We start from the raw sequence: 70,015 nt of genomic DNA on the forward strand, positions 1-70,015 counted from the left end.
CAATTCTGACTTTCCAATTACACAAATTTCAAAGAGTAATCCCTAATCTAGGCACTGCATATACAAGAAAAATTCCTAAAGATATCCGTTAATTAACAGGACTGTTAGATTCTTACAAAGACTCAAAATGAAAAAAGAATTAAAAAATGATAGAAAATCATTATTTACAGTTTTCTAATTAAGGATACAATGTTATGTATATCTTTTTTTAGGCTTATTTTATCTATTTCTATTCAATATCGTTAGATCACAATCTTAATAATCTCAATCGACCTTTATTTTTTTCTCTCTTCTTTCACTATTGATTAAAATTATAATTTAACGACATTAGAGATAAATATATAAAATAGACATGGAAAAATGTAGACATGATATCCTATCCATTTGAATTATGAACCACTATTTAAAACCTGTAGATTAGTTTAACCAAAAACAAATTAACCATGAAGAAATTTGTACATATAGTGAAACACTTATCATGATGAATCACAACTTTCACTAACCTGTTGAATAGTCTATTTTGGTGGATATCTCATCACTATGTTGGGCCAGGGTATAGTCTGGATAATCAGGAAATACACCATTGGGTCCAATGGCATATAACAGATTTGTGGTAGGTTGGGCGGTTTTCAATTGGAAGGTTATATATGCCAGTGAAGTAGTAGCTGGGAGTATTGAGAAATTCATAACATTGAGGTTTCCTTTGTCAGGAATCACTTGATTTGGTGATTTTCCACCCAGATAGTACACTTTCAAGCCCCCTGCACCTGAAGATGGCATCCACCCCACAATTGCTGTAGATCCCACCATGCTGCCATCATTTGAGAACCCTATGGCCACATATGCTTTTATGTTTGAGGGGAATGAGAATACAAAGCTCCACACATCTGATGAAGCCTTAGCATACTGTTCATTGTTCACATAATAATCACAAACAATTAGCTATTTATATTCTTCTTTCACACACTCCAATGCAGTTTATATTCTCAAATAGTCAAATGTAGAGTGTAATTCACAAAATAAAAGTCTTGAATAGTCAAATTCAGCCCTTTTTTAAAAAAAATTGTGAAGATATTGAAAAGGCATTTGAGCTAGTAAGGTAGCTCTTTGCGGGATAAGTAACCTATTTACAAAAATGCAAGAGTAAGATTGCAACTCTCATCTCTACCCTCACAAATCGAGAAAATTTAGTCACCGAGATTTATCCTTTTATTTAAATATACAGTATTTAAAAGTGCACCTAAAGCCATTGAATAAGACACAAGATACACACACATACATACTCTAAGGATGAAATTGTGAGCGCTCCAAACAGGACTGCAAAGAAGTGAACTTGTATCAAAAGGGATAGGGTTATTAGTTTGCTCCAATTTAGAGGCACATGAATCTTGAGAAGTCACATGGGTTGATGAACTAGAGAGAATAATGAGAAAGATTAGGCAAAGGTATGTGATCACCTTCATTTTTGAGTGAAAGGCAATAAGAATCAAAGATAGTGTGCAAACATGCAGCTACTTAGGATGTACGACCATTAATTATGTTCAGTTATATAGTGAAATATAAGAAATGTTTTATTATCCCGTAATCATTTTTGAGAGAAATGACTAATCTTATAACTGATTTATATTATAAGTAAATTAGTGTGCCATTAATCATTTATATTATGTTTCAGTTATAAATGATTTATATTATAAGTAAATTAGGATATACCATTAATCATTTATATTACGTTCAGTTATATAAATGATTAAAATATAAGTAAATTAGGATGTACCAAGCATGCAGCAAGTTAGGATGTATAAGTAAATTAGCGTGCAAGCATGCACACTAATTTCTTATAATATAAATGATTAAAATATAAGTAAATTAGTGTGTGCAAGCATGAAGCAAGTTAGGATGTACCACTAATAATATTAATAATATAATTGATTAAAATATAAATAAATTAGTGTGCAAGCATGCAGAAAGTTAGGATGTACCATTAATCATTTCTATTATTGTTTCGCGGAAACAGATTTTCTCATTTGAATTGCGATCATTATATTAATATATTCTCTTATCATTGTTGACTTTGAGATTCCTCGCATCACATATGGTTTGACCACAGATCACACATGGTTTGTTGACTTTGTTCCCTTGTTTCTCCTTTATTTCATGATATAAAAATAGGTTTTTTTTTTTTAAATTACTTTAGACAACTTTATTTAATTATCACCGAAACGACATAGTTTTGAGACAAAAATAAACTTATAATTTTAATTTATTTCAGGATTATAATTGTCTTTATGATTCTAATTTTTTAATTTGTTAACCCTAAAACAATATCGTTTCGGTAAATATTAGATAAAATTATCTAAAATGATATTAGATACTTTTTTCCATAAAAATATTAAAAAAATATTTTTGATCAACTTTATCATGCCTATATGGGATATCCTTTGTTAATTATGCTTTACTTTCGAGTTTCGTCCGTGGACGATTAAAAAAAAAAAATCAGAGTAGAGTACATTCTCCTATTGAAATCTTAAATTGGGAACTTCACTATTATTAAGAAATAAAATTCTATTATTCTGATACAATGATGACATGGTAATTAGATCGTAGCCTAAATTAGTCAAAGTCTTAAACTCTTTTTTTTAATGATGACATGGTAATTAGATCGTAGCCTAAATTAGTCAAAGTCTTAAACTCTTTTTTTTAGTCTTAAACTCTTAATCACTAATTGTTCAACTTCTTTTTATTATTATTTTTTTCTCTTGGGTCAATATGCCTTCAGCGTACCCAAAAGTTTAAAGTTTCTTATTACAAATTATTTAAGTGTTTTAGTTCGAAAACGATATTAATTAAATTTGTATACACACTACTGCGTTGCACATATATGATATATTTCATGCTCTTACTAAGATAAACACAAATAAATAATGCTTAATTCACGCAGCATTAAAAGTGGCCAAAAATGTGCTAGCAATAACGAGCATGATTTTTGGATAGGTAAAATAGAACAATGATACAACTTTTTAAATTAAACTACATGAAATGATTTTGTCATTACCATCATCTAAAACGTCTTAGTGTAGCTAAATTAATACAAAGTATCATATATGAGCATTTTTATTTTATTTTATTTTTTTCTTTGTGTAATAAAGAAGATTTATAAAGGAATAATAAATCTCACTGAAATTTGATTCCAGAATCAAATTGCTTCAAATGAACTCGATCCGGTTCTTCAAAGATCCCTTGTAAACATTAGGTTCTTCCTCTGTTTATTCTTCTCTTCTTTGTTGTTGTTTTTTGATAAAAAATTTCACCCACTATATATATGCCCAACCTAAAATTTATCTAGGTGAATGAATTCTGAATAGTAAGCCATCAACATTCAACTACAGACATAATGACTTATAATGATGTGTACTTGACCATTAGCCACTAATCATACTTATGTTTACCTTGCATCAAAGAAAAAAGAAAGCAACAAAAGAAAAACACACATTGATTATATATCTACTAGTCAACTTCGCTGCTCAAAGCTATACTCTATCTCCCATACTTGGTTTTAAAAAACACAAAACCACAGCCTAGTTATAATTTACATATTTGTAATGAAAATAATTGATTTTTTTAGTTTCATGGACAATTATTTATCCAATTGATTGATCTTCAAAAAATATAAATAGTTTATTTTTATTTTTTTAAAAAAAAAAGAAAACATTCATGTCTGAATATTTCAAAAGAGTTGAATTCATGAAACCACAGCTTAAATAGTCCATACTAACCTTTTGAATAGTCTATTCTTGTGGAAACCTTGTCTAGGTGTTTTGTTAGTGCATAACTTGGCGCTGCAGGGAATAATCCAGTGGATCCAGTGGCAAATATCAGCCAGGACAAAGGTTCATTAGCTTCTAACTGAAACACCATTATCAGGCACCACCTGATAATGGTTGAATTGGCTATAAACTGTAGGTGGCCTTTATCAGGCACCACCTGATTTTGGTGTAACCCCACCTAGATAATACTGCTTTATCCCTCCACCTAATTTTATTAATTAAATGATCAGTGATTAACTTAAGTGCTCATAAAGATGTTTTGATTATTCCAAGTACTTGTTTAAGAGCAAGGGATATTCCTAGCAAGGAAAGGGGCAAGACTCAATATGACATAAGTACTTGTTTAAAAGCAAGGGAAATTTTATCATTTTAGAGTAAACCTGAGATTCAAATGTTAAAAAAAGTATCTATACTTATCTATAACTTTGTCAATTTATGTGATGTAGAGGGTGGCTTGGACTGTGGCTGTTTTGGTAATAATGGTTTATGGATATATGCTATTAGATTTCTTCCTGTCAGAAGTGAAGGGGCTGTTGTTTGGTTTTCTAGTCTTCCTTGGTGCTTGTTGGTGTTTCAAGGCTGCTGTTGATGTCCTATTTTTTAGGAGTTAATTAGTTGTTTTTTAAATTGATTAGTCTTTTGTTTAGGAGTTTGTTTACTGCATTTTACTGTTATTGCTTTGTTAGTTTGTTGTTGATTTTGTGGATCAACAAAATTAGCTGGTTAGTAGCAACCACATGAGCTCAGTTTTGTATTTAAAACAAGTTCATTAGTCAGAATAAAATATAAGTTGTTGCACAATATTGTTTCTGATGTTTGTTTTTCTCATAAAAGATCAACATTGGTATCAAGAGCCTTATTGATCTTAAGGGGCTGTGAGTGACTTGAGAAATTAATGGAGGGAGGATTGAGTGGTTTTACAGCAATGGCTCCACCAATATTCGATGGAGAAAATTATCAAGCATGGGCAGTGAGAATGCAAGCCTATCTAGAGGGTTGCGATTTTTGGGAAGATGTAGAACAAGATTATGAAGTTGCTCCCCTTCCTGATAATCCAACCATCAATCAGATCAAGTTTCATAAGGAGAGGATAACAAGAAAAGCAAAGGCAAAGTCTTGTTTATATGCTGCTGTCTCACCTGCCATTTTCAGCAGAATTATGGCTTGTGAATCAGCTCAAGCTATTTGGGACTTCCTCAAAGATGAGTATAAAGGAGATGAGAGGATTAGAAGCATGAAGGGGCTGAATCTAATCACACAATTTGAGAGATTGCAGATGAAGGAGTCTGAAACAATTAAGGAGTATTCTGATAAGTTGGTAAATATTGCAAATCAAGCAAGAGCTCTAGGCACTGACCTCTTTGATAATAGGCTAGTGCAAAAGGTTCTTGTCTCCTTGCCCGAAAGGTTTGAAGCAACCATTGCATCTTTGGAGAATACCAAGGGTTTGTCTCAAATCAAGTTGGCAGAATTGCTAAGTGCTCTGCAAGCACAAGAGCAGAGAAGGTTAATGAGGCTTGAAGGAAGTATAGAAGCAGCTTTGCAGGCTAAAGAACAACATAATGTAAGATGGAAGAAAGGAGATGACAGTAGTGGTTCAGAAGCTGCTGCAGGAGAGAACAATGCAATCAACTCTAAGAACAATTGGGGCGGGCATTCCTCATGTAAGCATTGTGGAAAGCAGAATCACCCACACTTCAGATGTTGGAAGAGGCCAGATGTAAAGTGCAGAAAGTGTCATAGGCTTGGACACATTGAAAGGTTCTGCAAAGAAAAGGGAGATCAGCAGCAAGGTGAGGCACATGTTGCAGACCAGCATGAGGCAGATCAATTATTTGTTGCCTCTTGTTTCTCCTCTAGTGCTCCATGTGATAGTTGGCTTGTTGATAGTGGTTGCACAAACCACATGACAAGTGATGAAAAGCTATTTAGAGACCTTGACAAGTCATTGCAGTCAAGAGTGAGAATTGGAAATGGAGAGTATCTAGAAGTGAAAGGTAAAGGGACTGTAGCAATAGAGAGCTATGCTGGAACTAAGCTGGTTTCTGGTGTGATGTACGTGCCTGATATTGATCAGAATTTGCTGAGTGTGGGGCAGTTGGTAGAAAAGGGATTTAAAGTGATATTTGAAGAAGGGAAGTGTTTGATCTTTGACTCAAATGGTCAGGAGCTGTTCAGAATAAAGATGCAACAGAAGAGTTTTTCTCTAAATCCCCTTGAGAAGGAGCAAGCGGCATTCAAGTGTCAGGCTAGTGATTCAGAAATATGGCACAAAAGGTTGGGGCATTTTCATTACAAAGGCTTACTATTCATGCAGAAGAATGAAATGGCAACTGGGTTACCAATCCTGGAGGAGCAGATCACAAGATGCAAAGCTTGTTTTTTGGGCAAACAGACAAGACTTCCTTTCAAAGAATCCACCTTGAGAGCTACAAAGAAGCTACAACTAATTCATACAGATCTTTGTGGTCCTCACGTGACTCCTTCACTAAATGGCAGCAGGTATTTTCTTATCTTCATTGATGATTATACTAGAATGTGCTGGATTTATTTTATAAAGCAAAAGTCAGAAGTTGCTAAGATATTTTCGAAGTTTAAGAGATGGGTTGAGACTCAAAGTGGCTGCAAAATTCAAGTCATCAGATCTGATAATGGAACAGAATACACTTCACAAAGGTTTAACACTTTCTGTGAGGAAGCTGGAATTGAGCATCAACTTACTGTTCCTTATTCTCCACAGCAAAATGAAGTTAGTGAAAGAAAGAATAGAACCATTATGGAAATGACTAGGTGTCTGCTGCATGAGAAGAATCTACCAAAAGAATTTTGGGCAGAAGCAGCAAACACAGCTGTTTTTTTGTTAAATAGACTGTCTACAAAGGTACTGGAAAAGAAGACACCTTTCGAAGCTTGGTTTGGTTTCAAGCCATTTCTAAAAAATTTGAAAGTGTCTGGTTGTCTGTGTTTTTCTCACATTCCACAGGTCAAGAGAGACAAGCTGGGAGAAAAAGCTGAACCTGAAATTTTCCTTGGCTATAGTCTGGTGTCAAAAGCCTACAAGATCTATCAACCACAGACAAAGAAGGTGATCAATAGCAGGGATGTTCAGTTCCTAGAAGATGAGCAGTGGGACTGGACAGATGAGCCATAAGCAAAGCATAAGGAGGTCTCACTGGATTATGATGAGCTAGTAGATGATGATCCAATTAGAGGTACCAGATCTCTGACTCATATATATCAAAGGTGTAGTGTGGCTGTTTTGGAACCTTCAAGTTATGAGGAAGCTAAAAGTGATCAGAGGTGGATGAATGCTATGAAGGAAGAGTTGGCTATGATAGAAAAAAATCAGACATGGGAGCTGATAGAAAGACCTGAGGACAGGAAAGTGGTTGGAGTAAAATGGGTTTTCAGGACCAAACTCAATCCTGATGGCTCAGTTAATAAGCATAAAGCCAGGTTAGTGGTGAAGGGATATGCACAGGTTTGGGGAGTTGATTTCTCAGAAACCTTTGCTCCGGTTGCAAGACTAGATACAATTAGAATGATTCTTGCCTTGGCAGCTCAACAAGGATGGAAAGTGTATCCGTTAGATGTGGAATCTGCTTTTTTGAATGGAGAGTTGCAAGAGGAGATTTATGTTGAGCAGCCAGAAGGCTTTGTCACACCAGATCAGGAGGAGAAGGTTTATTTGCTGAGAAAAGCTCTCTATGGTTTGAAGCAAGCTCCTAGAGCATGGTACAACAAGATGGATGAGCACTTGCTGGGTTTGGGTTTCATAAAAAGTCTTAGTGAATCCACTTTATATGTCAAGAAGTTAGCATCTGACTTAGTGGTGGTGTCTCTTTACGTGGATGATATGCTGGTAACAGGGAGTAATAATTCTCAGATTACTGTATTCAAAAGGGAAATGATGAAAACGTTTGAAATGACTGATCTTGGTGAGATGTCATATTTTTTGGGGATGGAGGTTAGACAAACTGAAAATGAAATTTTTATCTATCAAAAGAAGTACTTGAAGGAGATTCTGAAAAGATTCAACATGGAGGAGTGCAAGAGTGTAAGTACTCCAATGGGTCAAAAGGAAAAGTTTCAAAAGAAAGATGAATCGGAATCTGCAGATGAAAGAGTTTATAGGAGTTTAATTGGCTGCCTTATGTATCTCACTGCAACTAGGCCAGACATCATGTTTACCGTAAGTGTCTTGTCTAGGTTTCTTAATTGTCCAAGTGAACTGCATATGGTAGCTGCAAAAAGGGTGTTAAGGTACTTGAAAGGTACTCTTTCATATGGAATCAAATTCTGCAGAATTCAGAAGTTTAAGTTGCAAGGGTATTCTGACAGTGACTGGGCTGGATCAGTGGATGATATGAAAAGTACTTCGGGTTATTGTTTTACATTTGGGTCAGCTTGTTTTTCTTGGTGTTCAAAGAATCAGGAAATAGTGGCTCAATCAACTGCAGAAGCTGAGTTCATTGCAGCTACTGCAGCTGTAAACCAAGCATTATGGTTGAAGAAGCTGATGGATGACCTGCATTTGGAGCAAAAAGAAGGCATAGAAGTATTTGTGGATAATCAAGTTGCTCTAGCTATTTCACAGAATCCAGTATTTCATGGAAGAACAAAGCATTTTAAGATCAAGTATTATTTTTTGAGAGAAGTGCAAAAGGCTGGAGAAGTGAAGCTAATGTACTGCAGTTCAGAAAATCAAATTGCAAATATATTCACCAAGTCATTTCATGTTAGTCGATTTGAATTTCTCAGGGAGAAGCTAGGAGTGTGCAGCACTTGATCCAGGAGGAGAATGTTGGTGTTTCAAGGCTGCTGTTGATGTCCTATTTTTTAGGAGTTAATTAGTTGTTTTTTAAATTGATTAGTCTTTTGTTTAGGAGTTTGTTTACTGCATTTTACTGTTATTGCTTTGTTAGTTTGTTGCTGATTTTGTGGATCAACAAAATCAGCTGGTTAGTAGCAACCACATGAGCTCAGTTTTGTATTTAAAACAAGTTCATTAGTCAGAATAAAATATAAGTTGTTGCACAATATTGTTTCTGATGTTTGTTTTTCTCATAAAAGATCAACAGTGCTGCAGCATGGATTTCATTTATTGCATATCTTGTTAGACATAGTGGTGCTATTACTTCTATCCTGGTGAGGTCCCCTAATTCTAAAGGCTTCTCTCTTGCTGGAAACTAAGCTAGAAAATCCATATCAGTTATGGGGGATGAAAAGAAAAGGCTGAATGCTGTTGCTGCAAGTTCCAAGTTGCCAATTTTGAAGGAGGGTCATTGTCTCATTGATACTATATTCCAAAAGGAAGCATTATTTCAACAGAACTGTCTCTGAACTTGGAAAAGGAATGCAAGCCCATATAGTTGAAAGAAATCATACTTCATCATTGTCTTCTTTTTTCAACTGAGAACTTACAAACCACAAGATGATGGTATCATTATCGTGAAAGATGGTCAAAGCATCACTATATGTCTATATCATGTAAGAAACTTTTACTAATTAAGCTCTATGCAAGATTATTTTATACGGAAATTAGAATAAACTACTTGGTTATAAAATGAGACAGCTTAGGATGTAATATATACTCAAATAGAATTATTTTGTGGTATGGTTGATTTTCTGAGTTGAAGAAGTGTTTACAAGAAAATGTATCAAGAATAGTCGACAAAAATTCTCATGGCTTCTTGGTAAAACATATACGAGGTAACCAGTGACAAGACTAACGAAATTTTTTTTATATCCGCACATTTAGTGGCGGGGGTTCGTGTCTCCAAAAAATTTTTTTGTAAATAAAGTTTAAATCAACGCTGGAACCCGTTCATAATCTAGTTGATTCCATAACAAGTTGCAGGCAATCATTTAATCAATTATTTCCCCCCTAAATCTTATCAATCTTCCAAAACAAATATGAGAATATACTCAAGTACATTCTCATACATCGTCATTCTATTTTATAGTGGTGAATAAAAAAGTCAACATTACCTGTACAGAAGACAAGTAAAATCACATTGAAAGCCTCGTCTTTAGATATTAACTTATTTGAGAATGTCAGACCTGCAATCAATCCTCTCTTTTTATAAAATGAAAAAGGAAAAAAAGGATGAAAAGAGCATGGGAATGTGTACATGACAGGGGAGGGAGAATAAGTTTTCTCTCCAATCAATTTGCGTTGCTACGTTGTTTTAATCATCTCCGTACGTTGCTAATTAATATAAGAATCAATATCTTTTTTGGTCCCTAACAAAAAATTCGGTCCCCACTTTAGTCCATTATAAAAAAAAAATTAGTCACCTGGTCCCTATGAAATTCAAAGTGGATCAATTTTGATTTTTTTGAGGGACTAATGTAGATCTTTTTTGAATTTTTGAGGGACCACGATTTTAACTAAATTGATCCACTTTAAATTTTTTAGGGACTTCGAGACTAATTTTTTTTGTAAGGAACTAAAATGGAGACCATATTTTTTGTTAGGGATTTAAAAAGATATTTACTTCTAATATATATATTAAACCAAGATACAAATAAGGACCAGCAACAACAACAAAAAAACTAAAATAAAAAATTTTATGTATGCACTTGTGGGCATTTGCCCGCAGGTCTCCAGTGGATGTAACATATAATATATAATACTGCTGAATATAGCGAATTACATTAGAAATTACAAAATGATTATGTATTCAATCTAAATGTGTTAATAAGCCCCTAACTCCATGGATTGAGGAATTGATGGTGTTTTTCTGGATTGTTCAGTCTCTTTTCTTGCAATAATCCACATTCGTATCTCCAAAATGACAGCTATAATAACCAAGATGGCAATGGTAACTCCATAAGCAAGAAACCACTTGGATCCTTCCCCTCCTAAATGGATTCCATAAAAGGTGTTAACTACTCCGAAGATAATCAAAATTCTACCCACGTTATGATGGTACCAATTCCAATACTTGCGTATCTTTGATGACGGTCCTGGTCGAAATACAATAGCCAATACCTATGAAATCAAATCATAAGCAATCGTCATATGAGTGAAAAATGAAACTGATTATTATTCAGACAAAAGTTGACTACTTACTAGCCTATTATAACATAGATAACCTAAATATATAACCAAATCACAAAATATATATATATATATATATATATATATATATATATATATGTTTGTTTTTCACATGTTGCATGAGAAAACAAACTCTTCCTATACACCATAAAAATATGTGTCACTCATTTTTTTGTTTTTTGTTTTTTTTTTAAATAAGTGGATCCTACACTTGATGTATCTATGATATGAGATTAAAAATCTCCTACAACATAAGATTTATTTTTCTCATGTGTGTATATATATATATATAGGGATAGGATCAACTTACACCGGTGTAAGAATAATAAATCTTACACCAAATCTTAACCGTTGATTTCCGTGCATCTAACGGTTGAGATTTATTTGGAATTAAAAATTAATTAATGAGTGAGATTTAATAAATCTTAATCGTTACATGTAGAAAATCAATGGTTAAGATTTGGTATAAGACTTATTATTCTTTCACCGGTGTAAGATGATCTTGCCCCATATATATATATATATGGGTCAGGATCATTTTACACCAGTGTAAGTTACACTCTCAATTTTTTCCGTTGATCTCACTTTTATCTAAAGGCTCTAATTTTTTTGTAATGTGAGTCATTGGATACAAGTGGATCGATGGTCATGATTGAGTGTAAGACTTCTAACTCTTATACCGGTGTAAGAATATCCTACCCCTATATATATATATATATATATATATATATATATATATATATATATATATATATATATATATATATGTAGGCTTTAATGTTTCTGTAGTGAATGTAGATAAATTATCTACATTCGCTCCCAAGACGACTTCGTTTTGGGTTGAAAAATTAAAAAAATATAATGAAAAAGACTATTATAATTCTGAAATAAATTATGATTATAAAAATACTTTGATTTCCGCCTCAAAACGACGTCGTTTTCGGCTCAATGTAGATAAACTGTAGAAAAAGCGAACTCATATATATATATATATATATATATATATATATACGGGGAAGAATTCGTTTACAAACTTTTTTTACAAATTACACTAAGTATGATGGTCATACACTCTTGATTGAAATTTGACCGGTCGTCATACACTCTTGATTGAAGTATGACCGGTCATACTTAAGTGTAGTTTGTAAACTACACTATGTACTCCCGGGAGTACACTAAGTTACAATATGTACTTCTGGGAGTACATAATGTAATTTGCAAAAATTTGTAAAAGGATCATTCCCTATATATAGTAAAAAAATGAAAATTCATTCACTGGACGTCCAATGCACTAAGTTCTCCCGCGAGAGTGCACTAAATATTATAATGGTGTTCTCCCGGGAGAACATAGTTATAATATTTACTATAACTGTGTTCTAGCGGGAGAACTTAGTGCATAGGACCAAATTTTGTATCCAGTCACTGTACACTCACTAAACCTCTATATATATATATATATATATATATATATATATATATATATATATATATATCAACGAACACCAGTGTAAAAATAAAAAAACTTATGCACAATCTTAGTCATTGATTTGCTTGTATCTAATGAGTCATTTATCTAATAAATTAGAGTTGTTAGACATAAACAGGACCAACAACTACAATTAGAGTATTACTTATATCGGTGTAAAATGATCTTGTCTCTTTATCTCTCTATATATAAGGATGAACTCTCTCAAATGTAAATTAATTAAATTAAGAGACAAATTAACCTGGAGGAATCCAAGGACGAGAATGAGGATTGCTATATTTTTGTGATTAGTCACATCAGCATTGAGCTTCTTGGATAAGGAAAATCCACATAAAATTCCAATTACGCCTGCTAAAATGCCAAATGTTTGAATGGAAGCATGCAAATAAAACCAAATGGGATCCCAATGTTTGAAGTAGCGGGCAATTATTGATCCTATCATCATGAGAATGCTCCATCCCGCAATGGTCAGAATGCCATGGCTTCTTCTAAGTTTTAGGTTAGAAATTTCACTAGTTGCACCTGTTGCAACAACCCAAACTTACAAGATTCAGATTGAATCATGGGACATAGGAAGAAGAGACAGGACAAATAAATAGATAAAACATAGATAAAGTTTTTTTCAGGAAAAAACATTTTTTCATGTTGTCAGATAAAATGTTCTCTCTCTTACACAAATAAATTGGTGGGTTCCTGTAAATCTTCTTTTTATAAACGGCGGACTCCATATATTTTGTCTTTATAGTATGGGATAAGTAATTTTTGTAATAAGAGATTAATAAGTCCTTTCTTTTTATTATCGTCAGGTTATCATATCAAACAATGGCACATGAATATTACTTTATAATTTAGCAGAATATTCTTTAGTGTTGAAAAATATATCCACATAACATATTTTCTATTTAACAACTTGATGGCAAGGATACAATGAACTTGAAGCAAGTTTTGTCCTAAATAAACGTAAAGAGATAATAATAGTAAATATACATTGTTACAAAAAAAAATAGTAAATATGTTATGGCCGGCCTTTGTTTTTGTAATAAACAATTCCGACTTTCCAATTACACAAATTCCAAAGAGTAATACCTAATCTAGGCAGTGCATATGCAAGAAAAATTCCTAAAGATATCCGTTAACAAGACTGTTAGATTCTTACAAAGACTCAAATGAAAAAAAAAATTAAAAATCACAGAGATCCATTTATAGCTTTTAAATTATGAAGCACTATTTAAAACCTGTAGATTAGTTTAACCAAAAACAAATTAAACATGAAGAAATTTGTACATATAGTGAAACACTTATCATGATGAATCACAACTTTCACTAACCTGTTGAATAGTCTATTTTGGTGGATGTCTTATCACTATGTTGGGCCAGGGTATAGTCTGGATAATCAGGAAATACACCATTGGGTCCAATGGCATATAATAGATTTGTGGTAGGTTGGGTGGTTTTCAATTGGAAAGTTATATATGCCAGTGAAGTAGTAGCTGGGAGTATTGAGAAATTCATAACATTGAGGTCTCCTTTGTCAGGAATCACTTGGTTTGGTGATGTTCCACCCAGATAGTACACTTTCAAGCCTCCTGCACCTGAAGATGGCATCCACCCCACAATTGCTGTAGATCCCACCATGCTGCCATCATTTGAGAACCCTATGGCCACATATGCTTTTATGTTTGAGGGGAATGAGAATACAAAGCTCCACACATCTGATGAAGCCTTAGCATACTGTTCATTGTTCACATAATAATCACAAACAATTAGCTATTTATATTCTTCTTTCACACACTTCAATGCAGTTTATATTCTCAAATAGTCAAATGTAAAGTGTAATTCACAAAATAAAAGTTTTGAAGAGTCAAATTCAATCATTTTTTAAAAAAAAAATTGTTACGATATTGAAAAAAATCTTAAGCAATGATAACGTTATTCCTTATAACCGAAAGGTCACAGAATAAACAATCTATCAAGAAAAGCATAAGTAAGATTGCGACCCTCGTTTCTACCCTCACAAATCGGGAATACTTGTGGATCAAAATTTTCTCTTTTATTGAAATATACACTATTTGAAAATGCACCTTATAAAGCCATTGGACAAGACACAAGATACACACACATACATACTCTAAGGATGAAATTGTGAGCGCTCCAAACAGGACTGCAAAGAAGTGAACTTGTATCAAAAGGGATAGGGAAATTAGTTTGCACCAATTTAGAGGCACATGAATCTTGAGAAGTCACATGGGTTGATGAACTAGACAGGATAATGAGAAACATTAGGCAAAAGTATGTGATCACCTTCATTTTTATGGGAAAGGCAATAAGAATCAAAGATAGTGGGTAAACATGAAGCTAGTTAGGATGTACCATTAATTATGTTCAGATATATAATGAAATATAAGAAATGTTTTATTATCCTTGGATGTGACGAGTTCCTTGGCATTGCCGTCTAGAACAGGACATACAAATACGGTTATGTTTGCGTTCAAATATAGGATATGACCAGCCGAACGACGTTGATATTTCGTTGCTACAAAATTAATCAAAAATATATTAACGTTCGAGGCAAAGAAGGTGTACTTGACCCAATGGGTGCAGCTCAATTGGTAACTTGGCGCTGAGTTAGTGGAGTTGGATATGTGTTCGATTCCCGCTGAATGCATTTTTGGGGAGGGGGCTGAACCTTTAGCCATCACTGTTCTCCCGCACTCCGGATTAGTCTCATAGCCAGCTCAAAGAGTCGAAGCTCGTGGGGATACCGGAGGGAGCCAACTCGTCTGAAAGAGATAATTAAGGTTGGATAACTCCAAAAAAAAAAAGGTGTACTTGTCGGGAACTAATGTCTTGTAGCAACCTATTTGAGGGTTATGTCAATTTTTCTCCATACTCCAATATCAAGGACTTTTGAACTTGTGACACTGATTTTAGGGGGCGTTTGGTAGAAGAGAAATTTTTATTTATCCTGGAAATAATTATTACCGGAATGTAATAAGAAATATATTTTTACTGGAACGGTACTAAAAGGTGTTTGGTATGACGAAATTTTTTCGGAAATTTATGATTAAAATTATTTAGTGTGTGTTTGGTTGATCGTTAAATATTAGTGGGAATGTAAGATTATTTTACCAAAATAACCCCTAGTCGTGTAATGGTTGAGGTTGATACTCGTTATCTGCAACAACCATTCTCGAAAAAGTACAGTAACATGTGCAACCTCCTTCTCAGTGTAACCCACTCACGGTCACTCCCCAAAGGAATTCAGCTGCATGCCCACAGCATCAAATCGGGTCTTGAAGCCATTCCTTTGGTCTCGCATCACCTCATCAATTTGTATTCTAAAACTCAACTTCCGTATTCCTCTCGCCAAGTGTTTGATGAATTGCCTCAAAGGTCTTCCACTAGTTGGAGCATCATTAGTGCCACTGCATCTTCCTCTAGCAAGAAAGGTCACCTGGAAGCTTTGAAGGTACAGTAGATCATCTTCCTGACATTCGACAGCACAGACGGAGGGAGTAGCTTGCGGTGTGTTTTGGTGCTAGATATTTGCGAACACAATGGAGCTACCCACTTCACCGATCGTACAAATCACAAATCACGGGGTTAATTTCGTCCATCAAATCATTGTTTATGTTTTACTTCCCCGGGCAAGCAAGTTTTCCAACTGATCCATGGAGTTTCATAAGTGATGACCGTACACAAAGTTGCACACAATAAACAAATCCGAGAAACAATTTTTCCGGTGCAACTTTTTACTTTTTGTCAACCAAACGTGGGTTTCTTATTTTTCATACCTAGCTTTCCCGGGAGATCAAATATAATCTTGCTACCAAACGGGCTCTTACGGTTTTAATATCTCTCATGTTATAAAAGATAAAATTATCTCTTATATACGCATAAAAGTGTACGGGATTCATATTTTCTTTTTCTCTCTCTTCTCTTCACATACTATTACATGGGCTCCACGTAATTTATGTGTGTAGGAAATAATTTTATCTCCTACAAGATGAGAAACATTAAATCCTTTATTTATTTTATGGGTTCACTTTTTCTGCAGTTAAACCCAATACGATATTGTTTTGGGACGGAAATCATGGTATTTTTGTAATTTTAATTTATTTCAGGATTATTATAGTCTTTATAATTATAATTTTTTAATCCCAAAACAACGTCGTTTTGGAAGTAAATGCAGATAACTTATCTGCAGTAATTGCAGAAATATTTTTCTGTTATTTTATATATAATTAAAGTTTTCACTTTTTGCATATTACTTTTTTTTTTTTACATAGTTCAATTCATTCATAGTTTTGTATAGAAGATCCACAGCTATGAGAATCTTGCATAGAAACTAATTATTGTGCAGACATTATGATTAAAATAAGTATAAGAAAAATGTGTGATAGTGAAACAGGCATTTTCCAAAACACATTAATTAACAATGATAGGCCAAACATGATAACTCTCAATCAACAAAAAGGTTTTTGAGATTAATTTTTACTGGTAATCTTTTATTAGTAAGTTATTTATAAATATCACTGTAAATTTCAACTTATATATATTATAGGAAACTTAATTGAAATGAGATAACTTTGCATTTTTCTCAAATATTTTTTTCCGCTAAAACAAAGAAAATCCCAAATTTGCTGTGAAGTGATCAGCCTGGAATCTTCTGCCTTGAAATGGTCCAAATTCGACTAAATTTTTAAACAAGTAGCTTGGGATTCCTTTTCAAATGCATATGCTCTGCATATGTACCTGTCTTCATTTCGAAGTTTTCCGGTCTTTATTTAGTAATATATATGTTTGTTTAATTTATCATTGGATTGAAGAAAGAATCAAGTAACATTATAATTTACTTATATTTTAATCATTTATGTTATTGTTTTACGAAAACGGATATTCACAAGTGACATAAGATTATGTAAGATAATTTTAATTGCGCTCGTTATATGAATAGGGAAGAATCTGTTTACAAATTTTATTTCATAAATTTTTGCAAATTATATTATCTATTCTCGGAAGTGGAGAAAAAAAACTCTTTTGAGCACTCTGACAGTTGGAAATAAAGTGAAATGTTCGGCTTGAGAGATGAAGAAATTTGATCCATTTGTTTTCTTGATCAGTTTAAATTATATTCCTAATAAATTTGATAACAATTGCCTTTCGATCTTTTTATGTTTAGTACTTTGTATCGGTTGTACGGTCTTTGTAATTTACGTTCAATATGGCTCGGAATAATATGTTTTTTTCTCTTTTGCTTTTGTCATCCATCATATTATAAAATAGACAACGCATTTTCTTGGAGCTAGATGATTGTGAATTAGTGTAAAGGTGACAAACACACGCAGCACAATTTTAAGAGGAAGAGGTTTCATTTTAACCCAATATTAATTGAATACAATTAAAATGTATTTTAACATAAGAATAATTCATTTCTAATCCTCAATGTACAATAAGATGACAAATAAAAACCAATGGTGAAGCAATTTTATATATTATATAAAGGAAAGAGTTTAGTCTCTAGTACTCCACGGTCTAATCTTAAAAAAGACTGCAATAGAGAGTAGTAGAGCAAGCACAATTCCATAACCAACCAACCATGCACTTCCTTCCTTACCTAAATAGATTCCGTAGAAAATGTTAGCTATGGCGAGTATAATCAAGACTCTCCCTATGTTATGATGGTATAAATTCCAATACTTTCTCACTTTTGATTCCTTGTTCGGACGACCCAGAAAAGCCATTATCTACAAAAGCATATATACCAAATTTATGAGTATTCTATTAACAGATACGATATATATATGTCAAGGAGTTTTGAACATATATAGTACAAATAGGGGCTTTTTTTACACTTCTAATGTAAAATTCAAGACATATTACTGTTTAATTCTTTTAATAAATTATTCATCAATTTAACGTGAGTGAAACATATACATTTTTTTTGTATTAAATAAAAAAATAATTTGTTAAAAAAAATTAAACCAATGATAGATATTTATGTTTTTGTATCAGAAGGGTCAAAAAGCCCAAAAGATGCAAAAATACCTGGAGACAAGCTAGAACGAGAATGATGATTCCAAGAGCCTTGTGAAGTGTAACGTCAACATGGAGTTCATTATTAAGGACAAGCCCACTAATTACACCAATTACTCCTAGAACAAAGCCCAATGATTGTACTGAAGCATGGAAATAAAACCAAAATGGATCCCATTCCTTGAAGTGACGAGCAACTATTGCTCCCATTATGATTAGGATGCCCCATCCCAAGATATTCACCACCCCATGGATCCTTTTCAGGTTCATAGTTGGGTTTTCTGATCCACTTGAACCTGTTTCAAATAAAAATTATAAACAAGATTTTTATAATATAAAGATAGTGTTAAATATAACAGTGCAAGACATTCCAAGATTTTTAGAAGAAAAAATAATAAATATAAAGAGAGAAATATTATATTTACAAACTTTTTATTTATAAACTCTTACAAACTACACTAAGTATAACCGGTTATACTTCAATCAAGAGTGTATGATCGGTCATATTTAGTGTAATTTGTAAAAAAAAATTGTAAACGGATCCTTTCTCATATAAATATACTTTATATAGCAATTGTTAAATTATCAGTCAACTTAGAAAATGACTATAATCACATAATTATAACATTGTATTATTCTTTTTTGTGATTTATAATACACGTAAGTTGACATAAATACCCTACCAAAAGGAAAAAGAAAAAAAAACCCACACAAATGGGTTTGGTTTGGTAGAGGGTCGATTCAGATCTTACATTTCAACTTAATTATTCTTGGCAAAATGACAAAAAAAATGTCCTCTCTCAACAACCCCAAACCACCATCCAAGTCTAGTTTTGAGAGTGAGAATGGGACATGCTGATCCCATGATCATTTGCCAAAATAAACTCAACTAAAATGTCAACACTAGAATAATCCTCACTTGACTTTTGAACTATTCCCAACGAACCATTTCTTCATTGCAAATGCACAAATATTACTACAAGCATCATTGACCACTAAATAATGTGGTGGGGGGGGGGGGGGGGGGGGGGGGGGGCGGATTCTTCTCATTTTCCCCAAGCTAGTTAATAAATTAATTTGCTCATAAATAATCGAAAAATTATCATGCAACTAGCTTTCTCAAAAACTTAAGTCATTAGATAAAGGCAAATGAATATGATATTATTATATTTCTTAATATGTTCCTTCAAAATTCTCTTAGGATGTGTTTGGTACGGGGTATTTTTAAAAATTACTGGTAAAGCTACATTGGTAAACATGAATTGCCATGTTTGGTTTAAGTTAACAAAATCAATTGCCCAGTAACCTTCGTTTACTAGTAATCTGATTTACAAAGAAAACGAGGATTTCAGATTACCACAAATTATATGGTATTTGTGAATCCAACTGAAAGGTAAAGCAGCAAAAGAAAATGTGAGACAAAAATACTCCAGCTCACATCAAAACCTAGGTTTGGTTTCTGTCTTCACAGCAAGAGAAAAGTTAAGGTTACTTTCATAAATTCATCATATATTACCAGTAATATTTTACTATCAACTAAACATATACTCAGTAAAATTATTAAATATTCTCAATAATATTTATGTCTACCAAACGACTTTTTATACCATTCCCGATAAAATGGATTTCTCATTATATTACTAGAAATCATGATTCCCGGACACAAATAAATTTCTCTTGTACCTAACACACCCTTATCTTTGAAGCATGGATAATACATAGATTCTTTTTTTAAAAAAATAAATAAATTGTTAAGTTATACTTAAATTCAATTTTTTATTTGATGAATGGGGATAACAAATTTGAAACCATGACTCTGATACCATATTCTAACAATCAACTCTCCTAAAAGCTTAAACATTTGGTTAAAAATATATTATTATTATTATTATTAAAAAAAACACATGCATGGTTTCTTTTGACTAACCTGTTGCATAATTCAATGTAATGGAAATTTTGTCTTGGTGCTGCGCTAGTGCAAAACTTGGTGCTGAAGGAAAGATACCGTTGGGTCCAATAGCGTAAATCAGCTGGGACAGAGGGTGGTTGGTTTGTAACTGGAAGACCATGTACAAACGTGAGGACTGTGATGTGATTAAGGTTGAGTTTGTGAGAACTTTTAAGTTTCCTCTATCTGGCACCACCTGGTTTGGTGTGGTCCCTGCTAGATAATACTGTTTCATTCCTCCACCAGCTCCATTGGATGATATCCACCCCACTATGGCACTTGAACCCACCATTCCTCCATTGGGAGAGAACCCCATTGCTATGTAAGAATTTGGATTTGGGGCTGAGAGAATGAAGCTCCATATGTTTGGAGAACTCTGAGAATACTGCATAGTTCATGCATATATTTACCTTAATTTGTGTATATGACAATTATCTTCAAGTCAGTCTTAAAATAAGATCGGTTTTTATATATTATATCTGTCTAACACATCTCCTTATGCAAGATTCATTCGGATCTGAAGTGTGGATATTGCACAAATCCGTTATTTTTTTAAATTCTATCTTATGTCAACTTAATTTCACTAAAAAATGAAAGCGGTGAGAATTGAACTCGTGACCTTATGGTCATTGAGTTTCTGATACCATAATAAATGATCATCTCATCTAAAAATTCAAGTTGACAAGTAAAGATCCGTCAATAATTTTTATATTATATTTCTCTCGCAGATATTTTTGTCACAATCATTATGATATGATTGATATTGCAAGGATTGGTATTCAATTTTTTTAATAAAACAATAAAATGATTAAGTTCAAGAGTAATGCACTTACTCTAAGGATGTATCCTTGAGAATTCCAAACAGGAAGACAATTGAGCTTGGTTGTGTCGAAGAAAAGAGGAACACTGAGGTTTAGCTTGGAGTCACAGGTGTCTAGTTGTGAACTATTTCCATCTCCTTGTGAAGAATTTCCTCCATCCACTTGTGAACTTCCAAGTTGGGCTGAAGAAGCATGGAAACAAATTGTGAAGATGAGGAATGCTACATATGTCTTCATTTCTCTCACTCTTGCTTATGCTCAATGTGTTTGTAAACGTAGTCGTGAGGTTTGTTAAATTAGGAAACGTATAGCTATTTGAATATTAAAAGAAAGAGGGAATGATTGTAACACACAATGGTATTGTTGGCAGCGTATCAATAATTATGACCATATTTGACTAAGTAGATTAGGTATAATGCTAACTTAAACCATTAGTCAACATATTATTCATGATATAAATATGATTGATCAAACTTTATCATGCCTAAAATATGGGATATCCTTTGTTAATTATGCTTTACTTTCGAGTTTCGTCCATGGACGATTTAAAAAACAAAATCAGTGCAGAGTACATTCTCCCATTGAAAGTTTAAATTGGGAACTTCAATATTATTAAGAAATAAAATTCTATTATTCTGATACAATGATGACATGGTAATTAGATCCTCCGCAAAAGTAGTCAAAGTCTTGAACTCTTAATCACTAATTGTTCAACTTCTTTTTATTATTATTTCTTTCTCTTGGGTCAGTATGCCTTCAGTGTACCCAAAAGTTTAAAGTTTCTTTATTTAAGTGTTTTAGTTCGAAAACGATCTTAATTAAATTTGTATACATACTATGTATATGTATCATGCTCTTAACAAAGATAAACAGAAATAAATAAGGGATTTAGAACTATCATATTGCAAGAATGAATAGCGGATTCATCGAACTTTGTGATGTTTTTTTCTTAAAAAAAAAAAAACTATTGGCCCCATACTTAATATTTCTATGATGTATCCACTTTCCTGTAACATTATAGTTATAAATCCCAATAAATAAATATTATTTCTTTCACCCTGCATTAAAAGCAGCCAAAGGTGCTAGCAATAACTAGCATGATTTTCTGATAGGCAAAATAGAACAATGATACAACTTTTTTAATTAAACCACATGAAAGGATTTTATCATTACCATCACCTAAAACTTCTTAGTGTAGCTAAATTAATACAAAGTATCATATATAAGCATTTTTATTTTATTTTCTTTTCTTTGTGTAATAAAGAAGATTTATAACTTGGTCTGAGGAGGAAAAAAGGAATAATAGATCTCACTAAAATTTGATTCCAGAATCATATTGCTTCAAATGAACTCGATCCGGTTGTTGTCCAATAACTTTTTAAGTCAGAGAATATTACAAAAAAGTATGCGAGGAATCTATTTAAGTAAAGACAAGACTAACGAGTATTGTTACGGTTGTTGACTGTTATTTTCTCTCTCTCAGTGTCTGTTCAGTTTTATCTTGTTCTGTATAAGTGTATATTAACCGTTAAGTAAGTGCAGTCCAAGTTATGTCTGTGTGTTTTTGAATGCAAAATCTACAAGGATCCTTTGTGAACATTAGGTTCTTCCACTTTTTATTCTTCTCTGCTTCGTTGTTGTTTTTTGATAAAACACTTCACCCACTCTATACATGCCTAACCTAAAATTTGTCTAGGTGAATGAATTCTGAATAGTAAGCCATCAACATTCAACCACAGACATAATGACTTATAATGATGTGTACTTGACCATTAGCCACTAATCTTACTGATGTTTACATTGCATCAAAGAAAAAGGAAAGTAGCACAAAGAAAAACACACATTGATTATATATCTACTAGTCAACTTCGCTGCTCAACTATACTCTTTCTGATTTTTGGTTTACAAAACACAAAACCACAGCTTAGTTATAATTTACATAGTTGTAATTGTAATGAAAATAATTGATTTTTTTAGCTTAATGGACAATTAATTATTCAATTGATTATCCTTTAAAAAATATAAATGAGAGTGAATTCTCTCGTGTTCAAGATCGTAGATAGAAATCGCACTTCTAATGAGAAAGTAAAAGTTGTCACTTTAATTACGGACCATTGATTTAAAAAATGAATGATTGAGATCATTCACATGACTAGGAGTTGAATTCATGAAGCCACAACTTAAATACTAAATTTATACTAACCTTTTGAATAGTCTATTCTTGTGGAAACCTTGTCTAGGTGTTTTGTTAGTGTGTAACTTGGTGCTGCAGGGAATAATCCAGTGGAACCAGTGGCAAATATCAACCAGGACAAAGGTTCAGTAGCTTCTAACTGAAACACCATGTACAGACGAGAGGATTCTAAAGTTATGAAGGTTGAATTGGCTATAACCTGTAGGTTGCCTTTATCAGGCACCACCTGATTTTGTGTATTCCCACCTAGATAATACTGCTTTATCCCTCCACTGATTCCTCTGGATGCCACCCACCCCACTATGGCACTTGAACCCACCATGCTACCATTGGCTGAGAACCCCATAGCTATGTAAGAATTTGTGTCTGGGGTTGAGAGAATGAAGCTCCAAATGTTTGCAGATGTATGAACATACTGCAAAATTTATGCACACAGTAACAATTAGTATATATGGTGATATTGGAATAAGAAGGATATATTTGTGATGAAGTTATTTAAAAAAATGTTGCACCTACTCTGAGGATGAAACCTTGAGCATCCCATACAGAAAGGCAGTGAAGGTTGGTTGTATCAAAAGGGATAGGATCTTTGATGTTCAGATTGCTGGTGCACGAGTCAGCTCGTGGCCTTGCAAGGAAGAATGAACCAAGAAAAGTAACTAAGAGGAATTCTAGAGATGCCTTCATCTGTCTCTATGATTATTGGTGTGTGTGTGTGTCTGTTTGAAAATACCATAAGCACGAGTTAGATTTATTTCGAGATATTTAGAAGTCTTACTATTCTTATTGAAGCTGAAGAAAGGAAAAAGAAAAACAAATGATGTAATGATTGTCGTCATATTGTAACCAACATGGTGCGGGGGAATTCTTAATTATGACCATATATATTAACACAAAGATTGAAGTACATAACGGTAAAAAAAAATGGGTAAATTGAATGACATTTAAATGCCATATTTTTGCAAATGATTTAATGTTGTTCTCGCAGGGCATCTACCTAATTAAAGAGAAAACGAACTTCATTGTGCTCGAACTTACATGATGATATTAAAGAAAATGGTGGTTATATTTACTATCATTTTAATATTATTATTCTTATTACTTGTTTAGTTATTGTTGGATTAACTTGAAATCAATGGTTGAAAAGGAAAAAAAAAATTAACTACCATAAATTTTAAAATGATCCAACAGTAACCAAATAAATAGGAAGAGTAGTACAATTAAAATAGTAGTAAATATGACCTTTCCAGAAAATATATATATATATATATATATATATATATATATATATATATATATATATAATTGCAACTCCTTATTATACAACAACATATTTAATTGTACAGTTATAATTGTACATTCTTACAATAATAAAGAAACGGATAAAACCCGGCCTCCAAATACATGGCAGCAGGCTGGAGATAGATCCTATGATCCTAAATAATACATTCAGCCATCTCTTCATTTTTCCGGCTAAGTTTAGCTGTGCTAGATCTCAACCCAAATGTCCAGCTCTTCACTTTATTCTATTGTCTCTAAATTGGTAAATGGTACAACATCAGAACAAATTTATGCATGTGGCTTTGTTCCTTCGCAAGGTACAGAAATTTACATATAGAAGCACTCTAGCGTAACCTTAACCTTAAAGAGCTGCATCATCTTCATCGGACACCCAACTCTGAAGCTCATCATTCCCTACAGGTGAAAAGATGATTATAAAATTGATAAAATGCAATGGATTATTCTAATCCAATGTAATTATTATTGTTTTGTATGTTGGACTAAATTCACCAGATAAAAAAAAAAAATTATCACACTAAAAACTATGTCCAAAGCAAAGAGAAATTTCATCCACTAAGTAAAAATTTAGAAACAGGTAGTGATAAAGTAGACAGCCATAGAATAGCAGCAGATTACTGATTATGGACTACTTGGAGAGAAGCCGAGTCAAAAGCACATCCTACTTTTAGAGCCCTTTTCTGATCCCCCATGCTATAAATTTGATCTATTTCCAGAATCTGAATTTAAGGTGAATTCATGCCGCAACTAAGTTAAACACCATCTTAGAATCCCAGGCATCTACAAGATGCATGGATGCATTGATATTTAGGAATCTCCTGTTTGACAATTAATTACTAGTCCCCTTACGCTTCTGGGAATGTATTATGCCCCTGTTTAGGTGCACTTAGCATATTTAAAATATCCAACTTAGAATTTCTAGATATACCCTTCCACATGTTATGAGGGGTATCACATGCCAACAAACATAATGCGTTTAAGACACAATGAGGAGTATGTGATGCCTGTGGTTATCTCATACCCATGTATCAAACATAGAGCCCGTTTGGATGGGCTTTTTTTTCTTTAAAAGCTGCTTTTTTTAAGAAAAAAAAGCACTTCTCGAAAAAAGTCTGTTTGGATGTCTGCTTTTAAAAAAAACAGAAGTCATAAAAAAAGCCAAAAACCTACTTTTTTCAGAAGCTAAAGATTTTAACTTTTAAGAAAAGCAGAAGTCAAAAGTCAAATATTTTTTTCAAAAAACAAATATTTTTTTAAAAATCTAAATAGCTGTAACTTTTATAAAAAGTACTTTTAAAATAAGGAAGTGATAAAAAGGACTTTTTTCAAAAGTCCATACAAACAACCTCAAGACTGCTTCCTCGGTACAGTAGCCAAGATTCCCACTCAATAAGAGTGGTCTAGTGGTGAGGTATTTGGATAGTTTGCTAAGGTCATAGCCTCAAAACTCTGTAATGCCATTGTACCCAAAAAAATCCCATTCTATTTGGTTATTTTCAGCAAGGTGGCCAGGGTGAGAGTGTAAGGATCCTTCTGTGGTTGGAGAAGAACACAGAATTTCTTGGCCCCCAAGACAGTTTTTGGCTTCTCTGTGGTTTTATGCCCAGGACTGCTTCAAGAGTGATGCTATCTTGGATTTGCAAAGATTGGGAAACCTTGGTTCATACTTATGCCCAGGTCTCGAATCTTATTAGGAAGGATTTCTTATCATATCCCTAGTTGTACTTCTTTTTTTTCTTTAATGAAATTTCATCTTTTCTCAGAAAAAAATAAAAAATAAAACCGTATTCTTTCTCAGTAATACAGATATCTAGAATGCTTGTGAGAAAGTGATATCAAGTTTCTTCGGATATTCCAAAATGACAAAGGAGCCATATGTATAAATTAATCAAGTCACAATCAGCATGTTGAAGTATCTTGTAATTAAATAAATCAAACTGCAAAACAGTCATATAAATAAACCAAACTGCAAAACAGTCATATAAATAAATCAATCTACGCACACCTGGTATTGACCAAGTCTCAATAATTCAATCAGTATTGAAATAACCTGATCAGCCCCATGCCTCTAAGTGGCCTCAGGTCAACCAGTTTCAGAATTATTCAAAGTTCAAGAGAATTTTGACCAGTTTCCAAACATATCCTTCAGTACATGTTAACTGGAATGGATTATAGGCCAGTTCCTTCCTTCATCCTTAATCCATCAGTCGACTTATATGTCAATTTTAGCAAACTATTTTCATAGTTAAGTTGAGCAAAGCAATATAGTTATACTAATATAAAGATGAAACAGTAATGAACTTACCTAAGGATACAGTTTCTGGCAAGCTAACATATTTGGGACATGATCCTTTTGAAGTAACCATGTCAATTTCAATGTTGGATCCAACAGCACAATCTCGTGGCTGCACACAAAAAAAAATATTGTTAAATAATTATGCTGTCCAAATTATTATGTTTGAATAGGACACCTTACAATCACAGAATTAATAAACAAGGTAATGGGAACTCTCATGATGCCCATGAAAGTTTGTTTAACCAGTCAGGGTTTTCCTTCATTTTCTAAAAATAAACCAAATTGCCACCAAATTTACAAAATTCAAGTCAAATGGCACTGGGTCTAGAACTATTACATATAGTTCTTGTTGAGATATATAGTCTCACATTGGTTGTATGTGCAACTAATGTGAAGTTTATAAGGTCTTAGGCACTCCCACCCTTTGAGCTAGCTTTTGGGGTGGTGTATCGCAAGGTTCTTTACATGGTATCAGAGCCTCGCCGCCCCCCACTTTCTCTTGTGGACTTTCTTAGCACGGTAGGCTGGGCCTGTTGCATCTTCCACTCTTCAAGCCCAATGGGCTCTTGTGTGAGGGGGCGTGTTGAGATATATAGTCCCACATTGGTTGTATGTGCAACTAATGTGAAGTTTATAAGGTCTTGGGCACTCCCACCCTTTGAGCTAGCTTTTGGGATGGTGTATCGCAAGATTCTTTACAGTTCTTATGCAATATTACTTTAAATCTGATCAGGAAGTTCAGTAGTGATATCAATATTTGAAAATACCAGCTAGTGCAGACTGAACTAGTTAGCTCTTATCATGTCAAATGGTATCTAAATACTCTTAATTTCTTAATAGTGAATAAAGACAAATATTTAGACATCTTTTAGTTTATTATGTCAAATATATTGCAGAGTAGAGCTGATTTCCAACCTTGAAGTCCTTATAGAAGCATAGGCGAAGTTCCTCTATAGAACCTTTGGAGCAAACTATTAAAGGAGATGTATGGAAAGCATTCTCAATGGCAGAAATAATGCCTCCAAGGGGATACTTTTCTGTATTAGACGGAACATATCCAGCATCATTTAGAACTCTCTGGAGAAATGTTAAAAAGCAAAATAGTCAGAGCATGCTCCAATGTATATGCAAGTAGGCATTTGGTCTTTGCAATCAAATGTTTTGCAAACACAATTGGTTGCCATTCCAAAGACAGAATAAGATCCAAACCAGTTCAGCATTTTTTAATGATCTACAACAGGGCAGCAAGGAATCCACATAACACTGAGATTTTTAAGTCCTCAATAGATAAGATGGTGTGCCAAGTAGCCAGCAAATTTTGTTATTAATTCAAACCTTCATGCATATATTTGGACCATACTATAGCATCCGGCCAACCCTGAATACTTATAAAATTCCACTATCAAGCATATTCACATATACATCAAGGCTAAAGGGACCACTGATTGACTAATTCATTAATCAACTGACAAATTTTATCAACTGGAGGGAGGATACTGATTAACTGATTCAGTAATCAACAAACAAATCTTATCAATTGGAGAGGGAGTCACTGGTTGACTAACTCAATAATCAGTAGACAAATTTTATTAGTTTTTTAGAGTGGTTGGAGGGGGCAAGATAACATTTTAAAATAACAGCTGCATAGAAATAACCTTTAATTTTCTAAGTACTTGTATTCAGTAAAGCAAGTTTGATATTTTAAGGAAAAATGAGAATACGCTAAGGACCAAAAAAGTAGAAATACAATCAGTTATTAACTTATTATTTCGCATGAGCTCGTTGCCTACAAAAAAAATAAAGAAATTTCTAGATACAAAAAAATTTATGCTTTACGAACTTACTGTAACATTGTATTTGAAATAGACATTCAGCGTTGTCAGGAAATAATCATATTCATTTTTAATCACAGGATATGAGCATGTTCCATGCTTCTCTGCAAGTGAAATTGAAATATTAGAAAATTAGAATACTAGTACAAGAAAACCATATGATTTTGCTTCAAACAAAATAGCAGGAAAAAAAATAAACAATGTGATTGAAAAGAAAATTAAGTGACCAACAATAATATATTTGAAACTTTGAACACATTGTTTTGCATCAATTGAATATAACCAACTCTATGCAAATATACCAGATTTTAGGAAAACAGCTCAACTATTACTCTCAAGCAAAACATGGAACAAACTTGTTATATAATGTAAGCAAGCAAAAGTTATAAGAGATTATTACCCCACTGCCAATGTGTACCATCGAGGAAGCCCCAGGAAAACAGATTAAAAAAAAAAATTAGATTCCATAACAATTTAAGGCTAAATGAGAAAGTCCAGAATTTTCAATGAGCACCTCATGACCCCAAAATGAACCTTTTCCACCGCTGCATGTTGATGGTGAGCTACAGCTCAATGATGGCCAATATTGCTCTAAAGCATCAGTCAAAGTCGATATCTACGCAGAAGATGGAACAACAAAACTTAGAAAAGTGGAAATGGAGTGCTAATGCAACTAGTTAATAGAAGACTCCAACAAGTTCTAATGGTATATAAAAGTAATACTAACACAAACATTCCACCAGTGAAAAAGTTTAAAATATTGCAGTTTCAACAGCGAAAAAAGTTTCTAGGCTGTCTTCAATCAATAGTTAATATTTTAATATTAATTATCCAGTAAAACTAAAAGGAATTACTAGAACTTTCTGGTATAACTCCGAAAGGTAAATTGATTTCATTCTATTCAAAATTTCAATCAGTCAAAGCATGGAAACCAATATATGTGATCAAATGTTTTTCAAATTAAGGTTTTGTAATTCTACCTCTTTTGGATCGAATCTAGATTTAGAGCAACAGGCTGGCCAGGTTCCATCATTATAGTCAGGCCAGAGCCCATCTATCATACAAGTAGATACAATCTGTTAAGATATTTGTTGCAGGAATCTCCATACTCAGAAGGGATATATACAAAAAGGTCAATAAACTATTCAACTCACAAAACAAATTTTTATTTTTTACAAATAATGCAATCTAAAAACAAAAAGTGCAAGCCTGGTGCACTTGGCAGCCCTTTTTACAGTTTTCAACATCCAGCTAGATGATCAACAACCCAGAAGAAGAAGAAATTGGCTCAGAAACAAAGCCATTGCAACTTCTGAAACTCAAGACAAACATGAAAGAACTATTCCACCGCGGTCTAAATTTCCAACAGTAATTTGAAACCTCATACTCACGTATGGTGAATATTGTTGGAGAGTTGGAGCTGAAAAGGAGAAGAAGAAAAAAAAAATTAAAATGCAAACATGTCAGTTAGTCTCTTTAACAGATGCTTTATATAAGATGCCATAATGGTAAAGATTAGAATATAGTCAAAATTGAAACATGTTTATTATCTTTCTTCCAAGTTTCAATCCTTCGTCATATAATATAATTATCAACAACAAAAATCTGTCTCCAATTTTGATGAAATAATCTCCACTTTGGTAAAGGTTCTAGATTTATGAACTCTCGTAATACCATAACATACAAAGTATGAGTACACTGATACATAGATGGTAAGAAAAGGCTAACCGCAGACAACAGTAGTCATAACAGAAAAACAGAATGGTAACAGAGAAACAGAATCATAACAGAAAGTGTAGAATGGTAACAGAAACTGTAATCATAACAGAAAAACAGAATGGTAACATGGTAACAGAATCATAACCATTTGATCACGAGCTCTTGAATCATGTAAAAAAGAACATATATTAATGGTTTTATATTTCTCTAATGATAAGAGAGGGCCTGGTTGGTTACGAAACAGAATCTGACTTATTCTGTGATACATTTAATATAATTTATCAACAACAAAATCAGACTCCAATTTTGATTAAAAAAAAATAGGATAATTGGTAAAGTTGAACAATCAATATTAAAATTAAAATTGAAAAAAAGAAAGGGGGGAAAGTGATAGTTATGAATGATACCCTCTGCAGCAAGCATTAGAGGGACAGCAATGGCGGGAGCGTTGACAGTAAGTGCCAGGCCATTGCAACGACAAAGCAAAATAATCAAAATCTCTGTGACGGCTTCCTCCTTCACGCTCCGACTCCACCATGGCGCGTGCTGGAGTTGTTGTGCACGCAAACACAACCATACCCAGAAGCAATAGCCATAGCCACGGAACAAGCGTTTGAGGAGGCATCATTGTTCACGATTTTGTCCCTGCAAATGGAAGAATGCTTTGCTTTTAAATGAAACAGGATGGAAGGGAAGGACAATGACAATATTAGATTGGGTAGTTACACATTTTCATTTTCATTTTCATTTTCATTTTTTTTAATTAATTGCACCAATCTCGAGTTCCCACACACCATGTTAGGTCCAGTAATTATTAGGATTTTTATTTAATTTTTATTTAATAATAAAAAAAAATATCAAAGAAAAAAATATATGTTCTGGCATTTCTCATTGTTATATTCGGATATTCTCTTTTTGCATTTCGGATCTGTCGTACCAGTACAACTAAACTAAAATGTTTGGCTAAGAGTAGAAAAGTGCATCGATAGATTAAGGCAGATTTCATCTAATTTTATGTTGTATGAAAGAAAATTTCTTATGTTATAGATATATTTATGGTGTGATTCACCATTTATAAGAAAAAAAAGGATGTCACAATTTTTTGACGAATCTATAAGAGATAAAATTATTTTTATATTGCATAAGAGTAATTTTTCTCTTGATAATAATGGAAAAAGTATGTGTTTTTTTAAAAGATATATTTATATCCTTTTAAAAGAGATAAAGAAATAAATTATGAAAAAAAAAGAATGAAAGAAAAAATTTATAATTTAAAATTTAAAAAAATACATTACGCTCGTTTAAAAGGGCCCTCCTTTCAAATGATTGACATTTTTTCTAATAATGATACAACAAAATACTAGTGAAGTGTCCTGGAGTGGGGTGTTTGGTTCCTGTATTTTGTGGAGAAAGATGGGTAAATTGAAAGTGGATTTGTTGGTTCACCGTGTTTGATTCAACTAGTTTCTTACATTGCTATCTATCTCACTTTCCTAGTTAAGCCATTTGCAAGGCTATCTGAGCCAAAAAAGCAGGCCAAATTTACTCACTTCTAGCGTGGTATTAGAAATTATCTAGCTATCTGTAAAAATTTGACAAGCCATTGATGACCATGGTACCCTCTACGATCACTTCTGAGATATTTGGTGTAAAGCATATGGGTACCATTTTCAACACTATTGCTGCATCGAGTCCACTTGGATCTTATATACTTTCTGTGAGAGTTGTTGGATATATTTATGACAAGGAAGCTACTGAAGAAGATAACTCATGCATTGGTGTCCACTGTTTCATGTCATCGTTTCTGATCCTAGCAGGTGTGGCTTTTCTTGCATTTTTGTTTGGTCTGGCATTATTCTTCCCGACCTAAAGGTTCTATAAGCAAGTTGCGTTCGAGACAAGTTAGATTTCCCACCGTCAAAAATTTTTACAAACAAGGTTATTTTCGTAATATGAATTTATTTTTCCATCTATATTTTACTTACAACCAAACATAGATTTCATACAAGTTACCTAATTTCTCCGGTAAAATTTTTTCTAACCAAACAATTTTTTTTTACATTTTTCTACCTATCTCACTTTCTAACTATTTTTCTATCATTTATAAAATTTCTCATCAACCAAACAAGCCTTAGCCATGTATCTTTCACGGGGAAGTATCTTATTACCAATTACCAAAGCTTTAGGAGAGCTCTATCTCATAATAAGAGAGGGGGAATATATATATATTTTAGAAAAAATCTGCATCAGACTGACATGTTCTAATATGCATTCAATCAATATTTTTCGACATGCGTCCAACTCGGTCAATGCTTTGATATTTTTTTTAGATGCAAATTTTATTTTACATTATTTTTTTAATAAAATATGAAAAATTAATTTATAAATAAAATATTTTCTGTTATGAAATTTGATCTAAAAAATTAACAAGGTATGAAAATTTATTTTTGTTTTATATTTATATTATAAAATTTAAATATTTAATTAGTTATATAACTTATTATAAGTTGCTATATGTATTAAATGTAAATTAATACATATAGCAGCTCATAATAAGTTAATTAAATAATTAATTATTTAATCGATTCCAATGATAAAATGAAATTGTAATTATAATGTTATAACAAATTGTTGAGGAGAGCGTTCTTGTGAATTGTGATTTTCTGTTTTTAAAAATAGATATTCTCATATTTAGGTTTAGTTATCTTCAAAATGCCATCACCAAACAAATGTGACCTTATCTGATTGATTCATTAGGATGATGTTAATGATTAATGAAACATTCAAACTAATTCATTTTTTTGCAAAAGCACTCCTCTTTGTCTTTGCATTATTTGTTTTGAATTAAAATGATCGAGTCCACACTCTACACCTGCTATAGAAGCTACTACAAACAGTGTTGTTCAGATGTTTCATGTATTCTGATCATCTTGCACACACGCGAACCACATGTTCGGTTACTGGTGGGAGGGTATTATGAATTCGTTTGTTTATTATGCTTTATCCTTGCCATGAATCGCAGGTTGTACTTTATTATGAATTCATTTTTTTACACTTAATAAAAAAAAATATCATATAATATTCAATGTATATGTTAATATATGTTTATTTAGAATCCATTGCTGTAATTCATGAGGGTATTCACTCACTCATGAATTAAGAAATTCCACCAGAAATAATAATCGTGATGATGACAAAAATCAAAAAGTTAAATACAATAAATTGTTCAACAACATCATCAAACTTTATTAAAAGATTTAGGTTTTTGTTGACTTTTTTGCTTCATCCATACCACCAAAAGGAATATAATTACAACTCGCATGTCATGATTGATTAAAGCACCTTCGTATGAGCAAATTGATAGCATGTGGTGTTGACTCGTCCTGCATAAAAAAGTCTTGAGAGTCGATGGTAAGCTATAGATGAGTTAGAAGAGATGAGGAGTTGAGAAAATGATAGAAGAGTAACAAAATTTGGCGAACGAGGGAAGGGGAAAATTGGTGACGGCGAAGGAATTTAGGATTAAAAAAATACGTGTTTGCGAAGTGAGAAGTGAGAAGATTGCGAAAATTAAAAAAATTAAAAAATCATAAGATACTATTTTATTAAAAAATAACGAGATATTGTTTTATTGAAAAATAATAATATATTAATTTATTAAAAAATAATAAGATATTATTATATTTAAAAAATATTATTTATTAAAAAATATGAGTCAGGTCTAAAGGCTTAAAAACCAAGCTTGCTAAAATCGATTTATGACCTGATTTCTAAATAAGTATTTTGATGAATTCAAGTCTATTCTATTTTTAAAACAGACAAGTTAAGTCAGGTCAAAGGCAAGCTAATCTGTAGGCTCCTGAGAAACCGTCCGGCCTAGGGGTGTAAATGAGCTGGGCTAGGCTGGGCTTTGGCCATCCTGGCTCAAGCCTACGTAAAAAAAAATTCAGCCTATCTGACCTACTGGCCTATTAAAGGCTTTATTTGTAGGCCAAGTCCGGCCCATTTTCAAAAATAAGAAAGCTTGACATGGCCTACAGGCCTTGTAGGCCTCCCACTATATATACTAAGCAAAAAAAATAATTGTATAGAGCAAAGAAAGTTCCATTCATGCATGCACTAGTACTTCTTATAAGAAAAAAATGACAAACAAGAAAGAGTAAACATAATACCTCAGCTCTAGAATGTATATCATAGAGGAATAGAGTCAAAGAAATGGAAAAAATAAGAAAAATACAATTACTGGATGCTGAAATAAAGTCTACAAGAGAATATCATTCATCTAAAAATCTTTAAACCACCATCAAGACAAGGGAAAAAAGAGTATTATTGAAAGATCTTCATCGGTAACATCATAATCCAGCAAGGTACCCATTGCTCCATGGTATTAAGCTGCAACAACATGTAAAATTTGGAGACATTAGACAAGTTTTCCTTTCATAAAATAAAATAGCACAAAAAGTAAGAGATATTGATATTTGGTACTTTGTGTCTTTGCCACATAAAATAAATATTATTTTATTTTAATAAATTAAATAGGCCAGCCTACAAGGCTGTAGGCCGGGCTTGACAAAATTGGCTTATGGCCTATTTATTAAAAAAACTTTTTTATAAGCCTAAGCCTACTCTACTTTTCTGAAAGGTCGGACCTGGGCTGGGCTCAATGTAGGCCGGGCCGTAGACTGGGCTGGGCCAGCCTGGCCCATTTACACCCCTAGTCTGGCCCATTTACACTCTTAGTTATGATTTCATTTCCTTAAAAAAATTCTAAACTCTATCATTCCCACGATTGCATCAATGCATTATTCTTCACCTTAGTTTCATATATAATGTCTCTACAACTACACTTATCTATTATGTCAATGAAGCACCACCATCAATTATTATATGAGAAGATTCTGCGGAGTATACTCAACTCGCCAGATATTCACATAAAACAAAACTCTTGCAAGGTAAAACAAATTAGTACTTTAAGTTTGAGTGAAATTTACAAACTAGGAGATGAGAAGAGTTTTGTAAGCTCATGCCCATTTACTCATGCTATTTGATCAAACTTGAATATTTTTGGGTTAGATCATGATTTTGTTAAAGAAGCTTTTTTGAGGATGATTTTATGCAACTCTTCCATAGATCTCCAGTGAAATTAGGTGGGGATATACTTGTAACATATTTTGACGCTCAAGTCAAAATTATATAAATAAATTTAAGAAAGATAGAAAATATCATTTACCTTGGGCCTTAAATGCCCTTATTTATAATAGGGGGATGACCCGCTTAGAGGAATTCTTATAATTGTTCTAATCAAGTGGGTATAAAGGCAAAGTCGTTTTATTGATTATAGAGTGAGATGATTTGAGATGACAATGTATCAAAAGTTCACAAGAACAGATTTTGTTAACCGTGTAATTCTCTTGAAGATATATATATATATATATATATATATATATATATGGGTTATATTTATCTACTTTTACATAAGATAACTACATTTCCTACACACACAAGCTAGGTGGGTCCCATTTCTTTTTTTTTCTCTCTCCTCTTACTTATGGGTCCCACTTACAATCTTGTTTCTACAACATAAGATAAGCATTTTCCTACAACATAAGAAAATTATTTCCCTATATATATATATATATATATATATATATATATATAGAAAATAGGGAAGAAAAAAGAACTAACGCAGGATACAAAGTCTTGGGCTAGAGGTGCCTATCAAGTCCCTCTTTAACAGGTCCCTGCACATATTTGGAGGTGTATTACAAACATGCAGATTCCAATATGCCAACCCACTCCCTATCGAAGCAAGAGCATCTGCCACCATATTTCCTTCACGGAAAGCATGATTTTGGTCGTCCATGGCCTTTGAAGCAACTCTGAATTTAATGGACTAATGGAGTAAGGGGATGTTCCTTCCCATATTGGCTTTTAACAAGGTTAATAGCCACTTGAAAGTCCCCTTCAATCCACACCTTTCGAACCCTCAGATCCCATGTAATTTGAATCCCATTTAGCAGCCCCCAAACCTCCACTCTCAGCGCTGAGTCACAATCTAAATCCTATGAAAACCAATTACCCATCTGCTAGTGGCATCCGAATGACAGCTAGGAATAAATCTTTGGTACTAATGTTGTACCAAAGACAGTAAATCTCATCAATGAAAATATTACATGTTACCTAAAATTCTGTTTTTTCTGTCAGATTTTTTTTCTCTCTTCTGATGTGTAATGCTCTCATTGATGAGATGCACTGAATCTAGGTACAGCAGTAGTACCAAAGATTTATTCCACAGCTAGGGGTGTTAACGGGCCGAGCCGAGCCGAGCCGAGCTTTGGTCTTAAAAGACTAAGTCTGTGTTTAAATGTGTCAGTCTGACCAAGCATGTTATCTGTTATGAATATAATTTCAGTATGTGGTCTGTCCTATTTGCAAAAAATAAAAGCCTGATTTAGTCTGCTTAAAAACAAATAAGACAACAAAAATTTATCCAAACAAAATATACAATCAACAGCACTAGTAATTTCATAAATATTCATAAATTTAATGTATATCCAAACAGCATAATATAAAATAAAATCATTCAAAAAGTATGTTTAATTAATAAAATGGGATGAAATGGATTGAGGAGAAAGAGCTATCCCAAGTAGTATAAAAAATATAAAATAAAAATTAATGTATTAGGCCAGCCTGAGAGGCTCTAAGGCCGAGCTTTTGAATTGGAGCCTGAGGCCTATTTATTAAACGAGCTTTTATACAAGTTCAAGCCTTGTTCCAAAAATCAATTTTAGACATACAAACTCAGGTCTTCACGAGCCGAACCAAAGGTCCCTGTAAAACCCCTAGCTCATTAGCACCCCTAGCCACAGCTAGATCTTGTTCCCCTTCCACTACTAAAACCATCCACGTTAACTTTGACCCACCCTTTAAGAGGAAACTCCCATTGGATAAATCTATCTTCACTAGGTCCAGTAACCAGCTAGATCTTGAAGATATTTTTTTCATTACAAAGAATATGTAAATGGGCTTGTTTGATCTATTGTATACCGCGCTTAAAATATTGGTCCAGAACACTAGTATTTTCTTTTTTGAAAAAAAATGCACAATTTTTTCCCTTTAATGATTAGGAAATACTTATTGAACAACCCAAAGCTTGCTTAATTTAGCTTTTTCTTGAATGTTACTAGACATGAGATAAAAGAAAATAATTCTTTCCTGTTCCCGGGTTAATACAGCGAGCCGTACTTGCTCGTAAGAGTAAAGGATACGGAACCCAGATATATTTTACCGGGATAGGCGGTTAGTCATGTCAGTGAGTATTACACTTAGTGGAATTAGCAGTTAGTTGAGTCAGTCAGTATTGCCAGTAATAAAGTCATAAGTGGGCCTACCACGATGCCATGATAGCATCCACCACTCCCATGATAAAAGTAACTGTTCTGAAGTTGTCTCCATATATACACCAAGAATTGAGATAACAAAGGCAGATAACCAGAATAGAAAATCCAGACTAATGTTCGTCCAGAACATTTCCCATGAGTATTAACATTTGTTTCCATTCTTATAACTTGATGGATCAAAACATTGGGTTTGACTAGATCAGACCATGGCTACACAAAATTTAGTCATGAAAAAACTAAAGAACTATAATAAATGTCATGGGATTAAACTTATTGATCTGACAAGACTAACAAATTAGACCCTAATCGAGAAATATATTAATAATAAATAATATATATATATATGATTTCTAAATAATCATGTAGCTTCCACCATAAAAATAATATTAAAATAAGTTGAGTCTAAGGGCTGTTTGGAGTACCTGATAAAGAAGATAGGATATGATAACTTATCATATCCTACTTTTATCTCTTGTTTGGTGGGTCAATAGGATATGATTAGATTATCCTATTGTCTCATTTTATCCTATCCAATACATGATTTCTTATCCTACGAGGGGAGCTAGTTAGGATTCAATAGAATAGGATACCAATTTTGGATACCCAATATATCCCCACGCTACCCAATATATTTGTATTTATTGCATTATATTTTATTTTTCTTTCTCCTTTCTCTTTTTACATAATCTTATCAGATTGCTAATCAGATGTTCATCAAACACAGGACATGATATAGGTTTATCAGCCTCATATCATATTCTACCCTTATCAGCCTTATATCATATCCTACCATTATCAGCCTCATATCATATCCTACCTTATCTACCAAACGAGCCTTAATAGACCAGTCCTTGTGAAACTGTGCCACCCCTGAGGTTGGGGTTGAAAATGTCATTTTAGAACAAACAAAAACATGTATAAAAGTTACGAAAAAAGAATTATCTTGTTACATGATAATTTTAATTTCATGTCATAGATACAATAAATGTGAGATCCATCTATTTAAAAAAAAGGGTTGACACACATTTTTATGATGTAGTGTGTTTTATCTAAATAAAATAATAAAGTAAAAAAAAAAATAACTAAAATTATATTATCCGCTAAATTTTCATAGCAGTTAGTAGAGTGGTAATTTTTTTTGACACCAATATCAATTTTATAGTTTCTGAAGGGTGGTGCCCAACTTTGTTAGCTGTCTAGGTTCATTAGGTTGTGTCTTGTTCCATCTACATCAGACGGTTGTGGGCTTGTGGCTGTGCGGTGGTGACCGTGTGATTTGAGAAGAAGAAGAAGAAGAAGAAGAAACGATGATGCGTACTCGATTGTTATGGTTCAGTGTAGGGTTCATGGCCTCAGCTGCTGCGGTTTCCCATTTCGTTTGGAAGGATCTGTGGGTTGATCGTCACGCTCTTGTCTCTGACATGAACCACAAGTTTGATTCTCTCCAAGCTCGAATTTCCAACCTTGAATCCACTCCACCAAATCATCACACTTCCCTTTCGGATCAGGTATTTCTCTTTCTCACAACATGATTTCTCAAATGGAAAATAGTGTGTTATTTAGATTCAGAATGTTGACTCTGATTTAGATGTTTTTATCTTTCTTATGTATATGTTAGAAGCTTGTTTTTGTTAAGTGTTAAGATTTTGAATCAATGACCAAGGAAACATCCTCTGTCTTTTGGAAAGGACTCTGGGAATCGTGCTTTAATTACAGCAAAATTTTGTTAGTCGCATCATATAATACTCATTAGTAATATAAGATGGCTGACTGATTAGATGAATAAGATTTGGAATGAACATAAAGGGCAAATCTTTTGTTGATAAAAAAGATTTGGATAAAATCAGTTGTATGCAACCTTACCCTCTTATTTTTTTTATAAATAAGTTGTGAAGATTGAGAATGGACATATCCAGGAGAAAGTTGGATTTACATCAATAGAGGAGAAGATAATGGAAACTTGTCTTTTGGGTTGGTCAAGTGGGAAGAAGACTAATAAAGGCTCCGGTGAGAAAAGTGGATCAATTGGAAGATAGTTTGATACTCTGATCAAGAGGGGTAGAGGAAGACCTAAGAAGTATTGAAAAAGGCCTTGCTCAAAATGGTTTTGCTGAAAATTTAGTTTTTTGATAGAGCTCAATGCCATCGATTAATCCATGTAACTGAACCCACCAAGTGGGGTAAGGGCATAAGCCTTGATTGTTTGTTGTTAATCAAATTGAAACGTAACTATTGGACTACTTCCATAAAAGAAATCACTTTCATCCAATAAATTATGATCAAAGTAGCACCATCATGGGTTGGCTTCTGAACTATGTACTTTTAACTAGACTGGTTACATCTGTCATTGAGGTGTGGACTTTTATTTACTCAATGAAATTCAGTCTTTTTATTTTTCAATTGCTTGGGAGTTGTTCCAATAGTGAAGCCTTTTCTCAATGGAAAAGGCTGATTGTGGGGGGAAATGACAGATACATGCCCTAGGTGACTCTTAAATCTATGGTCTCGCCATAGTTTTTAACTATACTGGGTATGTACTGGTTAAGGGTTTGCATTGCCTTTGGACTCAATGATTGTCGACCCTTTACCACCGTGGTTCTGAATGCTTTCTTATTAGTTTAGCAATGCCTTCTTATTTTCTCCTTGAATTTTGATTATTCTTATAACTTTTTGTTTCCCTGACTAGTTGTTCATTGGTGTTTCATTTCATATGTTAGATTTCTCTCGGTATTTGCTTCCCTCGTTCTTGGTATTAAGCTAGTCTTATGAATTTTGTTGATAAATGCATCTGGCCAAAGTGTAGTGTAATATTTGTTTCATAGAATGCATCTAGTAGTCTAGTACATGAGCTTTGGCTACATTCTTTTCAATCCCACTAACCCTTTACTTTTTCTATGGTACAGTGAATACTTGAACTTCTGTCTGTGCTTATCTAGAATCTAGTTATATAACACATGAAAGATGCCAAAACCTGATTCTACGCTAGAGGGAGGTGCATACTGCATACCAAGTCGATATTTGTTCTTTCCATCTAGACTCAAAGCAATAATATTTTCTGCTAGTAATTAGAGATTGAGAGAGAAATTGGGAAGAGGGATTTCAGTTGCAATTATTTTGATTCTTATTATTGTGTTCTTGATAGTTCAGATTTGCATTAAAGTGTATTGATAAAGCTTTCATTCACTTTGGCAGGTTGAAGGCTAGATATCTTTTTCAGCTCTAGTTAAATGCTTTCTGCAAGGTTTTAAGGTCTTGATGCTTGCTTCAAAATGTTTGTGGAAGAATTGACCATAATAAATCAGACTCCTGAGGCAAACCTTAAATTTTTTTGTTCCCCTGGGAGATTAGCTAATAGTAAGGGAAAAAATGAACAGAAACGAAGCAACGTTTACCATGCGATGTTATTAAATATTATGCTTTTTAGTTCTACAACTGATTATATGCGATATTAAGAACTAACAATTTCATCTGTTGCCTCACGTATAGTGGCTTTACCCTCTAGCAATTGGATATTTGCTTCAACACGTGAACTTGAACTTTTTCCTTTCTTTATTATTATTGGGCCAGGTTATATTTACAAATTTTTTTATTTACAAACTACACTATCTTCTCCTGGGAGAACACTAATTTCACTATGTTCTCTTGGAAGAAGATAGTGTAATTTGTAAAAATTTATCAAAAAAGTTTGTAAACGGATCCTTTCCCATTATTATTATATGCAAATTTGAAGGAAAGATTGATCTGCCAACATTGAAGATGTAAATTTTAGCTTTTATATCATTGCTCTAAAAATTTGGCGAATAATCAGCTGAAGTAATACGATAGTGGAATAGTAGGGTTGAACACACTGAATAGCTGAGTTGATCAATAACTCAAAATTGGAATTTGACCCGCAAACACATGCCCTATATCTCTGTATGGGTATGTGTAAATTAAAAAAATAAATAAATTAAATGAGCAAAAGTACACTAGATACAACACCACAGTTATACAAATTTTATTATATATTTTCGAAGTAGGTAACCACACCACCTGCTTCATGTGGTGCAAATAAGGAAAAACAAATGAAAGTATCTTCTCATTTTATTTTGCGGATACCATCTTATATTTCGTTTTAACAATTTCAATATTGTAGAAGTGAGATGAACAAAATGCACTGGAAGTATAATTAGAATTTCGAACTGGTGAGGTATTCTGTTTTTATGTATTGTTTTTCCTCACACCTCGTTTTGTAAGTCTAAACATCTGAGCTTAAAATCCTGAGCTCCTTTATATTTTGAAATATTTCCAGAAAATTTCTTTATTTCAGCATGTTCTTTATAGTTAGAATAAAGAAAACATATTCAATTTGGGAATATGTTCTCTTACACGTATCCATTAGGCCTTGGGAAATCTTAAAACAAGTTTAGAAAAAAAATATCCTAATACCAAATGTTCAAAAACCTGTGCATTGATCAACAAAATGCTCAATATAAAAGCATATACAATTGCACATTGATCAACACAACACTATATATATCATAGTCATTAAGCCAAGGGAAAAGAGAATATTGAATTGTATGCTACACATTTGCAACCAAAATGAAATTTCACTAATAAGATATTAATCTTTCCATACAGGAATGATCCCTTGTGCTGCCAAACGTTTTTCAAGCCAGAAGATAATGTGTCTTGCAGTAATTTTCTTTTCATCAATAAGAAATGGTTCAACAGTGCTTGCTTCTGAGTTATAAGATGACAGAGAAAACCCCTTTGGACCTGTTCAAGCATAGAATGATGCTGATATTTGTTTGCATTTGCATTTAACTCAATGTTAGTGTAGTACTACTTTCTCAATAGCAAACATAAAATATACATACCAGTTAATCCTGTGGGAAAGAAGGCCCAAAATGAATAGGGATTGCCTTTTTTCAAAAAAGAACCTTCCAACTGTCAATCATAACCAATCAAATATCATGAATTAACTCATTCAATAATGTAAAGCTTCATGAACTTCACTGAGTGGTTTTGATGCTCAAAACTGGCTGAAATTAGAAGTAATGGAAGGAGAATATGCTACCTCATTGAACCACATCATTCCCTATTAAACCCAGACTAGCAAGGATAGAGTGAGGGCAATCCTTGTACGCAGCCTTATCGTTGCACAATTGCAAAGAGGCTATTTCCCGGGTTCTAATCTGTGACCTTTCAATCACAAAGGAGCCGTTTTACAATTGCTCGAGACTCGCCCTCTTCAATATTCTACCTCATTATATAGCTTAAATTGCAATCATTACAAAGACAGTAATCTGAAGAGTGGCATTGGTAGCATAGCTGCATCACTAACCTTATTGTCCTGAAAGACTAGCTCAATATTAGAGAGATCTTCTTGGGCTTCAAATATTGCTTTCAATGAAGGGATCACATCCTCCTCCATCATCTGAGGTAGAGGCTTAGCTGGAGCTTTAGCAGGAGGCTTCTTTTCTGGTTCAGCTTTTGGAGATGCATTTACTTCCTCCTTTGTTTCAGAGGTAGCTAAGAGCAGAAATTACAGTTTCAATTAGACTAAGCATTTTCAGCTTGAGTGCAAAATTATTGAGAAATAAAAGAAAATCAAAGCAAAGTTTTTTATTATGTTAATGCAGAAAGATACCTGATGTACTAGTAGATGATTCTTGAACAGCAGAACAGGTTATCTTGTTTCTGTTAGTTGATTTTAATTTACTTGCAATCTGCAACACAAGAAAAACAGATATTGAAAAGAAACTTATCATGAAAACAAAAATTATTACTACAATAAATATCCTAATATTTCAATTGTGTAAATTGAACATTACATTAGATGAATCTCATCAAAAACAATACAGATGCAAGTGAACTTTGAAAGTGGAACTTCACACAAAATTGGATTACACAAGGACCCTCTAAGCTAAAACTACAGGAAAAAATAAATATATACATACACACACAAAATAAATTCAAAAACTCATTCCTAAAAGACATCACTTTTTCTTAATAGATTAATGGGTTAAAAGTTTGTGAGGACGTAACTTATGTCGTTTTAGCAATTTATAACTATATATTAATGGTAGTACATAGTTATAATATTAAAATTATACTTTTTCCACTTTCCACGTCAGCAAACAATATCTGAAGAGAGAAAAAAAAGTACAACTTTAATATTATAACTATGTATTACTCTTGGTACATAGTTATAAATTGCTAAAAGGATATAAGTTACAAATCATTTCCCCTTGATTAATTAATATTCATAAATTATAATCTGAGATGGAGCTGCATAATCAAGGGAAGCATACCAAAGGTTGTATTGGTGATGATGATGAGGTGGGTAAGACAACATTCTGGGAGACATGCAAAGAAGAAGAAGAAGTTGAAGTTAATGAATACAAACGAAAGCTAGAATCTCCAAGTGCTCCTCCTCTTAACAAAATTGCCATTTGCATTCTTCCTCTCCTAATGCTTCTTCTATGTTTCTTTTCTTTTTGTTTCTTTTGTATTTAATCGCCAACCATTTTTTTTTTCTGTCACTGGTTTGTTGATGGTTTAAATCAGAAGCATGAACAAAATGAAAGAACCCTCTGATCCACATGGTGCTTGAGACAATATGTACCACTGGTTTTTCTGCCTGTTTTTTCTCTATCTATCTATCTATCTAAGCAAAAACAAATATACAAACTCGGAAACACTATAATACAAAACAAGTAGTGGCAGAAGCAGTCACCACTAATGACAAGTAATGAGTGAGTGAGTTTTAGCCGCATATAATAAAATTGCCATAGACAAATCAACAACAACTTGAACTTGTTTTTTAAAGAAATAAAAAAAAAAAGGAAGAGTTGTACAAGTCTGTTATATTATCATGAGGAAATCCAATAGTTAAAACTTTTTTTGTGGGGTACATAAGTTAAGCTTAAAATTCATCTTAAGTTAGGATAGTTCTCTATTTTGGTTTTGCTATTTTTAAAAGGAAAGCGAATTATGATTTTGAGAATTTGAGAGAAAATGTATTTTTTATAAAATTGCCCTAGTCTACAAGAATTATCCTAATACAATATTTAAGTTGTTAAAATAAAAGCCTTAATAAATAAAACCAAAAAAGAAAAGTATAATATTTTTAATAATTAATATATCCCATTTATAAGAGCAAAATAAATACATGTATGAATTATATCTTCCTCGTAATATTTTTGAAGTTATACCTTTTCAATTTTTTAAAAAAACTATTTTAATTTTGTAAAAAAATCACAATATTTATATTCTTTTAAATTTATTATCATAATATATGTAGAAGTACTCAAGAATTGATGATAAGTGATTTTTTTATTTTAAAAATACTTAGTTGAGTAAAAGTTCATAATCAGTCATTTATGAAAAAAAAATGTAATTCTTGGTCAACTTTGAGATTTACTGTCATGTCGACAAATTTCAATATAACAAAGTACAATTTACTTAAATAAAAAAAAAATTGACTGACATTGAAAATATTACTAAATTAAGAGGATTCGACAATGTCTTGCACAAAATATACTTTTATAAAAATTTCACAGAAATAGATTAACCAGTGATGAAAGTGTGCTATAAACTAAAAGGGTATTTTTCTATACACAAAATAAATTATGCCATGTAGATTTGTCCTCTTGATATCTTGCTAACAACTCTCTAATACAAATATTAATCTCAAAAGTTGACTCAAGTGGTAATATAAGCCTGAGAATGAACAAACAGCCAAAAGAGCAGAGATTTAAATTCTAAAAAGAATCTTTGAAGTTAGAGCTGAATAATAATCACGTCAATTAGTCTCATACAACCCTTTTGCTATTCAGATCATGAAAATACCAGGCCCTAACTCGTCCCAAAGGAATCATTAGGGTCATGAAATCCAAAAAATTTACATACATTGATACCTTAAAGTTACTGAGAATCATAACAGTATAAAAAAGATATTCAAAACCATAAATATCACATATTGCTGCAAATACTGTGAGAAAAGTACCTTACACAATTAACAATGCAGTCTATTAAGAATAAAATGCAAGAAAAGTATTTCACCGTTTTTCAGTTTAAATACAGCAAATTAATAATCACAATGCAGCAAATCTGGTTCAACTAGACTTGTTTCTCTTGGTAGTTCTATTTCTCTTTTTGGTTGGCACATGGTTGGACGGAAGACTTTTCTGCTTAAATTTTTGAACCATGTTGTATACCTGCAATAGTATAAAAATTTCAAGATACCAAAAAACGGTATCAAGATATAAGCAAGAAGAATATTAAGAAACTTCAAATTCAATCCTTAACTCTACAGAAGCTAAAATTCTCTTGCTACAGCACAAAATATACAGAATGATCAATTGCTTTCTAACTTGCCAAGACACACATTGCAACATATAATTTGAATGGAAAAAAATCATAGAACTAAAAGGAGGGCTGATACATTTTATTTATACCCCGCTAGCATCATAGAAGTCACTCAATGTGAACATATAAACAGAAGTCTCAATTGTGTTTCACATGGCTATTTCAAAGCTATTCAAGTATGTTGCTAAGTGCAGCAGCATACTACCTTTCTTACACTGGTTGTCAGTCCCATACTTGAAAGGGAACTGCTGTCAACACATTTCCAGGTTGTAGTTTCATTGTCCTGGCTTTTGAACAAATCATGGACTCCCCCTTGCAGAAGAAAAAATTAACATTAGTACAGAAAAGTAGCCTTGATGTGTAAAGTGTTATCATTTTATTCCATAGTTGTCAATAGCAGTTAGCGGCCGACCCCGAAAATGGTATAGCGGTGTAGCGGGTAGCGGTATTGCCGCTACGGTGAAGTATTAGTTCCACATATATTATACTAACAGTCAAGATACGAGGCAATACTGCTTTTAGTATTAATGCTCAAACATAAGAAGTCACACAAAATCAAACACATTATTCATAATCAATGTCAAATACAAGGAACATAAAAGAAGGATCCAAAATTAAACACAAATGAACAATAAAATTGTCAAATAGTCAAGTACAAGAAGTGAACTAATGAAGAAAATCATCATCATCTCCGGATTCTCCATCAAACTCCAACATGGGAGTGGTGTAGCGGTGTAACGGGTAGCAATATTGACGCTACGCTACGCCGCTACCTTCCGCTACGGCCAAAGTTGCGTAGCGTCGCAGTTTATAGCGGCCGACCGCCGCTACCCGCTACGGTAGCGGTTTAGCGGCGCTACGGGCTGCTACTGACAACCTAGTTTTATTCATATTTATGCCCATCTATAGGCTATATTCCAGAATGCAGACCAGTTTTTAGAGTCTTCTTTAAACCACAGAATCTCATATACTAGATGAATTCAAAGATATGAGAATACAAAATAGCTGCCAGTCAAAAGATGATTAGTTACCAACTCGCTCAATTTCCAAATACAAGTAACTTGTGACACTCTTAACTATGAGCTGTATTATGACTAAAATTATGACTGGGAAGTTGAAGAAACAAAGATATAATAGTAGCATGTCCATTGATATTCATTGAGATGCAAGGAAGTAAGGAACTTTTGGCTAAACCCCTGGATGCTCATGGTCCTTATAGCGAAATTCAAGGTTTCATTACTTTCAATGAGTAGGTAATAAAATTTCGTTTGTCACTATTTGATAATGATAATATGTTATGAATATCCAGAATAACCTATTTAAGTAAAGTAAATGTGATCTGGAGAAACAATAAAGAGTAAGACTAATCCAACTTGTAAATTGCAATGCCATATAGAAAGAGACTCGAACCTTTCAACTGTAACACTAGCAATTCAACATACAACTTGAGACGAATGTGACTGAAAATGTGAACAAACTCCCCAACATCTTCCCTCAAAACTATATTGCAAGTCTTTCTGATGTCAATTTTGAGAACTTTTTTCAAGAAACAATTTGTTGCTTCTCTTCGCGCCAATGGAGCAGTTTCTCCATCCAGCAAGACAGATGGAAACTCCCAGAGACCAGCAAGCAATCCTTCATCGGGCCTTTTTACAAGAATAAATTTACTGGTAGACTGATTTTCATCTGACAATGTTTCAGCTCCAAGTAACTCAACAACACATACAGCAGAAAAATCAGATCTTTGTTTAACCTTCACACCCTTAACAGGATAATCTGTAACAGCTACTGTACTGTCATGTTTTGCAATTGATAGTGCATGACAAAATTCTGATGCTGGACATGAGGAACAGCTTGGGTTCAAAGGGGTACATAAAGTTGCCCCAAGTTCCATGAGAGCCTGATTGAAGTCCCCAGGACGAAGAGGATCCACTAACTGAGCTGCTAATTTCCTTAATCTCCATTCCAAATAAAGAAAAAAGAAAGTAAAGAAAAAGAATAAGCCCTGATTATAAAATAATTAGATTCTGCCAATAATAAAGCAGTAAAAACACGGTGTACCCACAGCCTATCATGTGTACCTTTCCTATGTAGTGTTAGATAAATATAAAATCAATAATGTGGCATTCACCTAAGAGCTTAAGTTTTTAAGTTGAATTGATTCTTTACATGTGCCTTTAAGCACGGCCAATAAAAGAAGACACCTTATTTAGAAGCAAATCATGTCAGATAAGAAACTCAATCCTCACTCTTTTGAATTATTCATGTCATGTATGTGTCTCCTCATTAGTTGTGCCTAAGGAAGGCAAGAAAAAATCAGATATGATTTTCTAACTACTCATAATGGTAATTATTGTTATTTTCTTTGCAAATATAAATATAGATGTTATATAATGCATGAAAAAACTTATAATTTTCCCATTATTTATTAATCAGGTTTGAATATCTGGTGAGAATTGAAATACCAAAATATTTAAATTAAAAAATGAAGAAAAAAAGCATTTCTCCACATATGTTAAAGCATAGTTAAGATTCTTTGATGCGATAAAAATGTTGAATAATTTGTTCTAAAAGTTCACATAAACTCACCAAAATCTCTTAATGGTTACTGAGTCTTTTGGATTTGCGGAAACAGCCCTTAGTCTAGCAATCACCCTTACCACATTTCCATCAACAACAGGTACCACCTGATAATTTAATGCATGAGCAATAGCCAAGGATACTTTTCAGGAACCAAAATCACAAAACTCCCCACCTCTTTGAAAGCTATAGAGGCAATTGCGCCAGACGTATAGTCTCCAATTCCAGGAATCTTTCGTAACATAGAAGCCACTTTAGGAATCCTGCCTCCTTCTGCAACTATTTTCTTTGCCCCCTAACAGAAGAAATGGAAAGAATATTGTCAAACCTTGCAGCACTGTTGGCATAAGTAAATCATGTTTTTCTCTTATTGATCTATCTCTTTACTTTCTTTAAGTAGGAATTACCTTCTCATTATTCTTAATACAAGATTGAGGAGATCAAAAGCAGAAGCAATGGTTTGATTTTTGATTGGAAACTCAAGATTTTGATCAAAACAAACTCCTGCTACTCCATTAAAGCTATGTTTGGCAATATCCATTATATGAGATTTTGATGCATGCACTATATGCGCTATTTTTAGCTGTTTTTACTAAGAAGGCAAAAAAATATAAAGTGATGAAGGTTTAACACCCATATTAGCCATTAGAAATTCAAACGGGCTCCAACTTGTTACTAGGGAAACTTGTAGGATGTAGTAAAAAATATGCCTTTCCCTCCAGGTTTTAGATAAATCTTAAAGAAGAAACAAGATAAACAATGGAGAGTAATGAAATTCAATGTTGTAATGAGAGAGGACCTCTAAAAGAAAACGGGCTCTTCGATAGTAGCCCAAACCTGCCCACATCTCATTTACTTCCTGCACAAAGATGACAACAATGGCATGGTGAGGACACAATGAGTCTACAAATAACAAGTACTTTTAAATACAGGCACACAAAGGAATCAAATTTGCTATTGCTATCTATATAGGCCAAAGCACATAAAAACAAATCAAGGGTACAGAGGTTCCTATATGTCCTGGAAAATTCTACAAGCTCTATCCTTAAGTTTAGCCCACTTTGCCTTCAGAAACCTCCAACAGCCTTTCTTGCACAACTGTTATTCATAAATTCCTACTTTCAGTTATGCCAAGCTGTTGTTGTATCAGAAGATAGATTTAGATCTCATTTCAGGTCAAATCTTGGCTCTGATGATAAAAAACAGCGCCACAATTATTGAAGTAAAGATCAACCATCCCGAAGTAGTGGTATCACAGCTACTTCCTGCTTATCTTGCAATGAGTTACCTTATCACATTTTGTTAAAATACACCAATCAAATCTCACAAAATATCAACTGGAATTTTGAACCATCACATCAAATCATCAGCAATAAAGATAACAACTTGCTAACATCATAACATCAAAGTATAATATTTTGTCAATTTTCATAACCAAAAAAAACAAGAAAAAGAAAGAAAAGAGGGACTTGACAACAGATTAACAGAACATTTGCGTTGAAGTCCACAACTTCCAAACAATGTAACATCTTAGCATCTCAACTACCCCTCCAAATTGCAGAAGATAAAAAATATCTTCATCATGTATTAACATCACACTTATCTCAAACTAGTTGGAGTCAGAGAAGATAAAAATATACATATACATATACATATTAAAAAAAAAAACTTTTATAAGCAAAAAAGGAAAGAGAGGCCAGAAAACCTCAATAGAAGCACTAAAGTTCACAACTTGTTAACATCATAGCATCAAAGTACAATATTTTCTCATTTTTCATAACCCAAATATATCAACACAACATTTGCATTCAAGTTAACTTCCTAACAATTTAACATCACAGCATGTCACCTAAACCCTCCAAATTGCAGAAGACAAAAAAAAAAAAAAAAAAAAAAACAATTTTTATAAAGAAAAATGGAAGGAGAGAGCAGAAAACCTCAAGAGAAGCCAGTGAAAGAAGGTGAATGGTGGGCCATCTTTGCATCCAACGGTTGTAATAGGCAATAACAGTCTGAACCCTTGTTTGCTGCAGCATAACCTCGGAGACCCACACCCCATAAGCTCTCTTTTCCACTTCTTCTTCTTCTTCTTCATGGTTTAAGGTGGTTCTCCAAGGAAGGTCCCTGCGGTTATGGTCATACCAATCCAATAGAGCCACCCTCAGTTTATGTGTCTCGTCTTTGGTGAAGGACACTGCATCCTCTATGTCTTCAACTTCCACCAAAGTTTGTGCCTTTTTTCTGACCCCAATACCATTCCTCCTCGTACTCCTCGTTTTCTTCTCAGACATGTTGGAAACTAGTTGTGAGGGTGATTGTGATGGTAAACTCAAAAACATAAATGGTTTCACAACACTTCTCACTATCCAATGTTGTTGTTCAACTCGTGTTATGCTATTCCTATGATGCTACCTTGATACATGTTCAGAAATAGGTATGCAAAGCGGTAGTGCTGCCTCCACCTCAAAATTTGAATTGATACATAGCTAGCTGCAAAAGTGGGATTGATTGTGCCCTCATTTTTTTTGAATTTATTACTTTGTCCCCCTTTTTTAAATTATATATTAATTTTAATATTTTTAGGGAAATACATCTATTATGTAACATGATGTAAGCTTCTTTTCCTACTCAAACAAATAGACGTGGGGTCCACAATTTTTTATTTTCTCTTTCCTCAACTCATTTTCTCTCTCTTCTTTTATGTTTGTGTAGGATCAAATAGTATTTTTTATGTAACATTATATAAGTATAACCCATATTTTTAATACCAATTTTTTCTATTATCACTCTATTATTACTCTAATCATCATTGAATTAGAGAAAAAGTTAAATGAAAAGAGAGAAAAGAAAAATAATTTTTGAATACAATGATAATTAGAGTGATAATAAAAAAAAATTGATAATAAGAATATCTTATCTCACTGTGACTATATATCAATTTGTGTGTGCTTAACTATTTGGGCATTGCTTTTGAGGACAATCTTCCTCCAAACTATTTATATCATAAGCTAAATTTATTAAAGTAAGTTTTATATACATATTTATGTTTATGTAGTATTGTTTTTAAAGATTTATGTCTATTTACTTTTTCATTTTCAAAACCCATGAAGAAAGTATTTTTTGGGGATAAAATTTAGCCAAATCCCTTTCGGGAAAGTTACGACAAAAAAAAAATTAATTTGAACCAAAAGTTATCCCCTTTTAAAATTTACACAATTATAGAATATAAAAAGCTTAGATAAAGATTAGATTATCCTCAATTATTTTGAACCTGCAAATATCCATCCCAAATTCATTTATGCATGTACTCTTTAGGAACTTGGTTTGAATCAAAAACATCTTGAATCAAAAACATCTGTGGATCCAAATTTGAAAATTTTAGTTGTTTTGCCTAGTTACTCGTGGTATATAGTTTGGAAAGAGAGGAAAGTGGTAATTTTTAAAAAAAAACAAAGGCAAAAGGATCACTAAGATTCAAAATTGAGACAATTCTTATTATGTTTTGAAAAAGAATATTGAAATATGTATTTTGAATGTTTTTGAAATTTCAATAATGAATTTAATTTTAATTTACTCTCAGTATAAAATATTTATTTGCTTTCTTTTGGAGTTTTAAATTTAATATAGGATTAGTAAAAAGTTTTGAAAATTATCATTCAATGATGATTAATACTTTATTAAATAGTTAGATTTCCAATCCAATGTTGGTAATAGACATGTGTCTTATGACACATTCACAAGTTATAATTCTAATCATACCAATTGGTTGAGGATAGCTGACAAGGATATCATTGTGAGTCTTGACAATGAAAGGCCAATTTTTATTAAGATTAAGGAATTAATGTTGAGAACAATAGAGTTAATATTTCTACTTTTTCTTTAAAAAAAAAAATTCTGTCATATTCATATAAAAATAAATGAATTCTGTTAATATTTTTTCTATTTTCTCCTTGTAATGAAATATATTCATTTTTATGTGAGTATGATATAAAAAAAAAATTCTGTAATAAAAATACAAATATTTTTTCCTTAAAAATATGATATATTCGCTTCCCTTTGTATACACAAAATATATATAATATTTATAATTTTTACATGTGACACTTATTTTTAATTTAATTTATATGTTTTATTATATCATAATTCTATCAGATAATAATAGTAAAATAAAGTAATAATTAGACAAAAACTAAATTGTGTTATAAAGGTAAGTGGGAAGAAGAAGGGAACAGTGAGACTGTGAGATCAAAAGTGAATTGAAGAGAGAGAGAGAGAGAGAGAGAGAGAGAGAGAGATGGAGATTGGGTTCTTGGGTCTAGGGATAATGGGGAAGGCTATGTCCATTAACCTGCTACGCCATGGCTTCAAGGTCACTGTTTGGAACAGGACTCTTTCGAAGGTATCTACTTTTGTCTTGTTCCCTCTTAGTTTTCACTATCAGTTTCAATAGTGTGTGTGTGTCCAGCCTTGTGATGATTTCTTTCTATAATATTATTGTTTCGATAATTTTTGCACTTTTTATTTTAATTTGTTTTTGTTTTTGTTTTTGGTTCCATAACATAGTTTATTCTCTTGTGTTATCATCATGTACTTCTAGAAAGATATCCAGAAAGTTATATGCTGAACCATTATTTAGATAATATCAGATGAGTGGGATTACAAATTTGTGTATTCTGTTGACCACCTTACAGAGAGAAAATATAGCTTGTAATCTGGATATTATAATTTTGGGTTTAAAGTATCTTAAGTTATTTTAGATAACTTTACACAAAAAATGTGTGTTGGGTACATGTGGACTCATGTGAAGAGAAGAGAGAGAAAAAGAAAACATGGGCCCAATACACTTTTTTTTACGTATTTTTTATGAATATTAGATAAAGTTATGTAGAGTAATTTTAGAAACTTATGTACTTTATATACTATTAAAAACTCAGTTTAAGCTTGACCAACTTTTAATTTGAATAATCAATAATTTGGCCTGTGCTCTGAACTCTGGATAATCCTAACGTGTGTCTTTTGCTATCTGTAATTGTAGTGTGATGAACTTGTGAAACATGGAGCTTCAGTTGGAGAAACCCCTGCAGCTGTAGTCAAGAAATGCAAGTATACAATTGCAATGTTATCTGATCCTCCAGCTGCTTTATCGGTCAGTGGTTGTGAATATTATTTTTGACATGCAACTGCTTTATTTGCTCTTACTTGAATTCCATTTTATGGTAATTTTCTAGGTTGTTTTTGATAAAGATGGTGTTCTGGAGCAAGCTAATGGAAAAGGTTATATTGACATGTCAACTGTTGATGCTGATACATCTTCCAAGATATCTGAGGTTTGTATTACCCTGCTGATGTTAAAATGCGTTTCCCCTTCATTTAATATTCATTAAAATTGCTTTTATTCAGTTTGAGAGTTATTTTGCTTGTGATTTATGTAAAACCTAGTCATGTGTGAAGGTACTTTTCTAAAATTTTCTATTGCTCCCTGTTGTTAAAAAGAAACTTGTAAGTAAAAGAGAGACTGCAATTGCTAATGTTGCAGGACATCGTTATTCATATTGCTCAAGCTATTTCCTATGTTTCTGTATTTCATTTCATTATTGATTCTCCCGTATTTTTTATTTAAGTATTTAATAGCTTAGAAATATTGCCAAAATCCTCCCTCTTCTCTCTTCTTCCTAGATTGAAATAAGAATGATGTAAATACATTTTGTAATTTGCATGTTGGGGACTTCTTCTAGCATTAATCATCACAGATTTTTATCTAATTATAAGTATATGACTATGGTCATTATTTGGAATTTGGCCATTAAAAGTTGCTTCCAAGGAAGTTTAGTTAGCGGGGAAGTCTACAGTAAGCTTTCATAATCTTGTAAATAGGAATGGGAAATCTATATACTATATTATTCACTGATTCTCGCTGTGGAATGTTTGAATATCTGCTATTTTATCCAAAAAAAAAATAAAAAATTAATGTTTGAATATCTACTAGTTCTCTTTAGCTATGTGCTGCATGTATGAAACAAAAGTTCACTGTAGTATCTATCTTGGCTTGTCCATGCTATATGCATAAGCTGATGCTCTGCATTTATAATCAACTTTTCAAACGGAAATGGAAAGAATTCCTTATAGACGAGTTTCAATTGACAGACCTGATTTCTACAGGCAATCAAAGCAAAAGGTGGTTACTTCCTTGAAGCTCCTGTTTCAGGTAGCAAGAAGCCTGCAGAAGATGGCCAACTAGTAATACTTGCTGCTGGGGATAAGGTATTTTTAAATGTTACTCTACAAATGTTGGATAAATGTATCCGTTGTTTGCAGGATTACTATCATGGTTGTCTGTTGTTTGTTGAAATTGAATGCATAGTTATGAAGTTGGATTTTGTTGATAGATCCATGTGTATAAGTGCTCTCATACATATTCCTTGTTATGACCTACTGCATTTTGAGGAAAATATAGAACTGTATGTATAAGTAGTATTTAACTGTATACTAAATTTTAGTGGTTGATTCTTTTTATATGTAGGCATTGTATGAGGAAGCACTTCCAGCATTTGATGTACTGGGGAAGAAGTCTTTCTTTCTGGGTGAGGTTGGAAACGGTGCAAAAATGAAACTTGTGGTTAACATGATTATGGGCAGGTGATCTTTTCCTCCCCTTTTTTTCTTCTATTCTTTTTTATTTGGGATGGGGGAGGGGGATTGTCCCAACTTCAGTTTAGAGCATTTTATGAATCTGCAAACAAGATATTCCTCCAGATTGCAAGCCAGACTGATTGTATGTCCATATTTTCTGTCTTGGTATGGAAATTAGTTATTCTGTCTGTTATGTCCGTTACAGTATGATGAATGCTTTCTCTGAGGGACTCACACTAGCTGGAAGAAGTGGTTTGAGCCCTGAAACTCTTCTTGAAGTGCTGGTAAGTGATTGTGACCTGGAAGATTCTTATTGATACCTTTTATTATTGGTCTAAGCATGATTGGGATATTTTTGTGCAGGATCTTGCTGCCATAAGTAACGCAATGTTTAGATTGAAAGGACCTACAATGCTCCAAAACAATTACTCCCCAGCTTTTCCACTGAAACATCAGCAGAAGGACATGAGATTGGCTCTTGCCCTTGGAGATGATAATGCTGTATCAATGCCTGTAGCAGCTGCAGCAAATGAGGTAATACTATTTTTATCATATTTTCTTTCTGTGCCAAAAAATGACACAATCAGAAAATGCTTCTTTAGTTCACATGACTTCAATCCCAGTGAACAGTCGTAAGTCGTGCATAGACTACTAACGTGAATGCATCTAAATAAGTAACCCCACTTAAATGCTTTTTTTCCTTGTCAAACTCAGATGCAGCTACATCTGTGGTTTGTGAAGTAAGGTTGTGTAAGTAGCATTACTTGCCCAGGTGATGATTTAGATTATTCAGATTGCCAAGGAAGAATGAATCTCATGTAGTTAAGGATCAAATCAATACTCTACGAACCTCATGTAGTCTAAGCATCAAATCTCTACTCTTTCTGATCAATTTCAAGTTAGGTGTTAAAGATCATGTTTATCAGTTGGTGGATCCTAATATTCCCATTTTAATAAACAAATAATAACATGCATCCTTTGAGTTCGAAGGGTCTGTTATAGAGACAATTTAACTTCTGTAAGTACTACTATTGTCCATGATCATAACATATCGCTATAACAAGGAGTATTTATCAACCGTTGAGCAACTCACATTCTTTAGTACTGAAATCAAAACATTACTAAACTTACCAAACCAAGCTCTAGGAAACTTATTTGTGAGCTACTGGGCTAGTGTCTTTCACTTAGAAACTATTTGTACCTCCCCTTTACGACTAACCTGGGAGATGCTCCTGGTGTACCTCCATTTATGATAATCCTGCACATGATGGGGGCATGGGGCTAATGAAGGTGATTGCAAGAAACATAAACTAAGCAATTGAAAGTGTCTGAGCCACAGGAGGGTAGTTTCTGTTTTCTAAACTAGAAAAGGAGTAACTTATCCACCAAGTGAACCTTTGACCAATCCAATGGAACATCTGGGTTGACTTCCATATTATATATTCCAGACCTGCCAGAGACAGAAGCATTCTTCACAAGCTTAAATTGATTTTATTTTACAAAAGTATTAATCAGTTAAAATTATTCAATAGTGGAAGATTCTGCTTAACCTAACACCAGTTCCGTGAACTGCATATGCCATATGGTGATTTGATCTTCCAATAAAATATTCATATTGTTGGTGCTGTAATGATTCATGTTATCAAAAGTTCATCCGTAAATAATTGAAACTCTTTTTTGGTGCATGTTACTTCAATGGTTCACAGGGCCATAAAGTTATACTGATGATGATCAACACGCTTCATTTGTTTCTTCATAAATCAGCAAAATAAAAAATGATGAAACACTTTTTTTATTTGATATATTTTTTTTTTATTTTTTTTGCTTAATGACTTGTCATAGAAGTTTTGTAAGGTACTGAAGTTCAAAATCTGTTTTTAGGCTTTCAAGAAAGCCAGAAGCTTGGGGTTGGGAGACCTTGATTTTTCGGCAGTCCATGAGACTTTAAAAGCTCTTGATCATTCGTCTTGACGGGATAACTTTCTGGATTGATTGAACCACTGTTATGTTCAACAACAGTGTGATATGAACCATCTATTTATGAAATAGCTGTTTGAGCATAGGTCATTACTATAGAATTTTATTTGAATGAATGAACCTTAGATTTTTACTGCCTTCTTAGCAATATGAAATTGTAATATGCACGGACATGGGTTTAGTCAACTTGTTGCAGTTGATGGTGTTGGCCATCTGTTGGTTTGAGTAGATTGCATGTGTATTTTATGGAGCTTTATCTGGTATTCATCTATATTTTTGGTGCAATCTATAGTTTATAGGCTTAAGTTTTGGAGAGTCTCTACTTAATTATGAATTTTGTAGGCTACCAGACCATCAAAGGGTGTCTTGGAGTTAGAAACTTGAATAGAATAGTTTTAAGATATTCATTAAATATCACTCACTATATTTGACATGTATGCAGAGGACGAGTCAACCCGTTTGGATGGCCTTAAAAAAAGTTTTTATGCCTTATTTTAAAAGTGCTTTTAATAAAAGCTAAAGCTATTTAGTTTTTTTTTTTTTAAATTCATTTTTGATAAAAATATTTGGCTTTTGATTTCTGTTTTTTTTAGAAGTTAAAATTTTTATCTTTTAAAAAAAGCAGGCATCCAAACAGATTTTTCATGGTAAGTGCTTTTTTACTAAAAAAAAAAAAAATTGTTTTGGAGAAAAAAAAAGTCTATACAAACCGACTTTTAAGGGGGTGTTTGATATGGAGAATTTAATAGGAATATTGGGAAAGTAGGCTAGGCAAAATATATTAACCATGATTGATATGTCTTAAAGTTATAAAAAAACTAGTATATTATTTTTTTTTCATGACTTTTGTTTTGAACTAAGCAATGGGAAAAAAAAATTGGTCATTTGAAGTGTGATATTTTTTAAATCCAAGAATAGAGAAACACTTTTTACTATTTGTAGACAAAAATGCCCTCAAAAAGTCTTTATCGAGTACTTGTTTGAAAAAGTCTATAGTGGGTAATTTTATTACACATTTATATCAATATTTCACTATTAATCAAATAAAGCATTAGTAAAAATAATTCAACTTTCCTGGTAAAATATTTGTCTATCAAACATTTTTTTGTAACTTACCCGGGCACAAATTTCTTATTCCGAGAATTTTTTTTACTCAGTAATAAAAAATTTCTCCCGTGCTAAACATGCATTTAGTATTCCTGTTTTTCCACTTGTCTAAATCTATTCGTGTTCCCTCGATTTTCTTTTTCACTTTCACCTCCTCACCCTTATAGTTTTACAAGTTTATGTGCCTCCTTTTCTCAACTTGTGTATTAGCTCCAAACATAGGAGCCATGGAAAACAATAACTTTGTTCTGCCTAACATCTCTCTGGAAGAAAACGTGAATGCCAATATCAGTAAACTAGGAAATTGAGGTATTGTAGCTCTTATTGCTCGTGATTGTAGGAGTGTGGAAGATGAATTTAACCTCGGTGTGGGCAAATATAATAGTTGTTTAAGAAGCTGACCTCGTCATGCATTTTGTCCAACTAACTTATCCTTATTATCATTTTTCAAAGATTGGATGGAGCATTGGAGAGGATACTCCTAATCGAGGGTACTTAAACGAACCTTTCTATAAACGATGGAGTTCTGGCTAAAATTTGCTTGAGTATAGTACATAAATAGCAGCCGAGGTTTACCATCATCTCATATATTGGATTCGAGGAAACTTCAATTTGGGTTCATACCCTATACTTCAATTTGGGTAACATTCATTCCAATTTATTTCACTCAGATACTTGAAGACTAAATGAAAATCATGGTCATCACTTGTAAATAAAACAACCATCAGAATTGAGTCGAAATTACATCCCTTCCAGGTATTCGCGATCTAGATTGGATCAGTTTTGGAAGCATGTAATCATCCATTCGGTTTGAATTTTTTTTCAGATCCGATCCGATTCAATCTAATCCATTCGGCCATTCGGTTTGAATTTTTTTTCAAATCCGATCCGATCTAATCCAATTTTTTTCGGTTTGGATTGGATCAGTTTTCGATTTTTTGAAAATCTTAAAATTTGTTTCATGATTATTGTGCAACTAACATCTTTTGTATATATTGGCTTTGTAAATTTATTTATTTTTCTGAAACACAAAAACATCAGTAAACGATAATATAATTTTTTTTTGGACAATGAAATATGAAACTTTATAGAGATGAAATTCTATTGATGAGATGTGAACTATGATTGAAAAAGACCCGAGTAGATAAAAGGGAAATTGATATATTGAATTAGATTGATCAATTTTCATCAACTAATCCGAAAACTAATCCAATCCAATTAAAATTTACGATTTTTATTTATTTTCAATTTTTTTATTTTCATTTTATTCGATTATCACGATTTGAATCAATTTGGATCGGTTGATGACCACCCCTGCTTAAAAGGCAGTATTCAAAATTAAAGGTGACGGCCACAACGTGACGCTTGTACTTAATAGACCCAGCTGCCTCAAAATAACTCCTAGCATTGAAACACTCTAGAGGTTTATTTAGAACGCTCTAAGGATTCGTTGACTTAAATAGAAAATTGAATCCCAGCTTATTATCCAACCCTACAACGAGGAAGCAGAATATAAAGAAGTGCCATGTTACCAAAGACATCAACCACGAGCTGAAATGAACAATAATTTTATAGAAAAGTGCAACAGAAAATTTTAGTTAAAACACATCAATCCAGGCTTACTCAAAGTTGACCCAAAAAAGTCTACAAAATTTTAATCTAGAAAAGAAATAGTACAAGCAACAAAACTTCTCAGGAAAATGATTCTCCAAATGCCAGTGAGGATAAGTTCTACATATGCATCACTAGTTCTGCATACAAAATGCATTTTCAGTCGTCATCCTCATCATCATCTTCAGGGGCTTCAGCCGCAGAGTTAAGAGCTTGCAAGCGTGAGATCAACTTAGCCTTCCTCTCCTCATAGGTAAGCTTTTTCAGGTTGTACCTGCAGAGAAGATTGAAAGGAAAACTCTTAGGAATCTCCACTCAGTAAGTAATATGGTGAAGTTAACAAATCAAATTTATGCTTGAATGAGGTTAGGAATGGAAAGGGAAAGGAGTAAAAAAGCAACCCAATCCCTTGTTTGGAAGATTTTAAATGGGCGAATGATTCCCTGCTCTCAAGGCTCAAAGTTCTTAAGCCTAATAAATTTGAGTTTTCTTTTTCTTTTTTTGGGGTGGGGAGGGGGGATCCCCCTCCATTCCCTTTCTTACTTTAAGCTTCATCAATTCCCCTGCTTACTATTCCTTTCTTTTCCCCTCCACTTAAAATCTTCAAACCATATTGTTCATGTCAACCAAACACATCAAAACAAATTTCTTAAGAAAAAGTATAGCTGAAATATCATAATAACTTACCTCTTGTGTTCCTTTGGTGGCTGCTTCTCAGATTTCTTTTCTGTGGGATCTGCACGAATGGCAGCATGAACCTTCTTGTACAACTCCTCAAGTCCATCAGCCTCAGTTCCTCGCTTGATGTATTCCGGAAAGTGCCTCTGGTATTTCTCAGGTTCATCTTCCATCAAGGTCTGTAGAAAATATAAAGAGGTTGTTAAACACATGTCTGAAAACTCATAATATTGCACTGAAAATTCTAACAGAAGTGCATCAAATAAAATCTTTGCACATGCCTTCATATAGGCAGCAACATGTCCGCCAAAGATGTATTTGCGGTGAATCTCAGCGTCAAGTTCTTTCTTCTCCTTATCAAAACCAGCAAACCTTTTGTCACTGTGAGGAATATCCAAACCCCCATCAAGAGCTCCCTGAAAAGCATCGCAATTATTCAATTTGAGCATCCTTAAAGCAAAATCATTCACATTAGAATTGCAGTATAATATTGAGTACCTTCAGGGCACCAAAGACACGGTTGCCAGTTGTGGTCCTAATAAGACCAACATCAAGGAGAGCACGGAATGGCCTCCTAGAATCAGCAGGTTCCACAGAGAAATCCTCTCCGGTAGCCTAATAAAAAGGATACAGCCAATTATCTTACAAAGAATGAGAAGAAGATACTTTGAGATAAGAGTATAACAAATTCATAGTTACCTCAACATTCCCCTCATACTCCTCGTCCATTTCAAGCTTTTTAAGGACTCGACGAGCCAAGAGGAGTCCGGTGCAATAAGCTGGTCAGATTTTAAAATATTCAATAACAAGAGAGAAAGGATGAAAGGATTGACACAAATGAAAGGAGGATACAGGATTTTCTCATAATGTACCGGCAGCATAGTTTGTAAGGCCTACTTCAAGACCAAAGTGGGGCAGTTCATGAGCATATGCAGCAGCAAGAACAATATCACCGGCAATGCTAGCAGATATTATTTGTGCAACGATATCCTTGTTGGTCTAGTTATGAGGTTAAGGTTTGTACTCACAGATAAACATCAACAGATAAAACAACTTCAATTTTCAAATGTAATATTCAAATTCTATGCTTAACCAGCATTGACTATTAATAAATAAAAATCATAAAAAAAAAGTGGCCAGAATTTTGAGGTGTTGCCACTTAAATGCCAATAAGACAAAAATAAATTACAGACTAACAGAAGGATACAAAACGAACAACAAAGCGGTACTTTGGGGTGTTGTACTTGTTCTTATCTTGATTGATTAACCTAATCCTGGCTCGGTAATCGGTCTTTCCCTCTGCACATTCATCAGTAAATAATAAAGTCGTAAATAAATCAGGCGTGATAAATAAACACAAAGTGGATGAAGAAAACAACTACAACACCTCTTCTTCTCTTAAATTTCACTTGGTATCTCTTGAAGTAAGCCCTTGATTTCTGAGCCTTGATAAATGCCTGTGAAAAAATACAAAGAAAAAAAAAATGAAAAATGTTGTTATCGCTAATCTCTCAACACACAGATAGCCATAATGAAAAGCATATAAGAATAGCCATACACAAATAGTTGAATTACACTCCATAATGAATCGGTAGTCAAAAACTAACACAAAAAACTCTTTACTCTATTGAATTACTAAAATGATGATAAAACATCAACAGAATGAATACTAAGCCCTACTACGGATTCGAAAATATCTCTCAACACACAGATCTAAAGACTACAAGTTTTTTCTCAAACAAATAAACGAAATTCAAGTTCTGCCATAAACGAAATGATGAAACATGCAATGAAGAGATGGGAGAATTGAATAGCAAGAGAGATTGGAGATACACACCATTGCTCTGTGCTGAAGCCCAGTGGCGGACCTACCTATGCGCCAATGTCCGCAAGTGCGGACATAAACAGAAAAAAAATTTACAGAATCGACGAAGAAGAAATGAAGAAGAAGAAGAAGTGGCGGCGGCCGCTTACAGAACTCTGAGTGTATGGAAATGTTATGGTGAATATTAGGTTTTGTAAAAGTTGGACCTGTTCAATCCTTTTTTTAGCTTAATGGACCAAATCTTAAGTAATGCCCTGACTTAATGTTTTACAGAACTGATCGATGCTTTTTTAACTTGATGGGCCGGTTACAATTATTTTTTTCACACCCAAAAGTAAATTTTATGCTTGAATTTAATTTTATTAAAATGTAATTTTATAATAATAACTTATACTGACAAATTTTTATCTCAATTTTTAATTCAGTAAAATAATATGATTTTTAAATATTTCAATATATATATATATATATATATATATATATATATATATATAAGTTTTCAACTATAGAAGCAACATTCAAGTTACAAAATAAGTCTCGTTATATTTATTAGATGTGTAATTTATTATTTTTTATATTAAAATATTTTTAATTGGTATATTTTTTTATAGGTATTTGAATATCTTTATAATTTTTTTAATATAAATTATAGATTAGATTTAACCAGTGACCCATTAACTTAGTACCTCGACTGGGTCAAAGACCGGGCCGAAAATAATAATATTACTTGACATTGAATAAGTGATTACTATTTCAATATAAATATAATAAAACCTATCACTTTATATATATTTTTGTTAAATTGAAGTTTTTTTATATTCTTTTATTTTTTAGTGGATTTAAAACTTTCTTAAAAAAAAAATTTCGGGCACTACCTCCAAATTTTCGATACTAAATGTGCGGACATAAATAAAATTTTCTGGGTCTGCCACTGCTGAAGCCCGATCTCCTCCTCCAAGAAAGTGACGAAAAAGAGTGAGAGCAAATTACTGTTTGCCAATGTTTTGCTATATAAGGGATTGGTTTGGGTGGGTCGGGTCGAAATGGGTTTTAGGTTTTGTCTCACGAAAAGAAAAATATATAGGGAGGTTATATTTTTTGGGGAAGGATATTGTAACAATCAAGTTATCATGTTATTACTAATCAATCTCACCGTTAGATCGATTATGTTGATCCAACGGTCATATTTATTATCATCTTAGTATGGTTATGATTTCTCATATTTAAAGTGAAAGCATTAAATATGGAAAATCATAACCATACAAAGATGGAGATTAATATAAAGTATTAAATTTGAGAAATCATAACCATACAAAGATAAAAATAAAAATAATCGTTGGATCCACATAATCGATCTAACGGTGAGATTGATTGGTAGTAACATGGTAGTAACACAACTTGGTTGTTACAATATCTTTCCCCATATTTTTTTCTATTTCTTTTTTTCTTAATATATTTTACTATCAAATCTTAACCGTTAATTTCTTACAGAAATTAACGGTTAATATTTGGTAGTAAGAAAAAAAATAGTAAATATAACATCTCATGTATATATATAGGGTTCGCTTTTTCTGCAGTTACTGCAGATAACTTATCTGCAGTAAGCCCAATACGACGTCGTTTTAGGCGAAAAGCATGATGTTTTTGTAATTTTAATTTATTTCAAGGTTATAATAGTCTTTATATTTATAATTTTTTAAGATTTCAAAATCAAAACGACGTCGTTTTGGGGATAAATGCAGATAACTTATCTACATTAACTACAGAAATATTTTTCCCATATATATAGGGTTTGCTTTTTCTACAGTCAATGTAGAAACTTATCTACATTGAGCCCAAAATGACGTCGTTTTAAGACGAAAATCAAGGTATTTTTGTAATTATAATTTATTTCAAGGTTATAACTTATAATAGTCTTTTTTATTATATTTTTTTTAATTTTTTAACCCAAAACGACGTCATTTTGGGATCAAATGTAGGTAACTTATCTACATTCACTGTAGAAACATTAAAGCCATATATGTATATATATATATATATATATATATATATATATATATATATATATATATATATATGGGGAAGGATATAGTTATCACCGCAAAAGTTTACCACCTTTACAACTAGCTTAATCACCGTTGATTTCCGTCAATCTAACAGTTATAATTTATTGAGAATTATTGGGTCGCTCTTATTAATTAATTATTAATTCTCAATAAATCCAATAAATTATAACCGTTAGATTAACGAAAATCAACGGTGATTTGGTTGATTATAAGGATGGTAAACTTTTTTGATGGTAAATATATTTTGTCCCTATATATACAGAGATAGGATAAACTTACACCCATAGTTGTAAAATTCGACCCGACCCGTCCGGGTCGACCTAGAACACGGTAAACCGGTCAATGGACCGGTTCAGGTCAAGCATTGGACCGGTTCAGGCCAAGCATTGGACCGGTTCAGGTCAAGCATTGGACCGGTCATCCATTGACCCGGTCAAAATCGGTGACCCAGGGACGGGATCCTGACCAAAATGCCACTGTTCATCAACTTTTTTACCTAAATGCCACGCGAACAGTGTTATTTCCCAATCTGCCACGGGGGCAAGTTCGCTTCTGACACAAGCGACCTCGGTTTGCTGATGTGTCACATTTTTACTGGATAACAAGTATTAACTTTAAAAAAAAAAATTAAAAAAAATGAAGTTCGCCTACCATTGGTTAAAATATTGTTGGAACCGAGGTCGCCTGTGTCAGAAGCGAACTCTGACACCACCAGGAAACTGACACATCAGCAAACAGAGGTCGCTTGTGTCAAAAGCGAACTTGCCCCGTGGCAGATTGGAAAATAACATTGTTCGCGTGGCATTTAGATAAAAAAGTTGGTGAACAGTGGCACAATGGTCACTGTTCCCCCAGGGACCCGGCCTGGTCATACATTAAAAAAAAAACAAACTGAAAAACCAAAATTGTTTCATCTTGTCAAAAAAAAATGTAGAACTCATTTTAAAAACTTTTTATAATTTTATTTGTCAGTATACTCTTCTATAATAACCTAAGATTTCAGCTTCCAATACTGAAGCAATTTGCGGAATAATAAATTAAGAAAATGTGACATGTCATTTTTAATGTAGTTGAATTTGAAAAATACGAGTTCAATGTCATTGAGAGGTATGTTTATGGGGATTCTGAGTTACAATTTAAATTGACATAGTAATAACATGCATTTTTATTTATTTATGCTTCATGTTTTTGACTTTATTTAATTAACCTTGTTTAATTCATTTTAGATATGAAAAATATAATTGAATTTATATGTTCATATTTTTATATATCTATATATCCAGGTCAACCAGTCCGACCGGTGACCCACCGGTCCGACCAGTGACCCAACACTAGTGTAAGAAGAATATTAAGTCTTACATAAAGTTTTAACCTTTGATTTTGCATATATTTGATAGTTGTAATTTAATGGAAATTAATAATTTATTAATTAATGCAATCCAAAAAATTACATCCGTTGAATTTACGAAAAATCAACGGTTAATATTTGGTGTAAGATTTATTATTCTTCCTCTGCTATAAAAGATCTTGCCCCGTATATATATATATATATATAGAGAGAGAGATAGATAGATCATTTGACTCCAGAGTAAGACTTATAAGTCTTACTCCTCATCCTAGCCGTTGATTTCTGTCAATCCAACGGTTATAGTTTAGGAAGTTATATTAATTAATTAATTATTAATTACACTATAAATGGCGACCGTTGATTTCTGTTCATCAACGGTTATCATTTATTGTGAATTAATAATTAATTTAATAAATTTGATTTGAGAAAATCTTAACCGTTGATTGACGGAAATCAACGGTTAAGATATGATTGTAAGAGGTTGTAAACAAAATTAGGTTGTAAGTATAACATTTATATATATATATATATATATATATATATATATATATATATATATATATATATATATATATATGGAGAGGGATCTTTTGACTCTAGGGTAAGACTTACAACTCTTACTCTCCATCTCAACCGTTGTTTTTCGTCCATCTAACTGTTATTATTTATTTGAAATAAATAAATAATTAATTGTTATTGATAACCGTTAGATGGACGAAAATCAACGGTTGAGATGGAGAGTAAGAGTTGTAAGTCTTACTCTAGAGTCAAAAGATCCCTCCCCTATATATATATAGGACCGGTTATACTTATTACTGAAAACTTTTACTACTCTAATTACTAAACTAAACATCGTTAATTTTTGACAATCCAAAGGTTATAATTTTTTAGAATTAATAATTAATTAATAAATGTGACCCAAAAAATTATAACCGTCAGATTAACGGAAATTAACGGTAATTAGTTTAGTAGTAACACTTTGAAATTTGACACTCAAATCCTAACCGTTAATTTTTTTCCAATCAACGATTATGATTTCCGTCAACCAAACTTATTAATTTTAATAAATGATAACAGTTGATTGGGAAAATTAACGGTTAGAATTTGGTGTCAATTCAAAGTTTGACATTTGATACCGATGTCAGACTTTGAAATTTGACATCAAATCCTAACATTTGATTTCCGTCAATCAATGGTTATATTTTATTGGAATTTAATAATAATTTATCAATTATTAATTATAAAAACATTTATAAAATTATTAATTATTAATGGTCAACATAAATATAATATAGATTTTTCTATTAAAATATGTATTCAAAGAAAAAAAGTGTAAAAATGAAATCATACATTTAAAATTTTAAACGTATCTTCTATTATACTTTATAAAATTATAGATGTATTCCAATTAATTTATGTTACATTAAGAAAATTTACCAAATATACTCTACAAAATATTTTGAGATATATTTAAATTTACCAAATGCATCTTCTATTATACTTTTGTCCCCTGACGCTTTATAGCACAAGTCACTGACTAAAAATCTTGGTCAACACTGGATTTAAAGTATGGAATTTTCACCTTTCATTTTATCACTCCTTCAAATTCTTACTTCACATCTGTTTAGTGTGTAGTTTGTTTTACTTCACATATTTATTTGTAAACTAAATTACAAGATTAGCTTGGCAATAGTTGATCATCTTTGAAAAATGCATAGTTATATTTTTCTTCCTTCATAATAACTTTCTTTTTGTAAATAAAAAATTTGAAGGGAATGTAGATTGCCTCATTCCAATATGGGGAATCATGTCATTACCATGGTGAATGGAATCATGCCATTATCATGGTGGAATAAATCATGTCATTATCATGGTGGATGTAAATAAAATTTAAAGGGTCATTATGGGGACCCCTTAAGGGTACAAGTGACCTTCATCCAATCAAAAAAGAGAATTAAATCCATAATGTGAATATTTATGATACAAGGACATTCTAAATAATGTATAAAACCAAACATCCATAGGTTCTAAAATATTTATACAAATAAAGATAAAGAATACATTTAATGCCTAGATAGTTAATAAATATGTATCAGCCAGTATCATCTGAACTCAAAGTAAGGCTTTATACTCATGACCTCTATTTCCTTTATGCAAACATTAGCTCTGTGAAACTTGAATAACTCTAATGCAGTAGATGTCAAGCGAACACAGCCATTCAAGTAAAGAATGGAGAGACTTTTGCATCCATCCCTTAAAGCTAGCAAGCCATTATCACTGAGGTTGCGGCAACGATTAACATGCAATCTTTTCAAATTCTGGCAGTATAACCCAATTGCCTGCCAACCAGATATCCTCACCTCATGACATAATGCTAAGTTCCACTCTTCAAGTAGTGGACATCCCTTGGCAATGGCCACAATAGAAGTATCAGAAACAGTTCTGCACAACCGAAAGTTAAGGATTTTGAGGCCTGATGAAAATCCTATTCCAGGCAAGGGATCCCCAAAAAGAGACCAACTTAAACAAGAAACATCTAGATACTCTATTCCACCACCACTAACAATTCCCATGACCCCTTCTGGCTTAAGCTTACAAGAATCAGCCTCTACATATGCTAAAGTTTTTGAACACCCTTCAAAGCCAACACCACTTATACCTTCACAATGTGATATGTTAACAGACTGGAGCTGACGACACCACTGTGTAAAAGCTTTTAACCCTTTGTCAGATATTTGTGAGCAGTAAGAGAGGTTTACACATTTCATAGATAGGCAAGCACTTGATAAAGTCTCTAATCCTTTATCAGTAACATTGAGACACCGATAGAGACTAATTGTCATCAATGAGGGACAACCAGCAGCAACCAGAGATAGCCCATAGTCAGTGACTTTAAAACAGCAATCAAGATTAAGTTTTCGCAAATTTGAACCATAACTTAACAAACGGGTCAATCCAGAATGATTGAGCTCACTGCAACCAGATAGGGATAAATATTCTAAATGTTGAAAGCGCCTCAGCAACCTATGGAGATGGAATGAGTGAATGTCAAAACCCTTTGTTGATAAAGATGAAGGATTTAACACGCTGAATGAGCACTGAAAATGCAGTGACCGACGGTAGACATTTTGAATTTGGAGCCATCGGTGGCAAGTCAGGCCAAATGATTCACGATCAATGCAACTTTCTAAATCATGGAAAATTATAGCAAGACAATCATCTGGGAGATGCATGATGGAGGTACCATCATTTCTAGAAAGATCTCTCATGTCAATCTTTTCAAGACTCTTCTGAAGAAGGCTGTAGTGATCTAATCTTTATGGTGAATTTTATCTGAGAGCTAGACGAAACTGGAGGCTCAAGTCCACAAAGAGTAGGTGATTCTCCACCATAACCATAACCAATATGAACCCCGCATTTACGGCAAAGCAGTTTAGTCTTTGAACGATAAAACCATGAGAAGGGAAAACAATTTATTTCATCAACCTGTGTAAATCGGCTGAGATCAACTGAAGCAAAAGAAATTGATCCTTTCTTAACAGACTTTTGATATTCAGATGCAATGTCAGATGTGATTCGATTTGAAGATGTCAAGTTCAAAGGGTATCCACAAGATCCACAACTGCAAAAGACACCAAAATTTCAAAACACGTATAATACAAATTATATAATAAAAATTATACAATAAAAAAAATAATCACGGAAGATAAGAACATCATCCCACTTCATATGAGAAAAATTCATTATACTGAGTCTGCTCTATGGCTCTATGCTGAATAGATTGTCAACCAAGTTTCTTTCGTTACACTCTATAATAAATCGGATTTATATCATATCATTAACAGCAAACTTGAGACAAAATATTACCAAATGATGTTAATTAACATGTAGTTCTTGTCTTTTAAGCCCAGACATGA

General features: G+C 32.9%; 11 protein-coding genes across 13 annotated transcripts in view; 2 read left to right on the top strand and 9 right to left on the bottom strand.

The window, feature by feature from the left end:
* The window catches only part of LOC133295094 (cytochrome b561 and DOMON domain-containing protein At3g07570-like), a 2,782-nt gene extending 1,319 nt beyond the window's left edge, over positions 1-1,463 (bottom strand). The window contains exons 1-2 of the mRNA XM_061493891.1: positions 1,458-1,463; positions 504-906 (exon numbers count right to left, since the gene is read on the bottom strand). Of these exons, the coding sequence (XP_061349875.1) occupies positions 504-906; positions 1,458-1,463 (409 nt within the window). The remainder of the gene's footprint in view (positions 1-503; positions 907-1,457) is intronic.
* Positions 1,464-10,524: 9,061 nt separating this feature from the next.
* LOC133295095 (cytochrome b561 and DOMON domain-containing protein At3g07570-like) lies at positions 10,525-14,683 on the bottom strand. Its single transcript, XM_061493892.1, has 4 exons — positions 14,678-14,683; positions 13,705-14,107; positions 12,618-12,898; positions 10,525-10,821 (listed from the first exon to the last, which is right to left on the bottom strand). The coding sequence occupies exons 1-4, from the start codon at positions 14,681-14,683 to the stop codon at positions 10,525-10,527; spliced, it is 987 nt and encodes a 328-aa protein (XP_061349876.1).
* Positions 14,684-17,889: 3,206 nt separating this feature from the next.
* On the bottom strand, positions 17,890-24,020 carry LOC133295142 (cytochrome b561 and DOMON domain-containing protein At3g07570-like). The gene is made up of 6 exons (XM_061493939.1): positions 23,892-24,020; positions 23,385-23,790; positions 21,194-21,363; positions 20,340-20,745; positions 18,425-18,708; positions 17,890-18,123 (listed from the first exon to the last, which is right to left on the bottom strand). Exons 2-6 carry the CDS (start codon positions 23,719-23,721, stop codon positions 17,890-17,892), a joined length of 1,431 nt encoding a protein of 476 aa, XP_061349923.1. The 5' UTR covers positions 23,722-23,790; positions 23,892-24,020.
* Positions 24,021-24,689: 669 nt separating this feature from the next.
* On the bottom strand, positions 24,690-31,161 carry LOC133295115 (ribonuclease 2). Its single transcript, XM_061493912.1, has 9 exons — positions 30,929-31,161; positions 30,194-30,222; positions 29,783-29,856; positions 29,317-29,418; positions 29,203-29,206; positions 28,815-28,906; positions 27,886-28,047; positions 26,980-27,079; positions 24,690-25,070 (listed from the first exon to the last, which is right to left on the bottom strand). The coding sequence occupies exons 1-9, from the start codon at positions 31,147-31,149 to the stop codon at positions 25,018-25,020; spliced, it is 837 nt and encodes a 278-aa protein (XP_061349896.1). The 5' UTR covers positions 31,150-31,161; the 3' UTR covers positions 24,690-25,017.
* A 7,936-nt stretch (positions 31,162-39,097) lies between these two features.
* LOC133295121 (uncharacterized) lies at positions 39,098-41,453 on the top strand. 2 transcript variants are annotated; one of them, XM_061493918.1, is made up of 2 exons: positions 39,098-39,429; positions 41,114-41,453. In XM_061493918.1, the coding sequence occupies exons 1-2, from the start codon at positions 39,229-39,231 to the stop codon at positions 41,123-41,125; spliced, it is 213 nt and encodes a 70-aa protein (XP_061349902.1). In that variant the 5' UTR covers positions 39,098-39,228; the 3' UTR covers positions 41,126-41,453. The 2 variants fall into 2 exon arrangements, with proteins under 2 accessions (XP_061349902.1, XP_061349903.1); XM_061493919.1 differs by lacking the exon at positions 41,114-41,453 and adding an exon at positions 40,825-41,041.
* A 938-nt stretch (positions 41,454-42,391) lies between these two features.
* On the bottom strand, positions 42,392-44,548 carry LOC133295088 (uncharacterized). Its single transcript, XM_061493884.1, has 5 exons — positions 44,218-44,548; positions 43,554-43,632; positions 43,248-43,435; positions 42,781-42,850; positions 42,392-42,679 (listed from the first exon to the last, which is right to left on the bottom strand). Exons 1-5 carry the CDS (start codon positions 44,362-44,364, stop codon positions 42,525-42,527), a joined length of 639 nt encoding a protein of 212 aa, XP_061349868.1. The 5' UTR covers positions 44,365-44,548; the 3' UTR covers positions 42,392-42,524.
* A 1,392-nt stretch (positions 44,549-45,940) lies between these two features.
* LOC133295132 (adenine DNA glycosylase) lies at positions 45,941-51,235 on the bottom strand. Its single transcript, XM_061493929.1, has 7 exons — positions 50,794-51,235; positions 49,656-49,715; positions 49,032-49,151; positions 48,866-48,963; positions 47,687-48,228; positions 46,482-46,588; positions 45,941-46,125 (listed from the first exon to the last, which is right to left on the bottom strand). The coding sequence occupies exons 1-7, from the start codon at positions 51,193-51,195 to the stop codon at positions 46,024-46,026; spliced, it is 1,431 nt and encodes a 476-aa protein (XP_061349913.1). The 5' UTR covers positions 51,196-51,235; the 3' UTR covers positions 45,941-46,023.
* A 1,841-nt stretch (positions 51,236-53,076) lies between these two features.
* LOC133295051 (glyoxylate/succinic semialdehyde reductase 1-like) lies at positions 53,077-57,768 on the top strand. Of its 2 annotated transcripts, none has more exons than XM_061493829.1 (8): positions 53,077-53,255; positions 53,892-54,006; positions 54,119-54,183; positions 55,016-55,117; positions 55,377-55,492; positions 55,692-55,770; positions 55,850-56,020; positions 57,368-57,768. In XM_061493829.1, exons 1-8 carry the CDS (start codon positions 53,151-53,153, stop codon positions 57,455-57,457), a joined length of 843 nt encoding a protein of 280 aa, XP_061349813.1. In that variant the 5' UTR covers positions 53,077-53,150; the 3' UTR covers positions 57,458-57,768. The 2 variants fall into 2 exon arrangements, with proteins under 2 accessions (XP_061349813.1, XP_061349812.1); XM_061493828.1 differs by having other exon boundaries at positions 53,892-54,002; positions 54,085-54,183.
* Positions 57,769-60,119: 2,351 nt separating this feature from the next.
* LOC133295045 (large ribosomal subunit protein uL18-like) lies at positions 60,120-62,890 on the bottom strand. Its single transcript, XM_061493820.1, has 9 exons — positions 62,697-62,890; positions 62,247-62,316; positions 62,067-62,158; positions 61,732-61,858; positions 61,559-61,638; positions 61,358-61,474; positions 61,141-61,275; positions 60,869-61,038; positions 60,120-60,455 (listed from the first exon to the last, which is right to left on the bottom strand). The coding sequence occupies exons 1-9, from the start codon at positions 62,697-62,699 to the stop codon at positions 60,341-60,343; spliced, it is 909 nt and encodes a 302-aa protein (XP_061349804.1). The 5' UTR covers positions 62,700-62,890; the 3' UTR covers positions 60,120-60,340.
* Positions 62,891-68,071: 5,181 nt separating this feature from the next.
* On the bottom strand, positions 68,072-69,367 carry LOC133295056 (F-box/LRR-repeat protein 12). Its single transcript, XM_061493835.1, has 2 exons — positions 69,198-69,367; positions 68,072-69,122 (listed from the first exon to the last, which is right to left on the bottom strand). Exons 1-2 carry the CDS (start codon positions 69,365-69,367, stop codon positions 68,201-68,203), a joined length of 1,092 nt encoding a protein of 363 aa, XP_061349819.1. The 3' UTR covers positions 68,072-68,200.
* A 10-nt stretch (positions 69,368-69,377) lies between these two features.
* Positions 69,378-70,015, bottom strand: part of LOC133295057 (uncharacterized protein At4g08330, chloroplastic-like) — a 3,294-nt gene continuing 2,656 nt past the window's right edge. Inside the window, exon 2 of the mRNA XM_061493836.1 lies at positions 69,378-69,720. Coding sequence (XP_061349820.1) covers positions 69,378-69,720 — 343 coding nt within the window. The remainder of the gene's footprint in view (positions 69,721-70,015) is intronic.

This window comes from Gastrolobium bilobum, unplaced genomic scaffold (genome assembly GCF_033153095.1).
Source record: "Gastrolobium bilobum isolate Gb01-03AN ecotype WA unplaced genomic scaffold, APGP_CSIRO_Gbil_v1 utg913, whole genome shotgun sequence".
NCBI classification, from domain to species: domain Eukaryota; kingdom Viridiplantae; phylum Streptophyta; class Magnoliopsida; order Fabales; family Fabaceae; genus Gastrolobium; species Gastrolobium bilobum.

Bases quoted from the DNA above. Each gene is read 5' to 3' on its own strand.
- LOC133295088 (XM_061493884.1), bottom strand. From the start codon at position 44,364: ATGCAAATGGCAATTTTGTTAAGAGGAGGAGCACTTGGAGATTCTAGC. The intron at 43,633-44,217 runs GTATGCTTCCCT...CTTGTGTTGCAG, and splicing joins CATCACCAATACAACCTTTG to ATTGCAAGTAAATTAAAATC. The intron at 42,680-42,780 runs GTATGTATATTT...ATGCTTGAACAG, and splicing joins CTTTCCCACAGGATTAACTG to GTCCAAAGGGGTTTTCTCTG.
- LOC133295121 (XM_061493918.1), top strand. From the start codon at position 39,229: ATGATGCGTACTCGATTGTTATGGTTCAGTGTAGGGTTCATGGCCTCA.
- LOC133295132 (XM_061493929.1), bottom strand. From the start codon at position 51,195: ATGTTTTTGAGTTTACCATCACAATCACCCTCACAACTAGTTTCCAAC. The intron at 49,152-49,655 runs GTCCTCTCTCAT...TTCTTCTGTTAG, and splicing joins GAGCCCGTTTTCTTTTAGAG to GGGGCAAAGAAAATAGTTGC. The intron at 48,229-48,865 runs GTGAGTTTATGT...ATGGAGATTAAG, and splicing joins GTAACCATTAAGAGATTTTG to GAAATTAGCAGCTCAGTTAG.
- LOC133295045 (XM_061493820.1), bottom strand. The intron at 61,639-61,731 runs GTACATTATGAG...AAATCTGACCAG, and splicing joins CCTTACAAACTATGCTGCCG to CTTATTGCACCGGACTCCTC. The intron at 61,475-61,558 runs GTAACTATGAAT...CCTTTTTATTAG, and splicing joins AGTATGAGGGGAATGTTGAG to GCTACCGGAGAGGATTTCTC.
- LOC133295142 (XM_061493939.1), bottom strand. From the start codon at position 23,721: ATGGGGTTCTCAGCCAATGGTAGCATGGTGGGTTCAAGTGCCATAGTG. The intron at 21,364-23,384 runs GTTAGTATAAAT...ATGCTTCTTCAG, and splicing joins AAGAATAGACTATTCAAAAG to CCCAACTTGGAAGTTCACAA. The intron at 18,709-20,339 runs GTTAGTCAAAAG...TATTTGAAACAG, and splicing joins TACATTGAATTATGCAACAG to GTTCAAGTGGATCAGAAAAC.
- LOC133295115 (XM_061493912.1), bottom strand. From the start codon at position 31,149: ATGATGCCTCCTCAAACGCTTGTTCCGTGGCTATGGCTATTGCTTCTG. The intron at 30,223-30,928 runs GTATCATTCATA...TCTCCTTTTCAG, and splicing joins TCTAATGCTTGCTGCAGAGG to CTCCAACTCTCCAACAATAT. The intron at 27,080-27,885 runs GTTGGAAATCAG...TTTTGTGTGCAG, and splicing joins GCTTCTATAAGGACTTCAAG to CCACGAGATTGTGCTGTTGG.
- LOC133295095 (XM_061493892.1), bottom strand. The intron at 12,899-13,704 runs GTTAGTGAAAGT...TTGTTGCAACAG, and splicing joins CAAAATAGACTATTCAACAG to GTGCAACTAGTGAAATTTCT. The intron at 10,822-12,617 runs GTTAATTTGTCT...TTGATTTCATAG, and splicing joins TCGTCCTTGGATTCCTCCAG to GTATTGGCTATTGTATTTCG.
- LOC133295051 (XM_061493828.1), top strand. From the start codon at position 53,151: ATGGAGATTGGGTTCTTGGGTCTAGGGATAATGGGGAAGGCTATGTCC. The intron at 54,003-54,084 runs GTCAGTGGTTGT...GTAATTTTCTAG, and splicing joins ATCCTCCAGCTGCTTTATCG to GTTGTTTTTGATAAAGATGG. The intron at 55,118-55,376 runs GTATTTTTAAAT...TTTTATATGTAG, and splicing joins TACTTGCTGCTGGGGATAAG to GCATTGTATGAGGAAGCACT.
- LOC133295056 (XM_061493835.1), bottom strand. From the start codon at position 69,367: ATGAGAGATCTTTCTAGAAATGATGGTACCTCCATCATGCATCTCCCA. The intron at 69,123-69,197 runs GTGCTCATTCAG...CCATCTCCATAG, and splicing joins CGTCGGTCACTGCATTTTCA to GTTGCTGAGGCGCTTTCAAC.